The 72,089-nt window shown below is 33.2% G+C and overlaps 1 protein-coding gene across 1 annotated transcript; it reads left to right on the forward strand.

Annotated features, from left to right (window-relative positions):
• The first annotated feature begins 10,590 nt into the window (after positions 1–10,590).
• Positions 10,591–23,416, forward strand: LOC128219372 (orexin receptor type 2-like). Its single transcript, XM_052927181.1, has 6 exons — positions 10,591–10,720; positions 17,060–17,310; positions 21,312–21,517; positions 21,648–21,811; positions 22,269–22,416; positions 23,293–23,416. The coding sequence occupies exons 1-6, from the start codon at positions 10,591–10,593 to the stop codon at positions 23,414–23,416; spliced, it is 1,023 nt and encodes a 340-aa protein (XP_052783141.1).
• Positions 23,417–72,089: the final 48,673 nt, after the last annotated feature.

Raw genomic sequence — 72,089 nt, forward strand, 5'->3', positions numbered from 1 at the left:
TATGAAAACGCTTAGGCCTAGAGGCCACAAACTTAGTAGAGATCCCCAAAACATAACAAGTACCCTAACTATTGTTATGCCTGATGGTCAAAGGTCAAGGTCGTGGTGACTCCCTTCAGCTGAAAATCCGATTACGTTCAATGACTGAAGAAAGCTAATATCCACGTACCTCATACTTGGTAATATATCTGCTTCCTTTAAGTCATGTTTCAAAAACATTGGCGACGTATATAAAGCTTTCCATCAAAATGAGTCTTGTACAATTTTGTATTATTTTTAAACCCGTCTGCTGTTGAATATCATATGAGCCTTTGTAAAGCTGCCATACATATTGTAGGTAGCACCTTGCAACTTGACGACTTGTTAAAGTAATATTTAATATACTGATATGTTTAGAACTAGTTGTCAACGAACATTATTTTACTGCACGTAGGCATATGAACATATTATATACAAGTCTAACAGAATATTTAATATATTAGCGTCTATTGTATGAGACTTTGTCTGTGTCATTAAAATTAAAGATACGGACTCGCAAGTAGTATTTGTACAACTTATCAGAAAGATCACATGATATAAGATATCGGCTTAATATGCAATATGTATTATACTTCTAAACAGAATTAAATCGATCGGATTAATTTGTTTTTTAAAATTCTTCCGGGAACTATATTTCTGCAATGCATATAGCTTGGAAAGTGGCATTGCGTTGTGAAATTCGGCTCGTCACTTGAGTTGTTGAAACAGGTAGGTCATTTTTTAATTTTTGTATACTGGAAAATCATGTGTTAAATAGAATCTTACACTGCTGTTATTTAAGGCTCGCTTACTAACATACTCGTATGTTGATCTCGTTACATATCATTTTGTATTATATGACTGCCATTCTATATGTATCCAATGAGGATAGATGTTTGGCTTAAGAAATATGTGGCTTATAAAAGTTTTGAAAACGTGGCAGATAATGTTCTCGAGAAACAAGTGAACTTCAATAGCATTAGTACGTGTTTTCGTGACTTCACATGCCTTGTTATGTACAATTTGGTAATAGTTGCCCGTTTTATGTTAATATTTTTAATAAATATCTTTAATACCGTAGTGTATACGTGTTGTTGAGCGGGGTTATTTTTAATGTCTCAGTGATTAAAATCAAAGTCAACATAATCAAGACTGAAGTATGTTAGCTAATATTTTTTGTGGTTTAGTTTTATGGCCTAAAATATTCCCATCAACAAAGCCTTTAACACACACAATTTTAAGAAGACTATGGATGACAAATCGTAATTCTTACCAATTTCTGAAAGATCTACGTTTAAATAATGCCTATTACATTTATAATTACAAAGATATAAACCTTAAGCAAATAAAACACACAAGTATAGTAACATCATTCTCTTTTGCGATTACACATGTAATTTAGAATATGTGAAAGAGGAAAGCACTGCAATAATAAGGCATTATCTGAATAATTGCTTTATAAAACACAAGCACTTATCAACATCTCTTCAAACTTAGTCTTATAAGAATTTTATTTCCGTCTTGACCAGTGTGCTTATTTTTGTTTGTTGATCTTCGTCTTCCATTCAGAAACAATGATATCGAAGTGCTTTCAAAATAGTTTGTGTTTTTGGCAAATTCCGTCTTTGCACACATGCGGGTTCAAAGTCTCCTTCCGGATGTCTGTTGCCTACATAAGACGTTCGACAAAAGCAGTGGCAGTCATAGAATAAAAGATTGGTAAATATGAAATATTTATATTCGTTTAACTGAAGAAATAAAAACCAATGACACCACTTATTAACTAATTGCATTTACTATAACTTTATTTTTTAAAGTAACGGGCATTGCATCCTATGTGTGAAAATAACAAGGTCGTAGCAAAACGATCCAAGCATCGTTACAGATGGAAAAAATAAACTCAAAACCATCAAAAACATATAATAATTTCGAATGGCCACCTGAAGATTTCAACGTACATTAAAACCTGATGAAATGAATGAATTCAGAGGATGACCTATATCCGCTTAATATAGTATGTGGTTTTAATGACAGGCCAATTGTTAAGAAGTTCGTCCATGATAACAATGTGATTAATGGCATCGTTGATTAAATTTAAAAAAGGTGTACGTGTATATAAAAAAAACCATTAAGGAATGAATTGCGGGGTTGATGTCATTATCGGGGTATGAACGCAATTGGGTTGGTCAATGTGTGTGGAGCCGAAGAACTCCACGCGTACTTTGACCAACCCAATTGTGTTCATATCCCCGATAATGACATCAACCCGCAATTCATTCCTTATATTTATTTACACCACTAGTTCATTATTTCATTCAAGAATTGTTAAAAAATACTTTATTTCATTTAAGAAAACCTTTCAGTAATCCATTCTTACCCATTCTGTAAATAGAACGACCCTACTATAACCGGAAAATGACGTCACAATAACGCGGGAAAAGATCAACCACTTGAAATCACTTTAAAACGTAAAATTGAAACACTTGTGGTACCAATATATTTAAAATATAATAAACTAACACTTTTAAAAATGTTGATCTATATTTTACGGGACCTGCAGACACAATACAACCAATAACAAGTTCAATAGCTTTCGTGTATATTGTTATGCAGATGTTGCGTTCATCGATTGATAAACGCAATTACCGAAAAGCAGTTCATTTAAGGAATGGAAGTTGAGGTGTAAATATGTACACGTAAACAGATATATTAGACCGCTTTTAAAATGATGCTCACCAAAAATGCGTTCATAAATATTCAAAAGCTAAAACCTTTATCAGGCCACCTGCGATGACGCTAAAGCTTTAAACACTCGGTCACTTGTCACATTTTATCCTGCTAATGAAAAAAACTGGCAAAATGTGGAAACAGTTTTACTGTGTTGTCGAATGAATAACAGACGACGGCTTGCCATGGTTCTCCCCGGCACAAGGGAAGCATCTCGCTCTTTGTCTCTCTGACAAATAGGATCACTAGCAAAGGATCTGTTGTAAAATATGAAAGTTGATACATTTCCCCACACATATTTCATACCATTTTATTGCAGCCTGAATCTCTCGAGGTCATTCCAGAAAATATTACAGGAACAATCATGCACAACCAGCATTTTATCGGGATGATTGAGTGGTTCTAATTTCAATACTCCGCAAATATTTCTCATTTGGTTATTGATATGTCTATCTATCAAATTCCTAGAATAGCACCAATATGACAAAGACACAATACAAGTAAAATCATCTGGTTACGTTGCACGAAAATCAAAAGCTAGAAGACCAGCGGAAACTAAATATCGTTGTTGTTTTTTTTGTTAGGGAATAAGGCCTATATAATTAATTCATCAATTTTCTATATTTTAAATGAAAGAATAACGCTTCATCTTTAAACAGAAAACAGAAAAGGAAGTTATCAAATTTGAAAAATGGGACGAAAATCAACAAAACAATTTCAAAAACTTTTAACAAATTATGTCAGTACAATAAATAAAAAAAATAGCAAAATAACACAGTTTAAGTATATAAAATAAGGAGTATATTGATTAGGACGTTCGCTTGTAATTTATATTTGCGAAGAAGGGCACATGGAAAGATCGTCTTTGAATAAGTCACGTAACATATATGTGCCTTTAACAAAAATAAGCATCAATCACTCATACTTTTGTTTGCATTATGAATATTGCAATACATGTCACACTATTAAGCCAGTTGTCTATAAAACTACATTTTATGACGGAAATTATAGCATGAACGATTTGACACTAGCATTATTTCCGATTCACTTTAATTGAGGATAACTTGAATATAGCAATAAAAGGCATTATCGCTAGTAAAGTTGTAAAATAAAACATATTGTTTTTTTCAAACACTATAGGGTCTAATCTGACAAAATATGTACATGTATAGGTTATCAGAATTGCTCAAATCTTTGAGGTAAAACCTCTCTTTTCTTTTTGTGTTTTTTTGTTGTTATTTTTCTACTTAATAGTTCACCGACAATATGAGTTTGTAATCAAATCCGGACAGTCTGCAATTAGTTTTTGCTTTATATTTAGCGTAATGGAACACAGATAAAGATCAAGTTATCAACATCTGAGTGTGCCTTTGCAATTTTCACAACCATAACGACAAATAATACACCTTAGTTATTTGCTTTTAACTAATTCAATAACATACATCAAATGCGCTTTAAGGATATTTAATTGTTATATAAAATATCCGGTTTAATATAAAAAATGAGGGCCATGTAGCACTATAAGCACCGGTCACTCAGCCCGCAAAGGCGACTGGATCTAGAGGGGGCTGGCTGGCCGATACCATATTTTGTGATATAACTCTCATTTTGTGAAGAATTTCTCAAATATCAAGTGACAAAGTCTAATAAGGTAATAATATGATTGATTAAATGCCAACAGGTCACACTCCTACAATGTTTTTTTCATAAATAGACAAGTTAAATATTCCGCTGTGGGATTTTGTTTGCTTCTTTAGCACAAAAAAATCCCTTTTGGCTTATTTGGACAATGTGATCATTAGTGTAAGCCTTTATTGAACTGTTGGTTTAAAATATTTATTCCTTGGATGCAAGTTTCTGCTGTGACGATATGAGTTGTCCATAGTAACGACACGCCCCTCTTGGTTTTATTCGACCTTTCTAGGATGTTGGTGATTAAACTTTAAGTGTTTTTATTTATTACCGCCTCACAAAAAAATGTATTCATTCGCGCTGTCAAAATACGTAAGCAAACATTAGAAACAAGGTTTCAAAATAAATCCTGTCGGTCTCAGCAAACTCAGCTCCACGTTGAAACGAATGGTGAAGAAGGCTTGGCTGAATCCAAACAAAGGACCTCCTGATCACAGCGCAAGAAAATACCTCGTCCAGGAATTGAATTATGAATGACAACAATATTCCTGCGAACCTGATTATGCAAATATCAGGACACAAGGACATTGCTTCTGTAAACAACCATAGCCACATTAATACAAATCAACATAAGGAATTATTCAACATCCTGTACTCCAGTGAAAAAACCTTCACAATGCTCAGTCTATGACTACAGTTTGCCAACAATGCTAAAGTTCACACAGTCACTGATTCGACATAAAATCTCACTTTTTCTGTTGGATTTTACAAAATTTTGGTGCTCCTATTCACGAAGGTAAAACTCATTGTGCATATCCATCAAAATGAAAAAAACAAAACAAACATCCATGATGTAATCCAACAGCTACAAAGCGAATTCGCACTACTTTAAGCGACTGTGACACTGACTAACGGTCTTTTCAAACTTCATACGCCAAATGAAATGTACACTCTCGCGTGATTACTAGTGACGCCACGCAGTTATGACATTGCTCTTATTATTGATTGGCTTGATTTAAATGGATTGAAATGTGTATTCATTTTTGTTTTAAGTGAAACCTTTGAAAATCAGTTGATAATTATCAATGAATTATGTAATTAAGTTATTCCTACGGATGAGGCATCCTGATAACACTCGATGTAATTCTTCGCTCTAGGACACGAGCATGTGGATTGAAAAACGTTAACCTAGATTTCGACCGTAAATAATATTAAATTCGGCAAAGCCTAGTTTTTATCGTTATAAAATGAACTCGTTTAATAAATTTGATACAAAATAAACACTCATTTCAGATCATCTATACATATTGTTGTCTGTTGAATTTTTGTTATATCAGACGTGTATTTTTTCTGCATTATCGGTTTCAAAGAGTAAAATAGTTTAAAATTAGTGTTTTCAGTTGCATTATCGGAAAGGAAAATAAGTTTGCCAAAACATGTGTGAATGGTTTACAGACAAAAATCAATCGATTCACCAGTACAAACAAAGTAAGCAAACTTATAAAAATACTTTATTACCCATTTCATTAAACTGCGTGGCGCAATTCCTCGGCTTAATTTTCCTTTTAATCATAAGAGGGTAACGTAATGTTTCCTCTTGATTTCATATAATCTTTCTGTATTTGAAAAGGATATGACGTCGTGAATAGCGCACAGATCTGGATTTCATTTAACAGTATGCTATGTTAAATTGTCTAAGAAAAATAAAGAAAAGTATTCGAGTAAAATAATAGAACAATATGAACAATTACATCGTTAAGAGTGCATTTAATGGAATCACTTTTAATTACTTACTCAAATAACGTCTTAATATATCGATATCGTTGTTTGCGTACAGGTGGACCCTACCCGAACTGTTGTCTCGTGCCATATAGTGTTCAGACACCCGAACTCCGAGTTCACGCGATCAACCCGAAATGATGCAGACACATAGTAAGCAGACTAAGAGACATGTCCCTATGATTTATAAGCCCTACATGTCTATACTTAAACTATTTGCATGATTCTCAATTAGAATGTCAAAACAGTGGTGGAAAGCTTTTAAACCTGTCATAAATAAACATTTTGAAGGTAATACGCATCATTTTACCATTATATTTTATGATCGATCTGCATTAGCTAATTTGTTATGAGCACTAGAACGCGTTTATAAACAGATCAGATAACACAGATTGCATTATATTTCCATCATGAAGTGTTTGTAATTGAGATGCTTAAAGAGATGATATCTACCATCAGTTTCTCAATGCAATAATGTAAACTTTCATAACAGGCCAGTAAAAACATTACCATAACTATAAGCAGATGAGTTTTAGTAAAAACAGGAACAAAAAAAACAGCAGCAATTATAGTTTAACAAGAAAGCAAGCTGTCTACTTAATATCCGTTTTACGTAGATGAAGTGTAAAATATAAAACATTATTACAAACCTTCGTCGAAGCCGGCGTTGCTGTTGGTTTCTTTAATTATTTACACAACGGACCAGTGACAGTACACATAGAGCAACCACTTTAGGAAACAACAACAACAACAACAACAACAACAGCAACAACAACAACAACAGCAGCAACAACAACAACAACAGCAGCAACAACAACAAAACATCAACCGCAACAGCAACGACAGTTGAGCATTTATTTAGCCGCGCGTAGTTATCTTGTTAATCTATGCTAGGCACTTTCCATGCTTTATCAACACATATCCTGCTGATATAAAACTGTGACGTTCACTTGCATATGGTGATATAATATGGGCCGTTCCGCGATGTTTTAACTTCATATTGTAACGTTTACTGAATAATACTTTAAAAGGAACACGACACTATAAGTGTAGATATGTTTCTGTTACAGTCAGTTATTCAGAGATATAAAGAGTTCCTATAAAAAGACATTGACTGTCATAAACGATGTTATGATTAAAGAATAGGGTGCTTTCAAAATATAAAGTGTTACAATGGCACACTAAAACATCCATAAAGCCGTTTATAAAATCATTCAATAACGAATTCAATGAAAACCATCTAATGACACAAACATGTTCATTTATAACCATCTAATGACATAAATATATTGAAGTGACACTCTTATTTAAAATCAATACATACACATGCATAACAAACACCAATTTTGAGCGGTAAAGTTTTAACTACTTACTAAATGATGCATTTATGGAAACTATTAATTACCGATAACAGGATTGTAATCATGTTTTTAATAGCTGAAAACGCAAAAAAAAAATTGATTGGTGAATGCTAAAAGATTTACTACATATACACTTAAGAACTATCGTCTCATAAGGTAGAAATACCGTGTTTTCTGCACATTTCTTTCAAATAAAACTCGGAATCCTTCAAAAGAAACTTTGATTTCGACATTTATTCATCCTTTCTGGTATGTTTTAACAATTGTATTTATTGTGGTAAATCTTATTTGGGAGTAATAGTGCATCTTTAATTCATAACCATCTACAGACATGAGTAAATCCATTTATAACCATCTTAAGACAAGAACATACTATGTTTACCCATCTAGAGACATTAACAGAACCATTTCGAACCATCTAAAGACATAAATAAACAAACATCCATCTAAAGACATAGATAAACAAACAACCATCTATAAACAGAAACATATTGTATATGTGACGGGGTCATTATGTACGGTTTATTTGTTTAAGTTCAAGGCACTACTTTCTTTACTTTCGTTCTAGAAAATATATACCTCACCTTTATTGAATTTTACAGGTTGGTATGCTTACACATGCAATATTTGATTTGTCTGTCATTTTAACCGCTTTATTTATTTTTTCCTTTATCATAAAACTGTCACAACTTTTCCAGTTGTCAAACATTTACGACATATCTTTTACTTTAAATGATACGGTATGTGGATAAAGGACGTTTGTAAGTCGTGGTGTTGAATGTTTGTCGACGTCATTTCTTTGCTGTTGTTTCAAAATGAGATTGATAAGATTTCCGATTGAAATTGTATACTTTCTAAATGAAGTGGTTTCCTAAAAATATCTTTAGTGGCAATATTAGTCATTTCTTCTTATATATGTGATCACATTTTCCATATTTCTGGGCACGTCTTAATTTGAAATTGCATGGCACAGATTAACAAACAGAAGCATGATTGGGAGATCGAGAGATAGTTAAAACATAGTATCTCACATTGGTAAGACTGTGTTATATATATTTTCATGTATGTTTGTTGTGTACAGTTGTGATGCTGAATTTAATGTAGTATTTATTGTTGTAACATGTTTGTATTGTTATATGTTGTGTCCATGTGTGTGATTGTGTATTTATCCGTTGTCACTCAGAACTTATATTAATGTAATAATATTATATTGCTATATATAATACGCTACATGCTTAAAATTGAGATATCATATATTTTCTATCTGTTATATTTCAGGGCTCACGCTCGTACTTTTCCTTTATGAATAACAATAACTCATATAAGACCTAACAAGACCGATCAAGTGTTATTCATCATAGATAATGACAATAAAAAAACCTGTTCCCAAATTTGGTACATACATACATATTCAAACTACTACAGAACATTATCAAGCACGCAGCATTTGCAGTCAATTTGTTGAGTTCTTGTAAAGAAAAGAGAGAGTTTATGACCAGTTACTGGAAATGTCTTATTGAGCAGAAGGACGTTGTCTGTAAGATTTCACAGCTGACATTAATAATCATTTGCACTGCAATGTACATCCTTTCTCTTTTAATCTTTTAAGTTGCAACTATACTATTAACACGACGTGATAAATACAATAGCTGAAGTCCTTTTAGTATACCCGGTAGCCTGAAAACACAAGGAGTCTTTTTTCTCAAGTATATATTTATTTCCATTCTGTTAATCCAGAAGTGACCGACATATCGAGAGGTGATGTCCAAAAGGTTCTTTTCGTTACTCAATGCAAGGACGTTGTCTGTAAGATTTCACAGCTGACATTAATAATCATTTGCACTGCAATGTACATCCTTTCTCTTTTAATATTTTAAGTTGCAACTATACTATTAACACGACGTGATAAATACAATAGCTGAAGTCCTATTAGCATACCCGGTAGCCTGAAAACACACGGAGTTTTTTTTCTCAAGTATTAATTTATTTACATTCTGTTAATCCAGAAGTGACCGACATATCGAGAGGTGATGTCCAAAAGGTTATCTTCGTTACTCAATGGCACTCTTCGCGTCCATCTCTAGATATCTAAAGCAGGGCTTTTAACTTGGAGTGCAATTCAAACGTGTTCAAAATATTATTATCCAACTACTGATACTCATGAGATCGTGTGTTTAGTGTTGAATTGTTTAAAAAAAAATAAAAGTTGTTCAGCTATTGTTTCCCAGTTTTAATAAAACCTCATTTAGCAAAGTATTTTAACATAGCTTTTGTTCATTCCCACGTCAGTTCACATCAAGCATCCAGCAGCGGTGAGAAGTTACAATGGTATGGTTTCACTAGGGGTTCTAATCTCCGAATATAAATTCATTGGTATTCCCAATTGTCAGTAATTTCGGAAAACAAAGGAAACTATTTATTAATCAAAGTTAAGACTTCAGCCGATGTTCACTGATATATATATATATATAAATACGTATTTTCTTTTTAAATTCATCGATTTGCGAAACTAGGGCTAAACTTTGTTATTGTTGCAATTTCACTTACAGAAATTTTGTCCAAATGTCAAAATAAATATGTCCTATAATTAATGAAAAGATGCTACAATTTGTTAGTTACCAGACTCTATTTCCAAAGAACCTTTTCACTCGTAGCTGCAGAGTTTCCAATGTCAAGAAATATACCGTCGTCTACACGTCCATTCAGGTTTCTTCGGTTGCACAAAGACAATAACAAATGAAGTTGTCCTACATGACAGTTGTGTACTGCGAATTCGTAAGCACAATATCAGAGTAATATGGATGCAGTTTTTGATAACGAAACGAATTATATAGCATGGAATTCAAGTATTGACCTATACAGCAATTGTACACAAGATGCTACGGAAACTAGTAATCTAGTATGCTTATGTAGAAATTCAGGTGTGAAGAATATCTTGGAATGTTTCAATCCAGATGCTGAAGAATGCGTATAAGTTGTAGCCTATGTTATAACATTTGAAATCGGTGTTTTTGGGAATATTCTCGTTTGCATTGCAGTTTGTAGAAACAAAGACAGGCAGACAATTACAAACATGTTTATTGTGAACACGGCTGTTGCCGACTGGTCTGTTGTCCTTGTCATGTTGCCTTCCTCTCTGGTTGTTGACATAACAGATACGTGGCTGTTTGGAGGAGCTTTTTGCAAAATCAGCATCGCTATCGGTAAGTGATTTAGTCTCATAGACAAAACACTAAGAAATTGTGTTAAGCACTAAATTAAAATTTTGATACTTTCGATATAAAGGAGAAATTTAAAGATTCTTATGTTCATCCTATAAATTATCAAATGTGTGTTAAAAGCAATCTGAACAAAAAGTAGCAGTACCACTGAGTACCGTGTAAAAACACATCATACTGGTTATATTTATATCTGCAAATCACACATGATGAAAAACAACCCATCTCTTACATATATGGCAATAGCACGACACCAACATGAACGACTGGATCATACTGGGTCAATAATTTTAATATCGTATCAAAATGGCGTCCAATTCCGATGAATAAATGAAACATTTGTTGTTAATGCATGCGTCTTGATCAATGTTAACAGGTTGTCGACGAAATTTATACGCTACTGGGCTATTACTTCGTCCGCGCCATACTATGGGTGACAATAATATAGGTAAATACTCGTTTTTCCTTAGCGGACAATGCTATGAGGAACACTCCCGCTGTACCGTATACGACATTGTTATGAGGAACTGCCTTCTTATAAAATAGCTGACGTTTTAATAAACACCTTCTCTGTACCGTGGACGACAATGTTATGAGGAACTAACAACCCCTCTGTACCATAAACGACAAATGAATGTAATGATAAATAACTCCTTTGTACAATTAACTACAATGTTAAGATGAACAACCCCTCTGTACCAAAGATGACAATATCATGAGTAACAACCATTCTATGACGTAGCTGACAATGTTAGGAATAACCGCCCATCTGTAATACGATGACAATAGTATCATAAATGCAATGTAATGAGGAGTGACGTTGAAAACGATATATTCAATTTCAAAAGGGCGCAACGTCTGGTCATTGGTAATTTAAAGATTATTTTCAAAACAAAATAATGCTTGCATGCAGATATTATTACGCTAGAAATGAATTGAATTAAGAATACCTTTGTATAAATTGTAATGGCAAAATATATATTTTCAAACAACACTATAATAAACTGATTTGAATATTCAAGAATAATAGTGACATATTGAATGAACGATTGCTGCGGAAATATATTTATTAATTCTGTAATACACTTTTTATAGAATTGTTCTTGCATGAGATACACCCAAAACATTAATAACATACCTTTTAGTGGTTTATTAAACAATTATGATGGATTGATAAACTCAACATTTCATAAAATGCGATTGAAAACTAGTAAACGTGCACGGTGCTGTGAAAACAATATTCCGAATTGACGTCATTTGTCTAAAAGTTGGTACAAATTTATAATGAACAATAAATAAATTGTTATTTCCTATGATTTCAAAGATCTATAAAATAACAAAAAAATTGTTTCAGTGTAATACTGTTACATATTATACCACGTGAACCCTAAAAGAAATATTTTAACAATTGGGCAATAAAGTCAAGAAAGCATACTAATGAAATAATTTATAACAGTATCGAAATTTCTCCAACGAAACATGGTCAATAAATTCGAAACAGTATTGGAAAACCGTTAAATTATTTGATAAAGGAAAACTGTAACAATAAAGTCGACCACTGTTGTTAGACAGTTGTGGAACTTATTCGCAAACAGATGAGTAAAAAGCAAACGCACAAAATGGCTATTTTACATTTCCACGTTTTAATTTAAAAACAAGTTATTGTTTAAATTGTTTTGCCATTAACGAACAGGAAGTCATTGACATTATGAAAAACCTTGACATTAACAAATTTACTAGTCCAGAAGTCAAAAAACGTTAAAGGAAACGTAAAAAACGCTTTCCCCTCTGAATTCTTTTCAACCGTTCAAAATAAAATGGTGTTTACCGAGGAATTAAACAGTAAATCAACTTATATACGACATATACAAATATCAAATATGTACAGCATTTTAAAAAATCTACATGTATTGTATTTTGCGACATTTCTAAAGCTTTTGAAAGAGTCTGGCACAAAGCATTGTTGTTTAAACTAAAAAAAATGAATATATATGGCCCGGAATTAACATAACTGGGTTTTCCCATGCCGGTACAAATAAAAGATGAATTTCGAGCTATTGAAATTCATGTAACAGTCCAATGACTCTATTGTTTCCGAAGTAACGTGTGTATATTACAACGGTTTAATTATGTTTGTACCGGAGGATTAGGTTGGGAAAACCAAAATATCTGTAATTCCGGGCTTAAACTATTTGGCGGGAATGTTCTCAACTGGTTAAAACAAACCGTAACAAACCGAAAAACATATTATTCTGATGCCAAAAAGTTACACAGCAGGGTCCCTCAGGGCTCGGTATTAGGCCCCTTATTATGACTGGTGTATGTAAATTATATAGCAGAGTCATTAAATGGCGTTACCAGACTTTTTGCTGATGAAAGCTCTTAAGCAGTATCAAGTAAAGATACCCAGATAAATCAAGAGAAATTACATCATGATCTTTATGTTATTCTCCAATGGTCAAAGCAATGGCTTGTCCACTTCAATCCATTGAAAAATTGAAGTAGTGTGTGTTTTTCATTTTGTCAGAAAAACTTACCTAGACTTTGATTTATACATTTGTTGAATTCTACCAACATTTAGGATTAACACTTAGTCAGGACGGTTCCTGGCATCATCTCATCACTAACATGGAATGTAATCCCTCCAAGATACTAGGCTCTATGAAAATACTTAATATTAAAATAAAAAGGAAATCATTAAATTATATTTATATCTCTTTTATTAGCCCACATCTAGAATATGCGTCGCTTTTATGGGATAATTGCACTCAATATGGAAGATGTTATTGAGAAAATTCAATACGAGGCCGCAAGCATTGTTTCGGGCTTGACGAGATCAGTGTTCATTAATAACTTGCTGAAAGCAATCGGATGGGTTTCATAAACGGACAGAAGGAAGCTCCAAAATCTTATTTTAGTTTATAAGAAGCAAAAACAAAATGCTACCCTCGTCAACTTTTCCCACAGATTGATTAAAATGCCAGTAATGATTAATATTGTTTGAGAAATTCCAACACTTATCAGTCAATAACAGAAATATATGCTCATGCATTTTTTCCCTCTGCTTTAAATATTTGGAATAATCGAAACAATAAACTCGGAATCCTTAGCAAAATTTAAATCGAAAATTAAACTATTATAGAAGGCACTAAGAATATCAACATACTAAATCACAGGTAAGCGATTTGCTTCTGTTCACTTTGCACGTATGCCAAAAAAATGTAGCAATCTTAGCGCTGATCTCAATTTTAATGTAGAGCTGATATTAAAGACGCCGAACACGATTTTTCTTTATAGCTGTCTTTCCATTGTAAATTTAATTGGGGGTTATCGCGACAAACTTTCTTTTCCTTTTTTTCTTTCTTTTTCTTTTGCATACATACATTAACATCGAACCCTTATAAAACTAATCTCATATTTATACTTTTCAATAACACCAGAATTTTCTAAACGTAAAAGTTCATATCAAAATGATAGTGCATTAATTGTTATGTCATTTCTTTTGTATGTATAAGTCTGACAAAACGGGGAAAGCCTATTTCTAACGCTGAAATAACCAAAAGCCAAACCCTATTGTATAAATATATTTTCAAGCGAAAGATTTGCATTCAAGTGCGTTTGTTGACTTGTTTATATGCAATAAAGTATGATTAAATTATGTCTGTACTTAAACTAATTGCATAATACTCAATTAGGGGGGCACAATAATGGTTGAAAGCTTTTAAAACTGTCAAAAAGAAACAATTTTAAAGTTATAAGCATCATTTTACTAATAAGATACTTAGATCGATCTGCATTAGTTGATTTTGTTGTAAGCACTAGAACGCATTTATAAACAGATCAGATAACTCAGCTTGCATTATATTTCCATCATGAACTGTTCGTAATTGAGATACTTAAAAAAATGATGTTTATCATCAGTTTCTCAATGCAATACTGTAAATTTTCATATCAGACCAGTAAAAACATTATCTTAACCATTAGCAGATGAGCGCTAGAAAAACAGGAAAAAGGAGCAGCAGTTATAGTTTAACACGAAAGCAAGCAGTCAACATGGACGCAATATCCGTTTGAGAATCAGTGTAAACTGTATGATATAAAACTGTATTATATACCTTTGTCGGTGTCGGCGCTGTGGTTAGTGTCTTTAATTATTTACACAACGTGACAATACAGATAGAGCAAACAATATAGGAAAACAAAACAACAACAACAACAACAACAACAACAACAACAACAGCAACAAAACAACAACAGCAACGACAGTTGAGCGTTTATGTAGCTGCGTGTAGTTATCTTGTTTATTTATGCTATGAATTTTTTCATGCTTTATATATACATATCCTGGTGATATAAAACTGTGACGTTAACTGCATTTGATGATACAATTTGGGCCGCTCCGCAATTGTTAAACTTCATTCTGTGACGTTTACTTGACATGACTTAAAGAGAAACACGACACTTAACGTTTATATATGTTTCTGTTACAGTCAGTTATTCACAGATATAAAGTGTTCCTATAAAAAAGAGACATTAACTATCATATACGCTGTCATGATTAAAGAATAGGGTTCAAAATATGAAGCGTTACAATGACACTTTAAAACATGCATAACGCCTTTGAAAATCATTCAAGATCGTATTCATTAAAACTTCTAAAGACATGAACATATTCATTTATTACCATCTTAAGCCATGAAGATATTATTTATAACTATTTTAAGATATAAATAACAACCATCTAAAGACAGAATGCGGCCAATTTGTTTACGCTGATACATATAATACATGCTTCATATTGCGATATAATAAAAAACTTATCTGTTAAATCTCAGGGCTCACGGTCGTACTTTTCCCTTATGAATAAAATAAAAAAAACTCATATAAGACCTAACAAGACCAATCGAGTGTTGTTTATCATAGATAATGGCAATAAAAAAATTGTTCCCAAATTTAGTTCATACATACATATTCAAACTACTAAAGAATATTATCAAGCACGCATCATATGCATTCAATTTGTTGAGTTCTAGTAAAAACAAAAAAGGGAGTTTATGACCATTTACTGGAAATGTCTTATTGAGCAGAAGGAGATTGCCTGTAAGATTTCACAGCTGACAGTAATAATAATTTGCATTGCAATGTACATATTTTCTCTTTTATTCTTTTAAGGTGCAACTTTACTATTAACACGTGATATATATAATAGCTGTAGACCTTTGTCAATTTAGCATGCCCGGTAGCCTGAAAACACATGGAGTATTTTTTCTCAAGTATTAATTTATTTATAATCTGTTAATCCTGTTAAAAAACTATATCAATGCCAATCTTAAAGTGACCGACATATCAAAAGGTGATCGCCAAAAGGTTCTCTTTATTTAATGAAAAAAAACTAAAGAACCCTCAAACAAGACTTATTAAGTGTTGTTTATTATAAATAATGTCATGAATAAACCTGTTTCCGAATCCGGTTCATATATACATAAAAAAATATTTACAAACTATTAAAGCACTCAATGAAGAACGTATAATTTGCAATGTTGAGTTATTGTAAAAACAAAAAGGTTATGTAACATCAGCTGGAAAAGTCTTATTTGGCAGAAGAGGATTGCCTGTAAGCTTTTACAGCTGACATTAATCATAATTTGCGTTGCAGTGTTGCATCTATTCTCTATTAATCGTTTGAGATGTAGAGATACTAGTAACAGGTGGTAAATATTAAAGCTGTAGAACTGTCCTTGTAGCATAGACTAAAACATAGCTTTTGTTTGTTCCAATGTCAAGCAGCGCTGGAGAAGAACGAATGCTACGGCTTCACTAGGGGTTCTGGATTCTTAAAGTGAATTCATTGTTCTTCCTAATTGTCTGTTATTTCGGAAAACAACGGAAACTTATTATTTATTAGTGTTAAGACAAAAATCGAAGTTCACTTTTAGTGCGTGGGTCTAGGCTTGTTTCACATAGTGATATGCAATTCATTCTTAGTTTCCAAACTCATTTTCCAATGACCCATTCCACACCACTGCAGAGTTTTCCAATATCAAGAAATATACCATCGTCTACACGGCTATTCAGATTTCTGCTGTTGTATAAAGACAAGCACGAATAAAATTATGCTGCATGACAGTTGAATACTGCGAATTTTGTTAACACACAATTTAAGTAACATGGATGAAGTTTTCAATAACGAAACGAGTTACATAGCATGGAATTCAAGTGTTGACTTACACAGCGATTGTACACAAGATGCTACGGAAAATAGTAATTTAGTATGCTTATGCCGAAATTCAATTTTGAAAAATATCTTTGAATGTTTTATTCCAGAACCCGAAGAATGGGCACTAGTTGTTGTTTATGTTATAACGTTTTTAGTCGGTGTTCTTGGGAATATTCTAGTCTGCTTTGCAGTTTGTAGAAACAAAGACTTGCAAACACATACAAACATATTTATTGTGAACTTGGCTGTTGCCGACTTGACTGTGATCGTTGTCCTGTTGCCTTCGGCTCTGAGTGTTGACGTAACAGATACGTGGCTGTTTGGAGGAGCAATGTGTAAAATCAGCATCGCTATCGGGGTAAGTTATTTATTGTCATAAACAATATACTACATAGATATTGTGATAATAACTAAATTAACATCTGACGTGTTCGATATAAACGAGATATTGTGTTCAAACCAAATAAAGTATTAAATGTGTATTAAAATGCAATATAATATAGCAATATATCATCAACCAGCAATGATACTATCAAGAAACGTAATGTTTAGTACCGTGAAGAAAAACATCAGTCTGCAAATCACACATTATGTCTAACTACCCTTCTCTTCCATACAGGGCAAAATCACGACTCTAACATGAATGACCATACCGTACGCGGTCACTTATCTTTATGTCGTATTAAAATGGCTTTTATATTCCAATTCCAATGAATTAATGAAACATTTCTAACTTATGCATGCGTCTTGATAAATGATTACAGGTTGTAGACATGATAGATACGTTACATGGTTATAAATTATTTCGCTTTGTACTTTGGGTTACAATAACATTAGGAAATACCCATTCTTCTTTAGCGGACAATTTAATGCGGAAAAAAATCTCTGTGCCGTAGATGACACTGTTATGAGGATCTTCCTTCTTATGACGTAGCTGACGTTATGATGAACATACTGTCTGTACCGTAGACGACAATGGTATGAGAGTCTCCCATCTTATCACGTAGCTGACGTTATTATGAACATACTCTCTTTACCGTAGATGACAATGTTATGAGAATCTTCCTTCTTATAACGTAGCTGACGTTATATGAAACAACATATCTGTGCCGTAGACGACAATGCCATGAGAATCTTCCTTCTTATAACGTAGCTAGCGTTATATGAAACAACATATCTGTGCCGTAGTCGACAATGTTATGAGAATCTTCCTTTTTATAACGTAGCTGACGTTATATGAAACAACATATCTGTGCCGTAGACGACAATGTTATGAGAATCTTCCTTCTTATAACGTAGCTGACGTTATGATGAACATACTCTCTGTACCGCAGACGACAATGTCATGAGAATCTTCCTTCTTATAACATAGCTGACGTTATGATGAACATACTCTCTGTACCGTAGACGACAATGTCATGAGAATCTTCCTTCTTATAAAGTAGCTGACGTTATGATGAGAATACTCTCTGTACCGTAGGCGACAATGTTATGAGAATCTTCCTTCTAATAACGTAGCTGACGTTATGATGAACAACATCTCTGTACCGTAGACGACAATGTTATGAGAAACTATGTATGGTGAAATTTAGAAATTAGTTCTCGCAATAATGATTATCGTTTCCACCCGTGAGACTATCATTGCATATCAGGGTGATAATGGCATTTATGCCCGTGGAAGACGAACTCGTGCAACTTGAAGTTATTTTCATGTCTAAATACTGAAATATCAAGCTAATACCGCTAGTCAAAGATATAAGCCAAAAAGTAGATTTGCTATTCTATAATCAAAATGCATATGTTGACATAAAAAAACATGCAGCTGTACCTGCATTTAGATTACTTCTTGAATATCTCCAAATCATATCGCGCTTGACTATGTTTTCCCCAAACAAATTGTGTCTGCAAAGTGTATAGTTTAATATATCAATAAACAGAGATTATTTGACACTTTGATAATTATACTGATTTAAATACTCAAGAATAATAGTGACATATTGAATGAACTGTTGCTATGGAAATAAAGTCAGCAATTCTGCATAAAAATATTAATAATGTTGCTGTTTTTCTTAAGACAAATGATTGAGCAAAAACATGCATGGAAACCCCAAAAACAATTATTACATGCCTTTCGGTAGTTTATAGATACCGTTGTACTATATCCTGATTGACTCAACGTTGGAAACACTGCAATTGCAAAGGCATAAATACACTGTTTAGCTGTGAAAAATATTCGTAAACGTGCACTGTGCTGTGAAAAACATTTACCGAATTGACGTCATTTTGCTAGAATTTGGCACAAGTTTTAAATGAAAAATCAACAAATTGTTATTTTCAATGATTTCAAAGATCGACAAAATAAGAAAACAAACATTTTAGTGCAAATCTGCAACATATTATAGTCCGTGAACCCGAAAAGAAGTATATATTACAATCAACACAAAACCACTTCTAAAATATATCTTTTTGTGTGCAAAAACGGAAACCATTGCACGTTTGTGGTTGTTGTGTTTTAAGAAGTAAGGAAGTATTGTCAATTATAACCTGTGCACATGCGCATATCTTGAACGGTTAACATTTGTAACTTGACGAAAACCGCTTCATCAACAATGTTATCGATATACACACAAAGGCATGAACAAAAGAATATTACCGCTTCATTTGCAAATTCACATCTCACTAAAATCGCTGTTGTTTAATATTATTGCTGCTGCACTTTCTTCTTTTTCGTTGGAACACCAACATCTGCTTATTATTATGGTAATATTTGTAATGGCGGTGATATGAGAGTTTAACATCGAATTGAGAAGCTGTTTATAAAAACCATCCAGACAGGTTGCTAATTTAAGAACAGTTATGATGAATGCAAGAAGCACATTTAATTATCTGGATTAAATATAATGGGTAAAGTGATGCACATCGTCGTCTACGTGCTTGTTTATGACAGCCATAACAACTTCCGAGCAGTGTTTTGTTCTCTGAATTGGGTACTTTGCAGTAATTTGAAGAACGCAAAGAATGAATAACAATAAATAGGGGTATTATATTCGTCGGCTGATATCTCTTGGTGTTGCATTCGTAAAGACTATTTCGTATGAAAAAGGGAGGACAAGTCAAATATATATGTACGCAAGCAGCGTTTATCGATACGTCAGTTGACCACGGCCAGAACATATCAATCAAATATTACACTTAAAGAATTCCTTTATACTTAAACAAAAAGTGTTTACATTGTAAATTTTGACAATACGTATGATAAATTAACAACGAATGCATTTATTCATATATCTATTCTGATTTCTCATCTGCTAAATTACGATATTGTCCCGTCATATAATATGTAGCAAATTATAAGTCGCGTGTTGTTTCTTAGTCGAAACAAAATATTTGTAAAAATGTTGTTTTGATTGAAGACCTAAATTCCTATTTCCAAACATTATGTTTCTGCATACGAATTATTCTCGATATTTTGCAAAAATCCACTTGAATATAGTATCTAAACGCAGTTAGGTTTCAAGATAAAACTTGTTTTAAATTTATCTACGAAAGGAGATCTGAGGGACAAGACACTAGATGATAGAAAGAAAAATCAATGACAAAAATTCGTAAAATTTATATCGTTGTGTACAACGCATAGAATCTTACTTACAGATGTTGACAAAGCTAACGACACATTTCTCTTTTGCAGGTTTTGCCTATCATTTCAATTCGAAATCGGCTGTTTTTGTTTAGCCAGTAAGTTGAAAATAATGTCAGTTAATTATCGACACTCATCATGTGACATTCACACGCTAAATATACACAAAACATGGCTTCCCCAAAAAGGACAGACAGTGCAAGAAAGGGGAAATCTGCTGCGAATCAACGAAGAAACAAAGTGTGACAGATAAACATCGGTGTTGAAATTGATAGATGGAAACAGGTTTCTATTGCTGAAAATTGTCTTAAACTTTTATTGACCTGTTAGTGTCTGAACAGATCACACGAATTGCGAGGTGTTCGGAAAAAACGCCCTTTCTTAAACAGGGAAACTGAGCTGAGACATGTCTGTTGCGTATATTCATTAAATTATGTAAAATATGTAATATCACGCTTTTGGGACCATCTTGTGTCTAATTCCATTAGATACTTTTTCCTCTTCACCAACAAGCAGTAAAACTCTGTATACTTGGAACATACGAAAACTAACGAGCGTTATCGGTAAAGAAGAAACACTTGCTAACAACGTTTTTGTTATAATAAAAACGACACTTTTTTCGTTTTGCCATACGTAGCACCCAGCAAGCATCGAGCTATATTTTCTGGGTAACTAACATTTCATTATTCTTCCAGAATTAGCAGGTGTTATTATATTTTCAGACAATGTGTATTACCGTCTCCATTCTGACACTGTGTGCGATCTCAATAGAAAGATGGTACGCCATATGTCAGCCCTTTGGTTTCAATAACAACATCCAGAGGGCCCGCATCACCATTGCCGCCATTTGGGCAGTCTCCATTTGCGTGGCATTGCCCGAGTTCCTAGCCTTCACCGTGATACCGTATCGCCCCGACACAATTTTCAGGTATCAGATATGTTTATGTTTACAACATAAAACATGTTTGAATACATATTTAACCTTTTTATAGTCTTTGTTGTACATAAGAGGACCAAAAATGTATATCAACCTCTGACAAGTGCTTTTCGTTCTGCAGGACAATATGTTACCCAGCCCTATGGGAGAAGAAAACGATGATGATCTTCCAGATATGCCAGTTGGTGTCACTCTATTTCCTGCCCCTTGTCCTCATCGCCTGCGTGTACACGCACATATCTGTCGTACTCTGGATGACACGTATCTCAGATACACCAAATATTTGTACGTATCATTACTTCACAATATATCATACAATATCCAAATATAAAGCATACGAAGAATCATAAAGCAACGGTAAATGCAAATGATACAGTTTTGGATAAAATCTAAGGGTTATCATTTACGGTAACATCGTACTTCATATATATTAATAGGCTCGAGTTTGAGTGGTTCCGAACATTGAACTCATTTGTACACATTTATTTCTTAGACACGCATTCCGTTTTTAGGGGAAAGAAAAATAATTCATCATATAATAACTAAAGAAAGAAATGTATTTGTTTCGGAAAATTGTGATATTTCCCAGCCATTTGAGATTAATTAAATATGGGAAAATTCTGATTTAATTATTCGATGATTGTGTTATTAAGATCCTTATTTATCATTTTTGTTTACTTGTCAAGATAGAGAAAGCGTTATTCACAAATTAAAAGATAGACATGATCTTGAACAATTTCAGACATGAATCCAGTAAACGAATCAAGGCAACCTAATGCGGAGATTGGCAATAGGTTGTTGATACGAAGAAAGACAGTTAAGATGCTGGTGATGATTGTTGTGGTGTTTGCCCTGTGTTTTCTGCCTAACCACACACTAATAATACTAAGGTAAGCTTTCTGGCAATTACAACCAAATATATTCGTGAATAGACCTGATATCATGGAACTGTTTAAAGGTTTGTATCAGAGTGTGTGTGTGGGATATGATTTCAAAAACCATGTTCGCTTTAACCATTAACGGCTTCCACTAGATATCATAAGAAGACTGATGTTTAATGCATAAATAATATAAACGTTGAGAACTACGTGCCTTTCTTGGAATATCACGCACATGAAATGTGTCCATCCGTACTACGAAAATCTTAGTCAGAGTACAAAGTTAAATTCGTCTTTGCATCAGCGATCAATTCTAGATTACTGGTATGATAATCATATAAAAAGGCAGTAACTGTACTATTACGGAATTCATTCTAACTTGAAGTTCCTGGCATAACGCATTAAATAGTTTCATTTGTATAAACGGCACACCTAACGGAGTGGTGTCCGAGTACTTGTTTCCTATGAGAATCCGTAATTTTGAAACATAACTCAAAAAGACTATACTTTTAAGAAACGTTCATAAACCGCATCCACGAGAGAGAGGTTTGATATATGTAAAATACTAAAATGGATAAAAAATGTATGAATTTAAATATATGTAATAACCAAAGAGCAACGAAATAAATCCCTGTGTAGCTCGGTTCTGACAGGAAGCCGTAATTATGTATATATATTACGCAGTATGTATGTTATGTGTAGTGTTAAAGGTTTTATCGCCATTGTTATCGAGCGTAGCCTGGTTCTACTGATCAGGCACATTTGTTTCGTCTAATGTCGTCCTTCAATTGCGTGTTGGCATCTACCCTTGAAACGATTGTTTCATGGCAACATACATAACCAATTAAGGACAAAACTAACATATGCTATCATTTATTTCATTTTCAGATATATGGAAAAGCTGAGGGGTATTGCTAACTTGCGGATGTTCGCTCTTATCTCTCACTGGTGTACATTTTTCAACAGCTGTATCAATCCCATCATCTACAGCTTCATGAGCGGTAAAAATTGATGAGAGTGGTCAAGTTGTATGGGTGCCTTCCCCTCATCGAAGAAGTTGTGGATTCGATTCCCATCAGGAGACTCTTAACCTTTCGAAATTACAATCAGTACTGTTTTATATTAAGTAAACGAGCGATTCTTTATGCCGTCAGGTTTCCTCCAAGTTCAGCTAAATGAAATTTATATAGCTAAATAAGCTATGCTTTTACTTGAAAATACATCTAAACAAGGCAGCACAACCATTCGTGCTGCTAATTGACTAATCTTGACGTTGCAGCCGATCATTTCATGTGGAAATCAACTACACGTGTATACATAAAGAAATGGCCATGTACCGTCTATGTGTTTAATGTTTCAGACAAATTCCGGAAGGAGTTCCGTGAGGTGCTCTCTCTTTGTTGCCGCTGCGGGAAAACCAGAACTCGGGGACCCGTGGTTCGTTACCAAATGACTAGTTCCGAGACGCGGCATTTAACGATGCATAATTGTAACACTGAAAGTAACGTCCTGATGCTATCAGATGGTTAAACAAGATGCTTGTAACCTAATCATTGTATGATATGTTACATTCAATGTCATTCCTAAAATATTCTGTTGATTTTTTAATTATATGTCTATATAAGGCTTTTTGAATGACCTTACAGTAGATGTCCAGACATTCACAGAAATCTGCCGTACAGTTCGTGATCTGAAAATACTTTTTTTGTTTAATAATAATAAGTCTTAGAAATCTAGCAAAGAAGATCAAATGAAAATGGTACATGCATGACAAAGCCTAAATATTGTAGAACGTTGTAGTCTAAAACAACCAAAACACAATGGTGTTGCTAGGATTGTTAAAAAAAAACATACTTCGCATTTTAAAAAATCGCCTAATAGACAATCCTTGTGAGATAAATGTTATATTTGTTTATATGTTTTGGTTATCATTACGGCCTTTGTTTTTGACCTAACAAATATTTTTATTTTTATTTTTGCAGCTTCAGTGTTTATATGGGTAGATTATTTTTAATGAATACCTCTTTTGGGGTTGTGTTTGTAGATTAAGTGGTATTATTATAGGAAATTAATTATCAATGTCATAATTTGATAGTGCAAGTACTATTTTAAATACAAACTGCAGTTAAATTATACCTTTATTTTAATAATTTTATGTGGTCTTGATTATTTTTATGCTCGGGAAGAGTTGTTAGCGGAGGTTACAATGTGAGATACTTGCTACATTGCATATCTTATGATATTTCCGGTATATTATGTGTCTATGCATCATATAATTAAAAATATGTGTAGAATAGCAATAAATATGCGCATTCATATTAAAATCATTCATATAAGGTAAGCACTTGATATATCTTTAGGCAAAAAAGAAGTTGGGCCCGTCGTGTCTCGTCCAGTCGTCGCATCCCTAAAGTACCTTGATATAAAACAGCTCCATAATTATTGAACATATACTAATGACACTTTATAGGAATGTTGGCCATCTTTAAAGATTGTGCAACTATTATTTGTGTGATATACGCTCGGTAAAACAAAAGTTATTGCCCTTGATGTAATTAATAAAGTATTACATTGTTTGTGTCGCATGTAACTCCAAATGTGTTGATTCACATAGTTTCAAACCATGTTTTACTTAGCAGAGGACCATAGTCTGTGTTAGACAATTTGAAATTACACATATATAACAGTCGCATAATATTCCCATAAATTGTATGAGACTAAGGTCAGCGTGAAATTGTGCATTTGTAATTTGTGTGAAATTTTACTCGATTTACCTATAGCTATGGCCTTTGACTAGGTCAATAATAGTCTGAACAATATGGTGGCATTTATAACTCTGATACATTTGTCCGTGTTATCACGCATATGCACATATTGTTAATTCTAAAACACAACATGAGTCATGCCTGTTTCCAGACGACATCTGCGGGTTGTCATCACTTGATAAGCTTTGGTATGTTTTGAAAATGTTGTCATATATTGTTTGTGTATATTCTGGTTAGAATTGGCGAGAGAATAAAAAACAATACATCCCCGGAATTCTATATTTGAGTGTTCATTGATTTATATGAGTTGCTTAACAGTTGGGTCAGAAACAATAATAATTGTTGTTATCCGAACAGATGGTCATGTAGGAGAGTATATTTCCATGGTTGACATGTTGAAATTTCTTTTACTTTTATGAACATAGACCAATATCAGGCTGAGCGATCAAAGGTTAGCTAGGTGGACCACTTTTGGGGAAGCAGCAATTAAATTGAATTCAAATACCATTCTTTAATGTTACTAAGTCCGAGTAATGACGTTTCAAAACTTATGTTATTGAATAAGTTTGATAATGATAATATATGTTTCATTATGACTATTCTTAATATAGTAATTCTATATTTTTCATGCCACTACATCATTTTTTTAAAATACTTTCTTTGACTTTAATAGACGTACCAGTAAACTAACTGGATATCATTTCATGTATATTTAGATTTAAATAATAAAAGATAAATCGGTCAATGTTTTGTAATTTGTATTCCTTAATGAATATAGCTAACGATAGCGCGCTGGCTCGATTCGAAACGTTACAAATAAAGTTCACCGCGGTTGTGCAAATATCGCTGAATCCCTCAAAAGGATTGTTTGAGTAAAAAATAACGACCATGTTTATATAGACGTTGCTTTTTTGTTCTTTTCATTATCTAAATATGCTTTGTAAAACATAAGACCATCAACTGATGTCACTTGTTTACACATTATTGTTATCATACATAGTTAAACAAAACGGAAGTCCCACTTGGGATTTAAACCCCTTACACTTTAAATATCAGTGCGCTTACTATTACACAAAAATGTCAACCTTGTTTACGGTCTACATTAAAGACAATAATTAACTATGTTATCATAAAATAAGAGCTCCTTAGTGAAAACCAAAGAACACTACCAGTTAAGTGGTTTGTCACAGCTCACTACCCATTGTGACTCAACCACCTAGGCCTAACCTTGTTATTGGTCTAGCAAAAAGCAACAAAAAAGTTTCGAAGGCATCTGTTACCTCAACAAAACAACATAATTGAATCGGACACTGATATCCATAAATATTAACATCAAATTTGACCTATGATTTCAAGTTAATCCATACTAATCTACTTCACAAAACATTTACCTGAAAATAAGAACAAATGATTTATGTTTTTAATCATTTCGTAAACTACATTTCTGCAATGCATATTGCGTGTGAAATGGCATTGCTTTGTGTGATTCGGCTCGTCAGTTCAGTAGGTGAAGCAAGCGAGACGTTTTGACTATTTCATTAGACAAAAAGCATGTTATTTAAAGACCTTTTGTCAAAGGATCGCACTATCATATTCGCTGAACTCGTAACATGCAATTGTGTATTATATTACGACTCTTGCCAGATTTATATGTTTCCAATGTGGCCTAATGTTATGTGCGGATTATACAAGTTTTAAAACGTGGCAGATACTCTACTAACTAGAGGAACATATGCTTATCGATAGCGTTTAGACGTGTTCTCACGACTTGACATTTCTTATTCTGTAAAATTGCTTATAAAATTATTTATAATAAACATCGTTAATATCGTAGTCTATACATGTTGCTGAGCGAGGTAATTTTTTTGTCGCCTCAAAAGGCGACATATAGGGGTTACTTTTGTCGGCGGCGGCGTCGGTGGCGGCGGCGGTGGCGTCGGCGGCGTCGGCGGCGTCGGCGGCGGTGCCCGCTTCCCATTTTTGCTTGTATATCTCCTAAAATATTAGTGGTATCAACTTGAAATTTCATATGTAGATAGATCTAATTGAGGGCAAGTGCAGTGCACAAGAATTGTTACTCTTGCTCCCATATTTTTAGAGTCATTGCCCTTTGTCATTTTTCATGCTTAAAGTTTTGTCCGGGGCATATCTTGTAGAATATAAGAGGTATCAACATGAAACTTCATATGTAGATAGATCTCATGGAGGGCAAGTGCAGTGCACAATAACAGTAACTATTGTTTTCTTAGTTTTAAAGTTATTGCCCTTTGTTAATTTTCATGCTTAAAGTCCTGTCCGGGGCATATCTTGAAGAATATAAGAGGTATCAACTTGAAACTTCATAGCTAGATAGATATCATTGAGGGCAAGTGTAGTGCTCAAGATCCGTTACTCTTGCAGCCATATGTTTAGAGTTATTGCCCTTTGTTAATTTTCATGCTTAGGTTTTGTCCGTGGCATATCTCGTAAACTATAGGAGGTATCAACCTGAAACTTATTCCGTAGGTATATCTGATTGAGGGAATATGCAGAGCACAAAAACCGTAACTCTTGCATCTATTTGTTTAGAGGTATTGCCCTTTGTTTATTTTCATGCTAAAAATTTTGTCCGGGGAATATCTTGAAGAATATAAGAGATATCAACTTGAAACTTCATAGCTAGATAGATATCATTGAGGGCAAGTGCAGTGCACAAGAACCGTAACTCTTGCTGCCATATTTTTTAGAGTTACTGGCCTTTGTTAGTTTTGTCCGGGGCATATCTTGAAGAATATAAGAGGTATCAACTTGAAACTTCATAACTAGATAGATCTCATTGAGGGCAAGTGCAGTGCATAAGAACCGTTACTCTTGCTGCGATATGTTTATGGTTATAGCCCTTCGTTAATGTTTTTGCTTAGGTTTTGTCCGTGGCATATCTCGTAAACTATAGGAGGTATCAACCTGAAACATATTCCGTAGGTATGTGTTATTGAGGGAAAATGCAGTGCACAAAAACAGTAACTCTTGCATCTATATGTTTAGAGTTTTTGCCCTTTGTTAATTTTCATGCTTAAAGTTTTATCCGGGGCATATCTTGAAGAATATAAGAGGTATCAACTTGAAATTTCATAGCTAGATAGATCTCATTGAGGGCAAGTGCAGTGCACAAGAACCGTAACTCTTGCTGCCATATTCTAAGAGCTATTGCCCTTTGTTAATTTTCATGCTTAGGTTTTGTCCGTGGCTTATCTCGTAAACTATAGGAGGTATCAACCTGAAACTTATTCCGTAGGTATATCTGACTGAAGGAAAGTGCAGTGCACAAAAACCGTAACTCTTGCATCTATATGTTTAGAGGTATTGCCCTTTGTTAATTTTCAAGCTTAAATTTTGTCCGGGGCATTTCTCAAAAACTATAAGAGTTATTAACTTGAAACTTTATAGATAGATAGATCTTATTGAAGGGGATCGCAATGCACAAAAACTGTATCTCTTGCTTCCATATTAGAGTTATTGCCCTTTGTTAATTTTCATGTTTAACTTAAAACTTTTTTAGCTCACCAGAGCACGAAGTGCTCAAGGTGAGCTATTGTGATCGGTCTTTGTCCGTCGTCCGTCCGTCAACAATTGCTTAAAGAACATCTCCTCTGAAACTACCTGGCCAAATTCAATAACACTTGACAGGAAGCTTCCATGGGTGTCATTCTACAAAAATACAACAAGGGGTTACGATTGATTAACAATAAATGGCAACATCATTGTCTATAAATGAATAAAATGCCAATCTAACAGCTATAATGTCGACAGTAAATAATTCGTCAGGCGACACATCCGACTCGCGGAGTTCTAGTTATTCCTTAGTGTTGAAAATCACAGTTCACTTTATTAAGATTGAAACGCGTTTGCATACATGTTTTTTCAGTTTCATATTTGCCCCAAATATATCGATCAACAATGCGTGTAACACACAATTGTTTCACAATGTTATGGACATATTTTTAGTACTCACCACGTTTCTGAATTATCAGCGTTCAAATAATGTCTACGACGTTTATAGTAACAACGAAATCTATCTGAAGCCAAGTATAATAATCTCAATGGCAAAAAGTAAAAAAAAAATACTGCATGCTTAAGACCATAACACTGCAAATAATTTCATCGGTAATGCGTTAACAATGATAAACGGATTTTTATATCTATCGAATTTCCTTTTAACTGTCATTGCAATTTTTAAAACCTGCGAAAACACCTAACAATTGTTTTATGCATGATTTGTGTATTTGAGAACGGCTTTAGAGCTCGTCTCCTCGAATTATTTATGTTTCGATGCATCGTCAGTATATTTTATATGAAAATAGAAGGAAAAATGACCGGGACCAAGCTCCGACCTCGAGGGACCGCCTGTTTTCGAACAACCGCCTGTTCGAACGGCCGTTGTTTTACTGTATCAACTAAATATGAATAAAACAAATATTACTGCTTTAAGCAAGAACACAATCAACATTTGTTTAAAGATGGTCTTAGAATAATTGTATTACAGTCTTGACAAGTGTTCTTAGGTAATTTGTTCATCTTCGTCTTCCATTCAGATACTGGTGTACGGGTTACCATAAATTTAACCATAACAATTAATTAATTAATTGACCATCAGTGACAAATATGTTATTTCATTTGGTATGTGCTATAACGGATATTGATAGCATGCAGTTTTCAAACAATGTTCGTATCAACGTGGCAACGAATTAAACTTGGCTAAAAAGGGCATATCACAAATGAAATCATTTGGAATAATAATAATAATAATAATAATAATAATAATAATAATAATAATAATAATAATAATAATAATAATTTGATATTTCTTCAAAAGTTGTCGTTCTATAGCCTACAGAACATCTTAAGTAAATCATTTATATCGTTACGTATTGTTTGCTGGACCCACACTGTCTGTTGACAGACTGTCGAAAAACTATATTAAATGATCGTTAAATTAAAAAAAAGTTACTATGATCATGACAGCGGGTCTTCCAAAGAAGGAAATCGAAAGACGAGGATATAAATTTAATGCATTGAGTTAGAGGTCTACGTCCTTTTTTTCTATATAGCATCAATATTATCAATCAAACATAAATCCACCTTTTCTTTCAATAGTCACAAGGCTGACGGCGAATGTTTAGTCATTAGTTTATTTCAGAGTTATTATATGATGTATTTCGTTTCCAGTCTCCCAGAAGAAGCACATCCGGAATAATTAAAATATTATTTTTTTTGTTCATTTTATTTATCAATATGATTAATTAAAACAATGGACAAAATTATCATGTTTGAAACATTGGGCCTATCGGGTTATTGTAAATAAGCATGTTTTATACTGTTATGAGTACTCCAGTTCCAACCTTTTCTCAACATCTTGACACTACCTTTGATACGGGACATTAGCTTATGTTAAATGTCGCTTTATCTATCCTATGTTACTGAGCCACGTTTTATAGTATTTAATGACATTTTCCGCTCCTATAATCTACAAAGATATACTTATCTTTTTTCCACGATAACGAGTCCATTTCGCCTGTGAGGGTCAATGAAACATCGGACTGACCTATAAACATCAGACAGAGTTGTTTGCGAACGAGTCAATTTTCAATAAGATACGCAAGTACCTGAGTTGACAAACAAGGCCAAACGATCTTCTAGTTACATATCAATTACCTACCAGTTACCTACTTGTAACCTACAAGTAACGAGCCAGTTACTGACCTGGTAGCTACACGTAACTAACCAGTTACCAACCAGTTAAATATCTGTTACCTTCAGGTAACCTACCAATTACTTACATGTTACGGTTTGTTACCTACAAGTAACCAACTAGTTACCAACCAGTTAGCTTCCCGTTACTAACCTTTTACCTACAAGTAACCAACCAGTAAGCCACCTGTTACTTACCTGTTACATACCTATTACCTACAAGTAACAAACCAGTTACTGACCAGTTATCTATCTGTAACATACGAGTAACTAACCAGTTACCAGCCAGTTAGCTACTTGTTACTTACCTGTTACCTGCAAGTAACCAACAAAAACAACCAGTTACCAACCTGTTACCTTTATGTTGACTACAAATAACAAACAAGTAACTACCAAGTTTCCAACCAGTAACCTACATGTTACCTACCTGTAACTTACCTAATACTTACCTGTAACCTACAAGTAACCAATCAGTTACCAACCTGTTACTTACCTGTTAACTACAAGTAACAGACCAGTAACCACCAAGTTACCAGCCAGTTACCTACCTGTTACCTACCGATTAACTGCAAATAAACAACCAGTTACGAACACAAACCAGTTACATACCTGCTACCTAGATGTTACCTTCAAGTTACCAACCAGTTACCAACCGGTTACCAACCAGTATCCTACCTGTAACTTACAAGTAACCAACCAGTCACCTACCTTTTACCTATAAGTTACCCCAAACATACCAACCAGTTGCCTACCAGAAACCTACTAGATACCAACGAGTTACCAACCATTAACCACAAGTTTCCTACCAGTTACCTAACTGTTACATACCACTTACCAACCAGATATCTACCAGTTAACTTCAAGTTAACTACGTGTTACATACTAGTTACCTACTAGCAACATACCTATTACTTACCTGTTACCTACCCGTTTAATACCAATAAGATACCAGAAACGTATCAGGTACCTACAAGTTACCTACTAGTTACCGAAACCAGTTACCTGCCAGTTTCCTACCAGTAACCTTCCAGTTATCTACCAGTTATCTACCAGTTTCATCCCATTTATCTACATATAAACTATCAATTACCTTCCAGTAAAATACCAGTAACCTACCATTTACCTACGTGTTACCAAACAGTTGCCTACCAGTTACCTACCAGTAACCTACCAGTTCCCTTTTCGATACCTTCCATTTACATACAAGTGACCTACCTGCCAGTTGCCTACAAGTTACCTACTTATTACATTTAAGTTACCTAGCAGTTACCTATTAGTAACCTACCTGTTACAAGTAACGCAATGGTAACCGACCAATTACCTCAATTATCAGTTTTCTACCAGTGAACGTCTTATTACTTATCAGTTACCTACATGTAACCTACAAGTTATTAGGTTCTAGTTACCTAAGCGTTACCTACCAGTTTCCTACTAGTTATTTACCATTAACCAGTTATCTTTTAGTTGCCTACTATGAAAATACCTACCAGTAACCTACATGTTGCCTGCCAGTTACCTACATGTCAACGACCAATTATCTACCAGTTACCTACCAGCTACCTACTATTTACCTACTAGTTTCCTTCAAGTTACCTTCCATTTACTCAGGCTGTCTGATATTCCGACGTCTCGACACTTCGATTCCAAGCAATTGATTGAGACATTTTCTTCATTGCGAATTTTCAACTTATTTATTGAAGCCATTCGACACCTCACGTAGCATTTCGACCCATTCCTTTAAGACATTTTGACGCCAGCCATTTTGACACTTCTCAAAAATAATTCTAATAGATTTATAAGTCAATTTATATGTTTAAGTTTTTATGTACCATTTTGTTATATATTCGGGTGGTTTACTGTTTAAACGCAGCTCATGTCTTAGTAGTTGTGTATGTTCTCACACAAGTGACATTCGACGACAATGAAATACTTTAAAACACAAAGCATGACAATAGCATGATTATGACCTAGAGGATACATATTTGCTTCAGTAACAATCTTATACTAAAACATATCCTTTTCCTTTAGTATATGCTAATAATGTTTAAAAACAAAATTAAATTGATATTTAATAAGGAAACCGCGCCAAAATTTTAACATAATGACGTCATTTCGGAAACAAAATTAAATTTAATTTTCTTCCCGGTATGCGTTTATGTATCTATTTTCATAAGGAAACAGGTATATTAAAGAAAAACAGTGATATTATGTTTAGATTAACTGACTGTTTCAAACGGTAAGTGTATCGAGATATTTTTCCGAAAAGCATAAAATAAATCAATTTGTGCATGATTCAATAATAAATTTTTATATTGAAAATCAAAAGCAAATCAAGTAGTAGTTTTCAAGTAGCAAAATTGTTTCGTAGCTATGATAAGTGCAGATATTCAATGCGTAAGAAGATTTTTTTATCAGCACTTGAGCTTAATTTGATGTGAATTTTCGCCATATCATGAAATGTGCGATAACAATTTGAATGCTAAATTCCTTCTTTGTTAAATAAAGGATTTGAAAAATAAAGTAGAGGTTATTCAAATGTGCGATACCGTTAAGAATAATAACGTCTATGATAGGATAACATCATCATATCAAACACATCTGTGAAATGTTCCAAGTTTACTATAACAAACATGGCTAACAGGGAAGAAATATATGCAGGATCAGATGAAATTCGAAACAGTGTTTATTATATTAACGCTGGCTCGGACGAAGTTCAAGAAGCATCAAGAAGGGAAGAGTTATATGCAGGTTCGGATTTTGTGAATGAAGGGCGCAGAATATATAGCTCTAACAAAGGAAAGAGTTACCAATCAAATGTAGCTAAGTTGGATCCCCAAAAATACCTGAATGTTAACTCGAAACAATCACGTATTCATCGAGAGAACTACATCAACCGAAAAGAAAACCACAACAAACGATTTGATGACCATAAAGATTATTTACCAACATACCGAGAAGAGCGATACACTCCAGGTTCTCGAATAAAGGAAACAAGTTCCAATAACCAACAACCAGCAAATACGAATAAACCAAAAGACGCTGCGAGTCGATTAAAAGGCAGTTAAAAAACATCATCTTCAAATGTGAATCCAACAAAAAAAGGTTTGTTTGGTACTCATGTTTACCAATTAAGTTATAACAACTTCAATATACTCGTGTATGGAAGCCTGTTTTCACATTCCAGGTTCTGCTTGTTGCACGAGAACATGCTGCATGTGTCAAGCCGACGTTGTGAATTCGATGAATTATTGCTGTCAAAAGGTATATATGACTTGTTTTAACGTGTTGCACTGCACAAACATTCATATTATTAGCTGTTCTCTGATTTGTTTTAAACCATGTAACATTTTGTGTTCATAACGATTTAATTTCAATGTACGTTCGAATGTGCACTATCCTGCCATATGTATTATGTTTTAGATTACACTGTACGGTTTCATCGTTGCTGTGTCGCTCACTTCAACTATCTGTGCAATCGCTCTACCTTATTGGGCAAGGCAATCAACTTATCTAGACTCGGACTTTGGGTTGTTTCAATGCCGGGCACATTTAGGTAACTTGACGATAGACGAGGCGATCCTGATGCAGAACAATGGAACAATTGCAAATCTAACAGTCAAAATTTTGCCGTATGATGATTGCATTCCTGAGCAATACAGGGATAGTACGTATTTATTTACTATTTTCTGTACTATGTATGTTTGTGACACATTAAGTCACAGTTAGTGGCAGTACCACATAGAGTTGGCTTAACCGTTCAATACCGCCTTAAGAAATAAATTGATTGCTTTTCACGTACTATACCGCAGACTACATAATTAACGGTATCATTGACGTCATGGGACACAACATTGGTGTCACTAGCATCAAGCACTTCTGTATATTCTGAGTAACTCAGGTTGTAGATGCTGTAATTATTACTTTAACGTTAGTATAATTGTATTTTTCTAATCAGATATTGTGATAAATCGCCGAATTTAATATCAATTTCATATTTTATTCAAATAAATAATATAATGTTATTTATTAGGTTATTTCATATTGGTCCAGTTATTTGTACGAGGTAAGCTGTATATTTCTGAGTCCAATTACCTTCTAAGTGGCAATGTTTTATTCAACTTTCACCCATACGAAGAGTTAGCCCTTTGACCTCAAAACTGCGGTTTCGCTTCTCACCTAGGCGACCCGGGTTCGATTCCCTGCTTAAGCGCATGTGAGTGTGGTATGTGGTCACCAAACCGGAGAAGTGGGTTTTCTCCGGAATATCCAGTATCCCCCACAACACAAGACCACCCTCTCGCGTAAAATCGTGCCAACGAGAGTGATGAATATAATTTTGCAATGACTTGTTTCAATCGTTGTAAAATTAATATGTTTAAACTAAAAATATGGTTAAATTACCATATAAAACTCAATAGCTACATGATAATTAAACAATAACACTTACTTTTGATCAATGTGAAAAAATAACAACATTGTATGCCCCTTGACGAGCGTTACAAGTGTATGTTACAGGCTTTCCGCGATTGGTCAATGGAACGATTTGCGCAGTGCGCGAGATATCATTTGCAGCCATAACGACTTGTCTCCAGTCTATTTTTTATTGGTTCCCCGACTAAACATAGGCTTATGGCAGTTACAAAGATGTATATCTGTGTGTGCATGCTACAGGAAGAGAAAAAAATATTATACATGACTTGGCCAGTACAGCATGCTGACTATCAATCACTGTCAAAACGTGGTGTGTAAACGTTGATGTATACTTCGACATTATTCAGCCGGATGATATCAAATATCTTATATCGTTTTCCGAAACTGTGCAATGTGAAAAATGTAAATAACTAAATAGGAATCAGGTATACCTTCATACATCCTTACTTAAATCTACCCAGTTCTAAAATTATGGACGGTTCACATTCACGAAGCTAATGTGGTTTTAAGAAATTACACGCTTCATAACAGTAACCTAACATAACATTTCTCACCTTTAGAAAAATATGATAATTGTATAACAATCTTGTCCGGCTTATGACGAAATATCTACCAACATTTTGTTATGACGTGAAACCGCAATTTATGAGCACTATTTTAGAATAACAAACGCTTTTCATTATAAAAACGTAAACGTATGAAAGATTTAAACCGTATATTAAATAATGTTTGCTGTATGTTGGAACAGAAATGATCTCACAGAGCAAGGCTGAAAGTATTTGCTCAAATAATACGTATAATAACACATGTGTAATGCATTAACTGACGTAATATAATTACTGGCTACTGCCCAATACTCTATTAAATGGGTGACAAACAATTGTAACAACTCGGCGGTCTAAACATAAATAAAAAAAATCAACAATATTATATTTCGTCATGCATTTACAGCATAATCATTCCCACATATAGTATAAAAGATACATGTTCGTGCTTAATTAAGATTTTTAGACGTAATCAAGCGTTTAGATACGGAATACATGTTTAACGTCAATCCCCGTAATATAAGCATGTCCTTGGAATCAACATAGCCGCCGGTCTTTTTTCAGAATGGGTTACCTTTAGGAAAACCTTGATGGTCCTGGCATTTTCCAGCGGGATCATTATGGTCATTGTAAGCATCATATCCTCGCGTACAGGTGATTTCGAAAGCAAATACAATGAGTGGTGTCGAGTAAGGAGTGTTGTGTATGGACTTGCAGGTAAAGTTTGATGTCGCTTGTGATGGTTTACTTAAAAACATTAATCCTAAATGCAACATGGTTTCTTGTGTTATAATGTGAAGCATGTTTTACAAAGTAAGGGAAACGTTTTTCAGGGATATGTGGAAATTCCTTAAAAAATGGAAAGGTCTTTCGAACTTATTTTTGCGTCTATGTGTTTCAGACTATCAAGTCACAATGCAATGTGGTGATATAATTTCAAATGAGATGATTATTAAGAAAAAAAATACAGTTAATTAAATTCCCGTGATCATTATAAATTTTCAAATTTAGGTCTTGAAATAGAAGGATTTACCACAACAGAAAAACATAAGAGTTGTTTAAATAAAGTCGAGCATAATTATACATGAAACTTTTCTTATTCGTGCAGCCCTTCTGTTTTTAAACGATAATTTATTGCCTATGAAATAAATATATTTATGATACTTTTAAGGGATCTAACTCATTACTCAGTAAAGTATAAGTACCGAGTTCCAATTCTAAAGATGCACTCTTATTCCCATGTAAGATTTACCATAATTAACTCTTTTGTTTTAATATTCCAACATGTATGAATAAATGTCGAACAATGGTTCTCTTGAAGGATACCGAATTGAATTTGATTGAAATGAGCATTAAACACGTTATTTCTACCTTATAAAACTATAATAAACCACAGTAATTCTTTTAGCATTCACCAATCATTTAATATGTTTGCGCTTTCTGCTATTAAATACATGGTTACAATCTTGTTATCAGTAATTGATATTTTCCATACATGCATTATTTAGTAAGTAGTTTAAGGTGTATCAGTCCAAATTTATGTTTGTTATACATGTGTATGGATTGAATTTGAATAAGAGTGTCACTTTAATATGAATATATGACATTTTTCACTTCCTATCCTGGATTTGTTAATAACAACTTGAAAAAAGGAACTCAACTCATACTTTTAAGAGAGTACTCATAAACAAAATCATTCTCTAATTTACATCTAAACATGCATGTAAGGATGCATGGAATATTTGCTGTATTACACATCAACACGACATTACACTTGACCTTATAGAGATGAAGTTTACTTGTTTTCTTTAATATTCCTTATATATTAAAACTATAGTATTAATTGTGGTGAATCTCATTTGAGAGTAAGAGTGTATCTTAAACTGCATAGAAGCACTAAAAACAGTATTTGAATCAAGCTCGTTTGGCCTTGGAAAATGAGTCACTTCAAGACAGTATTCAGTTTGAAAAAAATCAAACTGCAATATAAATTTATATAAATATATATAACTGGTATGCAAAATCCTTTCAAATCATACCAAAATTATATTGGGTCGCCAGGCATCAACTGTGGACGGTATCGCCATTTGATGGATACATTGAAAAACTTAATCTTTCATCGAAAACCTCAGATACTAGTAAAATTATGCTTTTGCATATTTCGTTTTTGGAAACGGCACGTTTACACATTTTATGCAATAAACGGGGTTAAGTTGAGTATATTATGTAATTTCGTTTCAGCTCTTCTAGGCTGGACAAGCGTGCTTGTGATTGGTATTGCTTCTATGACTGTTAAAACCATAGACGGGGGTGTACCTATATCGGTTATTCTCACGATGTTATCTTCCAATATGGCTGGTTTGCAAATCTGTTTAGAGATCAGAGATAAGGTGTTTAGCATAGCGTGTGTATTGGCGATGGTTATAATCACAGCAGTGGTAGTTTGCAGTTTTTATATTCCATATTTCATGGTTTGTTTATTGTTTGTAGTAGTGCTTGTGTGTGTTAGCTGTGGTCGCAAATAAAGGTAAACAGAAGGTGTTTTTGCCGTTAAGCACAAACATCTGTGCATATTATTCAGCCAGTGTGAACATGTTCCAATGTCATTTATTCATTACAAATTGATGGGTAAATATTTAAGGTCGGTTACCTAGTTTGCATAGATATAATTATATGCTGAGATCTGTAACTGAAAAAGATACCAGTAAATATATATAAATATTACCATTTCAAATTTTATTACTAATTTAAAAATTCAATCAATAATAATTTTAAATAATTGCGACCTAATTTGAATTTGGAATAATGACTTTTCTGCTTCTTTTTTATACACAGGGTCTTGCTAAATTTAATCCCTCCATGATGATGAAGGCATTTCATTTGCAATAAACACTAAAACATCTAAATGATCTAAAGTACATCAGAATTAGCTTCTTTTCGTATGTGTCAATATTCAATAAGGTCCGCTTGTACATGAGATGACAAACAACGACAGACGATGTTTGCTGTATACAAATCAGCTTGAATATCGACATGAAACCGTGATCAAGGGCAATCACTTTTAAAATGTCACTTGCGCAAATGGCAAATATTTCAGTTGATGTCATTTTTAGTTTTTATAAGCATCATAGCATAGTTAGTTTTATTTTCCATGTATTTATTTGGGATCCTACCTCGCAGACGAATAGCAGTGATATTAATACTTATGTACAGCCATGCGTAAATTATGAATTGAAATAATAGGTTTTCACTTCGTATCGTAAGTATAATATGTTTGTACTTGGTTGGATTATAAATTGCTAATATTATTTACTTAAGATTGTATTCAGTATTGAATTAGGTTTTTTTGCATTGTTCTAGCGTTCGGAAAATTTACTATGTTTTAACACAGTTCGTTTTTTAAATGATGAACTGCTTCTCTATATATACACAATTAAATGGTTTATGTTAAAAACACAGTTTTGGTGAAAGTGTCCGGGTAACATGGAATCCTAGTTCACGTATGCGCCCATTACTGTTATATAATGTTACCGCGATACCACCACGTCGATATCATTAGATGTGGTGTTTGTTCACGATACATGTTATATGTTAAAGACTTTAACCTTATCTAATATTATACAGAATTAACATTTTTCGATTAAGGGCGTTTTGACTGATACCAAACTAGTTTCAGTTTTGATTTCAAAGGTTTCTGTGAATTGGAAACTTATTCAAAAGTTAGAGCATAATAGAGCTTTTGCATGTGGCCATTATTTCGAAATTTTATCAAAACAATGATACCAAGGATCATCGTTTCCCTGATGTAACAAAATGGTGTCTGATAACTGTCCACCATTTTTTTTCAAAGTGAGCAAGTTTCGGCTTTCGTAAAATGAAAAATAAAAACGGTTTTCATTTATTTGAAACTGTCACAATTAATGAACAGTTCTGAAACCAATATCACACCAAAACTTGTTTATAATCAACAAAGGGCACTAAGTCCATCATGCAAACAGAATTAAGATTGAAAGTGGAAGATGGACGAACCCCAAAACTAAACCTTTGTTTTAGGATGAAGTATATACTTCGATATAAGATGTAAATACATCTGATATCGTATGGACTTAAAAAAGGATGAAGAAGTCCATTCAATTATTAACATTTGGTAAGAGAATATTTTAAGAAATAGTTTAGTATATATACTATGATAGTATATATGCTTACAATGTTTAGTTAGATCGGTTGACCTTTGTATGTATTAATTGTGTATTGTGTGTTTATCCGTTGTAATAAGGTAACGTGTTTAATATTGCAAATCTAGTTACTTGCTAATATTGAATTGATTAAAATGCATGTAAAAAAACTTACGTATAGGGATACTTATTACTTACAGTGCGGCCTCCGTAAGGGTTTTCAACAACTGACGCCATATTTTGTCAAAATTCCTTAATTGATACGATGCTAAAAACGGACTATTATGCGCATGCGTGGACATCAAGATATGTTTGGATAGCTATTTATAAACATATATTATAGCATTATAAAATACTGGTTTAAGTTGCTGTGTTCAGAATAGTTTGCAAAATGAAATCATTATATGTATATTTCTTGAAAGATTTACTGAATAACACAAATATCTGGTAGTCGAATGCGAAAAACCTGTTGTACGAGTATAGGAATGGTTTTGTTGATGTGTGGGAACAACCTTATTTATTGATAACGATATATATTTTTTACTTAGCGCTAAACAAAGATTATATGATTGATATACATAAACTGGAGAGATGGTCTAATAAATGAATCAGTTTTAAATGTGGATAAGAAAATTGCGGTTTCCTTTGAATACGAGATTTATATTAATAGTAATATTCCCCACTCTGTGTTAAAATCATTAACACAAATGAGAATATCATGACATAATCTAAGAATTAACAGGGAGATATGGAAAAATCGCATTGGCAACAATCTAAGATACTGTGAAGAAGCAAAGTGATACTGTGAACACAGAAGATGTGTATCATTTTAATAATATTAATTGTAATTTATGTTTTTACCGATCTACCTAAATGATATATTGAAATACCTAACATGATAAAATTTAGTTGGTAAACACAAGTAGTGAGAAAAATAGATTAACCAATCAAATTAGTGACTTTCATAAATAGTGCGTGCAAATTATATACTTATTTGTTAACTCAATAATTTTGTTTGATTTTTTTTTGGTATTATGTTTGTTTGATAAAAACAAGACGTAAAACAAATCGTTTAATTTTTGCTTTGATAATATGTTTTGAAACATTTTCTCCTTAGTAATGGTTTGCATTTGATATGTTAGTAATGTATCCTAGAAGTAATACTATATGGAATATTGATTATTGTTTATATGTATAATCATGTTGATGGATGAACAACTGTATGTTTAAATCCAAGTAAATAAACTATTCTTATTGTTATATATCCGATTGTTCATGCATAATAAACTTCCTTACGACAAATACTTCCTTTCGATGAAGTTATATGATGAGGCTGTATATTTACATGAAGTTTTCATTTTGAATTAATTTTATACAATGACTCTCTGAAATATGTTACCGAAACATGTGTATATCTTAACTTATTTGATCCAGGCAAGAATATAAAAAAAGAGTATGTTTAACATTTTTGAAAGTTACACCTGAATAGGTTGTCCAACGATGTGTTACCACTTTCCCAACCGCTGTCGTTTCCACTTACCAATTGTTTCTTTGCACCTTAAATGTAACTGTATGTTCGATATTTGTACTTGCAATGTATCACTTTATCTGTTATATGTTTGATAAACTTTGTTTTACTTTGTTAAAATAAATGTTTATTCTGGAATATAGCTATGTAGTTGTGATTTATGTTCAATGCATAAAGATAAAAAAGTGGTTCTTTAAAGTGTGTACATACAATTAAAATATGAGTTTGTGACCAATAATAATTTAGATTGAAGAATTATATCACTAAATGACAAGCATCTGAAATACGAACTGTCGAGATACAAACAAAACATTCTTTATATGTGTTGCATTTATTATTATAAAAATTGTAGCAGGAAAATAAAATTAATTAAGTATAAAATAGTAATTAAGCACATCATTTACATATCATTGTATTATGTTATGTTTACAAATGGTGACTCAGAGCGCTAGAAAATTCAATTATAATACCTTTTTTAGAAAGTAAATAATTAACTACCTGCAAACAAAGTCTTAAATCACAAACAAATGTTTGTTTCAAGAGTGTATCGTTTGAAACGTAAACGTTTAAACGTACAGTTGAGAATGAAATGAGTACCAATCATTTAACACGAGGTATATCCAATTCCGGACAAAGGTTTTCGAAGGGAGACCAAGACAAGCCAGAAACGTCGGTTAAGTGTTATTAAAACCAAGCCTGATAGCTGATAGTTAAGAAACTGTTCACAACTGCAAAACCGTTGAATTTGTCGTTGTGAATAAATCATTTGTACGCCGAATCTTTCATTCAAACTTTGTGCATGAGGAAACATGACCGGATATTATCCTCACATTTGGTAAAAAGGGCTATGTTTGTGATCACACAAAAGGGATTACAGTCTACACATCCTTTAAAACCTTGTTATCAAGCTGGTAAAACTTTTTATGGTTTTAAAAGTTGCAATCAGTTGCAATGTGTTTTATTGAAAAAATCCTCGTTGGAATACTGTTATACGCAGTTACATTGCTTACACTGGTTATACATAGATAACAATGAATTTGTTGAAAAAAAATGTTGTTCGTCTGATTAATTTCGGTTACGTGGTTACATAGGTTTCATCGGCTACATATTTTTTTTATCAAAAATCTATATTAAAAGTCGAGTTTTCAGGCCGCTGTCTTATATATGTAATGTTGTTTTTATAGTTGCAATGAGTTACAAGCGCGTTTTTGAAGAAATTAAACAGTGTTTTCATGTTCTGTGAAAACTCATGTTACGCTGTGACATGTGTAACATACGTTATAACAGACATATTCAGAGTTTGGACTGAAAATTTGAGTTTCGGAACCACAATCTGTTCAGAGTGAAGAAGTTTCAATAGTTAAAAAAAATTACAAGCGTATTTTTGAAAATTTTGAGCAAGAGTATTTTCTCTTCTTAATATCGGGTTAAACGATTTCATTGGAAATATCGGTAATATGGGTTACATCGACAATTCTCAAATATCCATAACAATAATAGAGTTTTCAGGCCGTCGTTTGAAGAGAGTCATATGATTACAAAAGTAACAATGAGTTACAGGAGAGTAGTGAAAAATATTGAATAATGTTTTTTCTTTAGAACATCGGTTTACGTGGTCTTTGAACATTTCCATATGTAAATCATACAATTTAGGTATCCTAGTTTAAATATTCCTAATTATTTGCCACACTTGATTACGGCATTCACAAAATATTCATTTCACAAAAGATATGAGCGGGTACCAATCAGCGATTTTCACTAAACAACATTGATGCTAAGCTGCGCCAACTTATCAGCAGAAACTAAATATCGCTTTATAATAAGTGGTATTTCATACAATTTTGTATTTTGTTAACGAATAATGTGTTTAATATCAATAAATCGTTTGTTATCTATTTTAATAAAAGTATGCATATAGCATAACCTTTCTACGTTAAACAGAAAACAGAAACGAAAGATACCAAATTTAAACTCATAGTTTAGGTGGATACGTCCTAACGAAAAAGGGCGTAAAAAAAAACCGTTTCTTTGTTAAATAGGTAACATCACTGTGCCTCTAAATCGAAATTGTATCAAAAAATGATGCTTTGAATATTGTTATACATGTAACACTACTAATCGGTTGTTGATAAAGAACAGAAAGACCGTTCTTTTACGGAAATTATATTCAGCATGAACAATTTGGCACTAGCATTGTTTCCGATTACCTTTCATTGAGATAAAATTGAATTCCGCCATGGCATTGTCTTTTCGTGAGTGACAAATGATAAACTCAAGTGACATCTCCAGTAAATTGTTCTTATGAAAACATCTTCTTTTTTCGAACACGATGGGGTCTATTCTGACAAAATAACACTTAAGTTTATTCAAAAACTTCTTAGTTTTACAATAGTTCGACAGGTAGTCAAAAAAGTACTAACTGTTTCTAGAGTGTATGCAGGTGTTACAAAGGTTATCAGGTTTGTTAGCATTCTGGAGGCAAATTTCTCTCTCTTTTCTGTGATCGTTGTTATTGTACTACAAACATAGTTCAGAAGAATATGGTTTTGTAATCAAATCCAGACATTTGCAATTAATTTATGCCTGGTATATCGCGTAATGGAAATCAGATAAAGATCTCGGTATCATTAAACTGTTGAGTAAGCCTTTGCAATTTTCATTATGGCAAAAAAAAAAAAAAAAAACGTTCACATTTGCTTTGAATTTATTCAATAAAACTCATCAAAGGCGCTTTAAAAATATTAAATGGTAATATTAAAAAAAGTTTAGTACACAAATATAAGGGCAATGTGACTTTATCAGCACCAGCCAGTGAGTACTCGAAGGTGCATGTACTTTAGAAGTATCGATGGTCGGTCGTGATAATGTCATATATCTCTCATTTGTGTGTAGTATTCCTTAGTAATAATTATCCAAGTAAGTGTTCTCCAATGATCCAACAATAATATTTGACATAAAAGACAAGCTCAATATTCCGCTGGAGATTGTTTTGCTTTTTGCACAACATATAGGTTGTTTTTATACAAACTACATATTTGTTTCGTTTGTGTCCAGCGGTGGTATTCAAAATTGTCCACAGGTCATTGGTCAGTTTTTGTTTTAAATTATAATCAATACATCTGAATTATGCTTATTTAATACAGCCACTTGATACAAATACAGCAAACCTATTGTATGTAACACTATATGTGTGGCATTACTGAATATGGGGCACAAACATGCGATTTATTGGTATAATGTTCTGATTGAAACAGTTAAACATGTTTCCAAATCAAGGTTTCCGACGTTGGTCTTGATAATTACGTGATGCGACGCATACAGCTTCCAATGAAAACAGTTTCTCAGTTTGATTGTTGGCTTTATAGGATGTATATGTTGATTAGCCATGCTTTAACGTTTGGTTCAATCAAACCAAACAGTACATTGAATGCCGTTTAATCAGCAGAAACACAACAACGTTCACATAGAAAATGATATGATAGACAGTTGCAAAAACAATTAATTAAGACAGTTTTTTGGAATTGCATGACACTATTATTAATCATAACATGTGGTAGTTACACACAGTCGTAATCAACGGCCCAAACAAAAAAGTACTGTTGAATCATAGATATTATTCCGAGCAAGGGTTTTCAGGTTTTATAATTCATATCCGCAAAAATGGATGTCGGCTAATAAGTATATAATGTTTTTTTGCTTTCTAGAAACGTCACTGAGTTGTCTGTTTAAGCCAAACGTGCTCTCATTCAAGGGTTATTTATCATGCAGTAGTTTATATTTTTCATGTTAAAACCGTAAAAATGTCAATCTGCTGCGAATACTGGTGGTTTTGAGATTGGAAACTATTGGGATTTCGTACACTCTTGCTGAATAAACTAGTACTTGAACTATGAAATATACAATTCTTATATGCGTTACTATACAGGTATACACAGCCACCCAATTGCTCGTAAAGATATGTGACAGAGTGATAAAATCAATAGTGAAGAGTAACCTTTAGCTATATTTTCTTTGGGGTAAGTAAGTTTTTTCCACAAGAGGAATCCAGAGATACCGACAGTTTTGTAGTAGGTTGTATCGGGAAATATCGACACATTAAAAAGAATGGCATATTAATTTAGTGTCATATCAGCTTCATTAGATATCCATATTCTATTAGACAATTGTAAGTAGAGCGTGGGCTCTGTCTGTTTCTGTATTTTCGTCTTTGTTTGTGATGTCTGACCGGGTTTTGTCTACAAGTCACTTTAATAACTGCGTGGTTTGTTACAGCTCATATTTCACCAGGTCCTCCAGTCCCAGTTTGAGAGCGAAAGCCAGAGTTTGATTGGGGTAACGTGTCTAAAGTACCAGATACTTTGTAAGTATGATAACAATGTTGTTTGATGTACAATATATGCTATTGTATAGAATACAGGCTATTGGAATAAGAACAGTCACTCACCCTGAACTAATTGTTTAAATGTATATTTCATTCCATAACTATTTTAACCTTCATGTCATTTTTTATCATTCTTATAATGATAAGTTATTTAGTAATGTCTCCACTTTTAAAATAAAACTTATTTATTTTGACATTCAAAAACGGTTCGCCTAACATGTATCGGTGCACCTTTAAAAAAGGCGTACCATACTTATTTGTATCGGTTCTTCCGTATTATTTTATTTTTAATTTGAAATATCTACGGGACGATTTCGGCTTGTTATATCCTCGCCTGGCAATAAATACACACTTTATTGCAGAACATTCTTGAAAGAGTGAATAAATGTTATAGGGTAAATCCAGCGAAGACTGTTTTAAAGTCTTTCAGATCGAGTTCTGGCCAAACAGTCCGACACAGAGTCTAAATAATTTAAACAGGAATTTATTGTGCTAAAATGGCGGAAAATTCCACAGAGGAATATTGTGTATGTCTATTTTATAACAAATATAAGTGTTGAAGACTGTTCATTTGACCATTTAATTATCATATAGTTATTGACTTGGTTAATTGTCACACAGAAACTTAAACACCAGTATGAGTTAAAGGGCAGTATAAGAACCGACTAGCTAGACCCGGAAGGTGTATATAGACCAAAGCATAAGCCTAGGTCCATTCACCTTCGGGGGCTGACTGTCCGGTGATTATAATGTCATACGGCCCGAAACAAGCCCAAATATTTTATATAACCATTTAATGATGTTGTTTTTTGTATATAACACCTTTTATGTGTCATTGAATTAAGCAAATACCAAGGTTTAGTTTGTTTTCGCCGTTACGACAATTACAAAGGCTCACACAACATTTTTTTTTCGTGAGCTTCATTTTACTTACAACTCCAAAAGCGTTGTCAGTGCATCATATTTCACCTATTGTACCAAGTTCATGAAATTACGCTTGATTATTGAAGAATATTATTGATGTTTTGTAGCATGCATATATTATATGCTTATATTACATTTTTCAGTTTCACTAATGCAATCAGATGTAATTTGTCGATGGCCAGAATCTTCACGCGATGCAATGGTGTTTGATAATAGTGGATTGATGGTACAATTCAAACTGCATTATGAGTAAAAGATATACTTCCAGTGACTGGATTGGATAAGATTCTTCCATAAGACTATTAAGTTGGAACTTTCCACCCATCATCCTTATTTTACATCGGTAAAATGTCACAGTATCAAGTAAAGGCTAAAATCTGATAGCGTAGCGTAGTTTTCATGTGAAAAAAGGACAATGCACGCTATAAAATGGCTAGGTAGAACATCAAATACAAGGTTAAGATTTGATAGTTTCATTTCAATTATGTTTCAGCTAGGCTGATAATAGTGATTACTCTAAAATCAGGTTCGTTATGTAATACAAAATACAAAGCATGCGTGAAGTGTAATACTTCAACCTGTGCCATTAAACGGGGTTGATGTTTAAACGTTTGGCTATTGAGCTTGTTTTTGAAGTTTTTTTAACATGAATATTTAGTTGTAATTTGTACATGTTTTCAATATGTCATTTGCAAGGACTAACATAAATTGGGATCGGGTTTGTAACTTATCAGTTGCGTAGATACATATAGGCCTTGTAGGCCCGGGCCTTCAGCTTTATTGGAAAATTTGAATAACTCAAAAATGCAGCAAAAACTGCTCAAACACTTTGAACAAGTCAAAAGTCTGCTTTATTTTAACGAAAACAATTTTGGTGCTCTTATTTTTAAATTACGTGCAGGGTGTTTTTCTTGGTTTTATTGTAATGATTGCAATTGTAATGTATAATTGAGTGTGTGTAATGTGCATATAAAAGTCCACAAATTCACATAGAATCATGGGGCCTACAAGCACTTTAGACCCTAGCTACGCCCCTGCTTATCATTCACTTAGGCTAAATGATCTATCCCTAACATATCCCACTTCTTTGCCTGTTTTTGCTTTTTGAGAATAATGTCGAATTGAACAATTTATGTGTGTCCCATATACTCATGTTTGTTGGTTATTCATTTAAAACGTCTTAGTTAAAAATTTCATATTTTTTTACATATCTTTTGTTTGGAAATCATTGGTCATCCCCATTACCGAAACAAGGTGCTCCACAAGACACCTAATTTCAAACCGCTTATCAAGGCATAATTTCGACATAACAAACAATTCTGATTATCGATCTTTCACGCAGGTTGCAATCAATTTGCTGGATTGCACTTTATTTTTGTAGTACTTGCAACATTTCTTTTTATTTCAGCATCATTAAAATCAGTCTTATGCTGTTATGTTTAATACAGATGGTAGTATTGAAATGGACATGTGTTATGACAAAAATCATACTTTTACCATGTTACCTTGATTGTTACTTTGACATCATTTGATCTGTGTTTAAGGGGCATATTGAGGCAACACACATCGGGCATTGTAAAAGGAGATAGGTGAATATTCTTTAAAATCCTTTCCTGTTGACACCGTATCTGCATCCTGTTTTTCTCCTGTTGAGGAACGCTAGAACAAGGCCCATGAATGGAGCCGAGTATTAGTGGAACTCTTATTTGTCGTATTGAAGGCAAACTGTCAATGATTTCACAATGAAAGTACACGCAAGCCACGAATCAACACCAGTATGTCTTGGTTATATGTGATTGTGCTAACCATTGTGAAAACAACACAACATAACAAATGCTTGTCTGGGTTGATCAAATCAGACAATATATCTAATTGCCCAAGTCAGTTTCGCATCTTTCACATTTCAATTTGTACGCTATCGGTATGTCATTTAATTTGTGCTCCTGCCAGACAACACATCCTAATGAATACATCTAGTCACAAACTACAAGAGGTGGATGTCTATCATTTTCCCTTGAGGAATCTGCAAACGTAATATTGTGCTGCTTCTAGCTTCACAATCTGTGCTTTGAAAGAGTGCTTCTTGTTCCAGACATTTCACCGGATGATGACGGCAACAGGCAAACAGGAAGAAGGTCGAGGAGGAGTTCAAAGGCACACTGAACATTTTTGTGGTGATAATAATTTTTCTTAAGCACAAGTCTTTCAAAATTGCTTATAAATAATTGTAGCTGCGTCTTTTCTTGATGTGTTGAACAAAGCAATACCATTCACATGTCGCAGTGTGTGCTTGTTTTCTGAGTTAATGCGCATACTTCACTGACATAAATACTATTGGGCTTATTTTTTGTCAATTTCTTTGAACAATTTGTTTACTTTAAGAAATATGTATCTGGTTTAAAATACTGCTTATAACAAGTGTGTACTGAATTGAACAAATTTGTTTCCACTTTTTTTGAATTGATAAGATACTGAATATTCAAAAGACACAAAAGACACTTTATTTCCATGTTGTAACCCTATATAGGTACTAAATTGCTATCACTATGCATAATGGTAATATTTGTTAAACTTTAGAACATCTCATAATGTGTGGTATCCACAAATCAATCTATCGTGCAATTTTTTACTAAAATTAATGTAGTTTAATGAACAAGTTCACACATGTATTGTCAATTAATTAGTCAGTTTTAAATTTAAAATATATAATATGTTTACAACAACGAACATATCTGATATATTCGACCAATTTATGACAAAATATAAACAAAATAATCACAACTTTATCATCATAAAACATACAATAAATACCGTCGATTCAAAACAAAATCACAAGCAAAGTAAAGATCTCAAGTATATAATAATGCGGATTATCGTTTAGAGTCTCAAAAAATATGACAGACAAAAATAATCTGGGCCCAAATTCACTTATGTCTCTGTAAGTTATAGATTAAGACTCAGATGTAAAAATGTTATTACAAAATCAGAGATGATAAATATTGTATCTGTAAAATTGATATATTTTGTTATTTTAATCATTTAAGAAATCAGCTCCAGTTTGAAACTGAAGACGTCAGTGAATACGGACCCTGACTGTCTTATCTCAAGTAAATAAAGTTTAAATACGAATGAATTATCATTTGTCAACAGTTGTGACTCTTTTAAAAGACGCATTTTCTCCTGCATTATTAATAACATTGCGTCCATTGTCGTATGCAATCGCTTTAACTATGTGTTTCTCTCTATGCTCCAGGATGCCTCTCTCGACCACCAATGAGCTCTGCACTGCATGTTAATGCAGCTACAACTACAACAGTGCACAATTTATGTAACAATACTGACTCTTTGTATAATCAAGCAATACAATATCATGTTAAGGCCAAATGTTTAATACATGCATTTAAGTAAGCTTCATGTTACAGAAAACGATACTTTTGAATTGTTCTGTTTTTAAAAATTGACCTCTGACAATGACTCACAAACTATTTAAGGTACTAAAATGATGTCCCTGTAGGGGTACATAAATTACAACAATCCACATAATGTAACATAAAGAAAACCCGTGTTTTTCCATGTTAAAGGAAATATCACATTAGGTAATAGCAATATGAGAAAAAAACAACATGCTTTTGGAAGAAAATAATTAACTTTTTATATGCAGAGATGGCCTGATATATCACGGCTTATGAAACATAACTGGTACAAATAATTGAACTTTAATTCGCCTTTTACATTTCAATTCATGTAAGCTAGATGAATAATTCATAACATTTGATCGCATAAGCTGTACAATAAATATGTATATCATTATTGTTTTACTTGAATTGAAGCAGACATAAAATTAATATTCTTAATACATGTTGAGTTTTACTAAAGTAGCTTAAAGCAAATGACAACAATTAATACAATGTTATTAATTAGGTGAATTCATATTGGCTCAGTTATTTGTCCGAAGTAAAATGTATTGGCCTGAGCCAGAAGGGTGAAGGCAAGTACTACTGACTGAGGGGAGAAAATTAGGTTATGTGAAAACACTTACTTAATAAGTATTTTATCGATTAACGATTTCGTATGGTACGACCTTTTGGTTTAGACATTCTTATACCTTACCATAAGTTATTATTGAAGCTTATATCCCCTTATAGACTAGTATTTTTAAATATGTTTTAAACAATTCATACACCTTTCAAAACAGTCGGTAAACGCAAATCCAAATGGCTGCCTTTTAAAATTATTTAAAACATTCTAATTTAAGGGCAAGTTTCGACAGCCAATAAAAATGGCCAATTCCAATTTGGCGAGCTTAATAGCCAATCAAAACGGCAGAATTGGCTCGGTATCACGTCAAATAATAATTGATTAATTATATTATACATTAATATATGTTCGTATAACCTTTTATAGTTATGTACTGCTTTGTTCAGAACACATAAGTGTTTTATGCGTTTTTCTAACAAAATGCAATGAATAGATATATTATTGTGCAAATTTATGTAAATGAAGATATGTATTGTGACAACTGATAAAAACTACTTAGACTGAGATAGTGTTTTCATTCCACGTTATATCAACATATTGGCATGAAATTTGATAGCTGAAAGTCAATAATTATTTCCGTAATGCATTTTTCTCCTGTAAGTATCATTGTTATGTTTGCAATGTGGAAATGTTGGAAAATAGACGCTGAATGAACGCTCACATGAACGCCCAAAATATCACGCCCATTTAAAGCCCATTATCACGGTATTTTTATGGTTGTTCGATACGATTTAAGAATCATATTTGTAGATTGAATTTTAAAATTTTAATCACAGATATACAAGTATAACATCACAAAGTTCTACTAAACACTTTTAACAAGCCCTTGTTAAGTCTACCATATTTATCAAACTTTATGTGAAGAAAAGCGCATACTATACGTCATGTGATTGAAACAGACTGTGCCACTCGGATTCAGAGTGAGCTTCGATCGTAAAATATTACCAACGACCGGGCGGTTTACGAGACATTTCTGAAACGCCTTTATGATTATCATCAAGTTAGTCGTTATGATTATCGTACATTAACGATAATGGCAGATCATAAAATCTATCTGAAACGCACGGTGGAACCATGCGGTATGTTTTTCGTAAGGCAAGACAGTAAAATTATTTCCGTGTCTTGACAGTTGTTTCATTAGCATGGTAAAATGTGACAAGCGAACGAGTATTTAAAACTTGAACAATATCGTTGTTGACTTTGACAAGTATAACAGCTCCTAAATATTTATGAACGCATTTTCCGTTGTGCAACCTTCTTATACGATATGGGGCAATTATACACGTGCACTTGTTTCATCGATATCCATCCGTCTTATGAATGCTAATAACGATGCCGCTAATAATTTTGTTAACTTGGACTACTTTCTGAACGATCGGGCGGCTTTTTTATACCAGATTCATAATGTTTTCTTGTTATTTCATCCCTATTTAAACCACATTATTGAGCCCCTGAAAGTATTACCTTTACCAGGTTTTAGTGTGCGTCGAATCCACAGCATAGCGGAATCATTGAATGGTATTGATGGTCTTTGAATATAATTCAGCTGTAACTATGCTCGAAACCTATTTACGTGTACCTGTTCCATCTACTCATTAGAGGAGCCGAATACGACAAAGTAATTCCATTTCCTAATCAATATGCATAGCAGAGAGTTATTACCTGGAACCTGAAACCACAGATACATACGGTCTTTTTATTATGTTTAGAATATGAATTCATATGAAAATGATAAAACAATAAAAACAAACTATACAATTAACTTTATTCGTTTTTCAACATTAAATAATATGTAGGTCATGTCTCTAATATGTTTATATGGGAATGTTGAGTAGAGTCCGTTGATAATTAGTTCTAAACATATCAGTAGATAACATATAACTTAAAGAGTCGAAGTGTGACCTTCACTATGTATGTCCAGACAAAGGCTAATACAATAGACCGAAGCATGCGTGTTTTATCGGATCTAACGCCAAAAATGGGTTGCACAGGCTACAGTGAGTGTAGTGTTGTATAGGGAAACTAATACAAATATGATATCAAAGTATTGGTATGGTCACTAAGGCTTATCCTATCCACACAGTAATATACTGTGGGTTGAGCAAAGTCACAGTTGCAGGTCTAAAGATCACGGTATTGTTACTGAAAGAAATTGTTAGCTTATTGTTTTACTGTTGTTGGAACAAAATAAGTATAGATATAAGTGACTTGATACATTACAATAGTGTCACAATAAATAGGTAGCTGTGACAGAACAATAAACATAACGTGCTCTTAGGTTTTCGGTATGAAGCTCTTATTTATGATTATATGGTTAATCCTGTCTTTAATGTATAACTTAAACATTTTTGACATTAACATCAGTTTGTATCCCTAATGGTACTATTCTGATTTTATAGCTACGTATAAATAACAGAAAGTACAAATATATAACTGCACTCGATGTTTGACTTTATTTATTTAACAGTCAAAACGACAATGGAAATATATTTCTTTCATACACGTCTGTTCAGATTATGGCATATGCTAATGGTGTTGACCCCACCTTAAGCAAATCATTTAAAACAATGAACAAAACAATATAGAATTCCAGAGATTCATCGTTTATTAAAGTCTAGACAATATAAGCTAAATAAATACAATATATCGTATGACAAAACATTCAAGATATGAGGGCTACAACAACAGTGAAGAATACCTGAAGACGACATTTTGATACAGGCATGACTCATCGTCGTGTTTTAGAATTAATTACATGTCAAATGCATCATACTACGAACCAATGTTCTGATATTGTTATATAAGCCTGGATATTGTTCAGACCATTATTTTCTTTGTCAAAGACCCTATCTATAGCTAGTCCCACTGAAATGTAACAAAACACAAGTGCACAATTTCGTACTCTGACCAACATTCTCATAAATTATATGAGTGTATGTGAAACAATCTTGGAGTAACCGGCGATACAAACAATGCAAGACTGTTTAGACTTCGTTAAGGGAAAAAACTTTTGTTTAAACAAATGAATATAATAAAAATTACAGTAGCATAACTGCAACAACACGATTTAGAACCGCGAATTATTTCATATATTGTACTCACTTAAACATATGAATGCGCTTTCTATTCTACATATAATTTAAATTGTTAGATGTTCATAAACATATTATTCATATATTTTATAAGTATTTATCATACTATATACAATGTTACAAGTATCCCAAATCGAAACCATAGCTTACATATTATTCGAATATTTAGAGATTATATCATTTCAGTTTGCATTAACAATAGTTCGCACACTTTCAAATCGAGACATCTATTTCCTATTTACGACATAATCTACAAATACGACACCAACAGAAGGTTTCATATTTCGTATGATCGTATTTTGTCTGCACAGTTTTAATGAAAAATATAGTTTTTCCATTATCACGATGGATATTGATTCCGATCATGCACTAAAATCAATAAATGTTCTGTGCAAAGGTATTATGTTTAACCATCACATTTTACCATGACGTTACTTTCAGTGTTAATATTCGTCAGAGTTTAATGCATCATCTAGGGGACAGCCATTTGGTAACGAACCCTGGGTTCCCGAGCTATGGTTTTCCCCACAGCGACAACACAGAATGAGCACCACATGGTTGTCTTTCCGAAATTTGTCTAAAACATGAAGTATCTAAAAAGCACATTTCCATTTCTGTATGTATACATGTGTAGTTGATACTCGCATGAAATGATAGACTACCACGCTTAGATTACTTAACTACAGAAACTATGGAACTATTCAATGGAAATTTCACGATGAAGAGAAATGCTGCATGGTTAGATGCGTTATAGATGAGCTCGTAGTTATTTTAGTTTATAATATTTATGCAAAAAGCTACAGAAACAAGCTCAGTGGCAAAAAGTTTAAACATAAACCCGGTTTAATGACACGGGGTAAACGCCAAAGCCATAGAACATAAACTCACAAACAAGAAACATGGAAGAACAGCACAAAACTCCACAAACAGCAGAGTGCAAACATACGGTATACAAAAAACTAGGTAGTTTATCAATGACTGTTAGGTACCGCCTTTGAACGGTCTGTAAAATATAAATTTACTGAGGGTTTAAACCAGTTTAAGTGCACAAACTTCACTCTTATCCCAACAATTCTAAAAGGTCAATTTCGTTTCGCTTGACTGTGACGAAATCTGACAGCGTAAAAATCACGTTTTTTTCGTTTCCTTGATATAAAACTGAAATTATTTCAATTTTGAGAGGCCATAAGACAGTACCCTTAATGGCAATCGAATTCATTTTATGATATCCAATAAAAGCCTTTGTTGAGTGAATGGTACAAACGAACCTAGCACCTGTAATTTTATCACACACATACTGGTGCGAATAATGCATTGCGAAATAACTATATATTCATATATTGTTTTTCTTTGTAAAAATTAAACTACCGAAGTATGAGTATACATTTATATTCTTGACACCGCCGGCAATCCTTATGTATCAATACACCGACGGCGTTTTTACATTTAAATACTAGATAGGAATTATACCACCGGTGACATTTTAGTTTTCTATTGTGTTTTATGTTGTTATTGATAATTATAATTATCTAAAGTTGCGCAGTTTCTGCATTAAAGAGGAATTTAATTAACTTAGAGACGTTTAGAACATAATTCTTGATGTTTAAATTCAATTTATGGAACTTCTTTACTTTGATTTTAAAACTGTCTAGACTTAAATGTGATAAGTCATGAACAAATTAAATAGCATTTGCGTCTGTGTTACAATTACCTCTAGTTAAGATCGATGTCAAATAAAATAGACGTAAAAGAGATATTTGGCACATTGTATTCTGACGTTTTATTACACCTGTACGATATCAGGATAGGGTATGGATATATTTAATGAATGGTCACAAATCGTACCTTACAATAAAGGGATGGATTGCGGGATTGATGTTAATATCGGGATATTAACGCAATTGTGCTGGTCAAAGTGTGTTGAGTCCGAAGGAATTCTTTACTTATATATACACCAATAGTTAATTATTTCATTTAATAATTGTTTAAAAATACTTCATTTCATTTAAATTAAAAAAAATCAGTAAACCATTCTTACCCTTTCTGTGAAAAGAACGACCCGACTGTAACCGGAAGCATTTCTTTCAAATGACGTCACAAATAACGCAGGAAAAGATCAACCACTTAAAATCACTTTTAAACGTAAAATGTTAACACTTATGGCAACAATACATTTAAAATTAAAAAAAAACAAACAAACACTTTCTATAATGATGTTTTTTATTTTACGGGACCTGCTGACACAATACAAACACTAACACGATCAATATTTTTCATGTATATTGTTATGCGAAGAGTTGCGATCCGAACATATCCGAAGATGTTGCGTTCATTGATTGATAAACGCAATTGCCGAAAAGCAGTTCATTCAAGGAATGGAAGATGCGGTGTAAATGTTGTGTAGTGTCTTGTGAGACACTGGATGAACACCATAAAAATCATCACTTCATTCTGTAATACTGATCGAATAACGAACTCTTTAATATTCTCCGCAACAGTCAAACAATCCATGTGTGCGTACGCCTGTGCGCATGTGCGTGCGCGGATCTGTGCGTGCGTGTTTGCGAATTTGCGTCAGTGCGTTGCGTGCGTGCGTGTCACCTTTTTTATTTTCGAATTGGGTAGAACTGATTTTTATTGTATCAATAGTCTCCACATTGGAAAAAAATGTGTGTTATGACAATATATGTAATGTTATGCTTTTGTCTTAATGTATTACCTTGGTTAAATAAATATATTATTATTAAAATATTATTATTATTATCATTATTATTATTATTATTATTATTATTATTATTATTATTATTATTATTATTATTATTATTATTAATTCTGCCTAGGTAACATGACGCGTCGATAACGCTTCTAACGAAAAAGTTTTTACGTGAGCAACATAAAAGGAATATAATACCTTTTTGATTGTTATAATTCTTTGCATTCTTACTGCAAAGGACCTTATTAAAAAAACTAAAACCCGTGTGCTTACATGGCTCTTAACAAACATCACGTGCATGATAATGTGCATCAGTTTATGCATTATATTAAATTCAGATAACAAAAGGTGTATCTGAAATTCATCATAACTGTTATAAAGTCAAAGGCTTATCTAGAGGATATTCATCAACATCTTTTCAATTTCAATGATCAAAACTATCATACCACCGCTAATACAAACATAACCGTAATCATAAGCAGATGTAGGTTTCCAGGTAATTTAAAAAGAACAGTTAAGCGCAGCAATTATAATATAACACCTCAGCGTGCTGTCTCCTCAACCACGTTATTTTATCTATAGTGTAAAAAATACAAAATTAAACGGTTTAAAGTAATTTGTTTATGGCTTTTGTGCAGGGTTTATCAAGGACAATACAATTAAGTCCCATAGCTCTCGAAAAATAACGCCGAGCTTGAAATCCGCTTTTTTGTTTGTTTGTAATACTTTAATGATAGAAACACTTCAATGTGTTATTTGTACATATAGTACCAGTTTAAGGATGTGTCGGTTAGGATATGATTTGTGGTGCGACAAGAGGTTTTAGATTGGTTGGTTTCTAATAAACCTAAAGGTGGTGGAAATTGACGAAATCATTGTAAAGATAATATTGGTCTGAGTCTGTGTAAGACACTAATGTATATTACCAGTGCGCAGCAAAGGTAAATAAGCGACGGATGAGATATTTACTTTCGGTTTTCATGGGATTAAATATGTTTTAGTTTTACACTGAAATAACTTCTTTGTTATCTATCTCTTTAAATTTATTATCGTTTTAAACTTTGAAAATAACAATTAATTGACTTTTCATTTTCAGATCATGCCAAATGACGTCAAACCGGAGTAGGTTTTTCACAGAACCGTTCACGTTTACAGGTGAAATTATGTTTCAACAATCTCAAATCTTGTTTTTATCAGAATAAAAGCTATCGTAATTGTTCAATAAACCATTGAAAGTCATGCTATTAAAGTTGTTCTGCCATGCAAATTATAATTAAAACTGATATCAAAAACAAACAACATCAGGAATAATAATCCCATTATTCGTTAAAATATATGTGTTTACAAACACTGTTTTCATAAAAGATCTTTGCATGTTTCATTGCCTACACATTGTGTCCTTTAAAGAATGAATGTATCATTGTCATCGTAACCTTCACATTGTCTTTTTTACAAAGGGGAGTTTCAACATGGGCGGTTACTCATGACATTATCAGCTGCGTTATATAAGGGTTATTACTCATAACATTGTCGACTTTGACACAGAGGGGTTGTTACTCATAACACTGTCGACTATGACACAGAGGGGTTGTTACTCATATCATTGTCGACTATGACACAGAGGGGTTGTTACTCATAACATTTTCGACTATGACACAGAGAGGTTATTACTCATAACATTTTCGACTATGACACAGAGGGGTTGTTACTCATAACATTTTCGACTATGACACAGAGAGGTTATTACTCATAACACTGTCGACTATGACACAGAGGGGTTGTTACTCATAACATTTTCGACTATGACACAGAGAGGTTATTACTCATAACATTGTCGACTTTGACACAGAGGGGTTGTTACTCATAATATTGTCGTTCATGGTACAGAGGGGTTGTTTCTCATAACATTGTCGTTCATGGTACAGAGGGGTTGTTACTCACAACATTGTCGACTATGACACAGAGGGGTTGTTACTCATAACATTGTCGACTATGACACAGAGGGGTTACTACTTATAACATTGTCGACTTTGACACAGAGGGGTTGTTTCTCATAACATTGTAGTTCATGGTACAGAGGGGTTGTTACTCATAACATTGTCGACTATGACACAGAGGGGTTGTTACTCATAATTTTGTCGACTATGACACAGAGGGGTTGTTACTCATAACATTGTCGACTATGACACAGAGGGGTTGTTACTCATAATATTGTCGACTATGACACAGGGTGGGGGGGGGGGTGTTTCTCATAACATTGTCCTTCATGGTACAGATGGGTTGTTACTCATAGCATTGTCGTTTATGGTATAGAGGGGTTGATACTCATAACATTGTCGTTAATGGTATAGAGGGGTTGTTGCTCATAACATTGTCGTTTATGGTATAGAGGGGTTATTCATCATAACATTGTCTTAAATGGTATAAAGGGACTTTTTATCATAGCATTGCCGTTTATAGTAAAGACGGGTTGTTCATCATATTGTTGTCGTTTATAGAACAGGCGGGTAATTCATTATAATATTGTCTTTTATGGTATAGAAGGGTTATTCATCATAATTATCGTTGTCTATGAATGAACAGACGGGGTTATTCATCATAACATTGTCTTTTATGGTATAGAGAGGTTATTCATCATATCGTTGTCTATTAATGAACAGACGGGGTTATTCATCATAACATTGTCGTTTATGGTATAGAGGGGTTATTCATCATAACATTGTCTTAAATGGTATAGAGGGACTTTTTATCATAGCATCGCCGTTTACAGTAAAGACGGGTTGTTTATCATATCGTTGTCGTTTATAGAACAGGCGGGTAATTCATCATAACATTGTCTTTTATGGTATAGAGAGGTTATTCATCATATCGTTGTCTATTAATGAACAGACGGGGTTATTCATCATAACATTGTCTTTTATTGTATAGAGGGGTTATTCATCATATCGTTGTCGTTTAATGAACAGACGGGGTTATTCATCATAACATTGTCATAAATGGTATAGAGGGACTTTAACTCATAAAATTGTCTTTCATTGTACAAAGGGGTTGTTCATCATAACATTGTCATTTATTTTACAGAGTAATTGAGTCTGCGTTACATTGTCATACATGGAACAGATGGGTAGGTCCTCATAACATTGTCAAAAATGGTACAGAAAGGTAGTCCTCATAACAATGCCGTCTATGTTACAGAAGGATGGTTCATCATAACAATGCCGTCTATGGTACAGAAGGATGGTTCCTCATAACAATGCCGTCTATGATACAGAAGAATGGTTCATCATAACAATGCCGTCTATGTTACAGAAGGATGGTTCATCATAACAATGCCGTCTATGTTACAGAAGGATGGTTCATCATAACAATGCCCTCTATGATACAGAAGGATGGTTCATCATAACAATGCCGTCTATGATACAGAAGGATGGTTCATCATAACAATGCCGTCTATGATACAGAAGGATGGTTCATCATAACAATGCCGTCTATGATACAGAAGGATGGTTCCTCATAACACTGCCGTCTATGTTACAGAAGGATGGTTCATCATAACAATGCCGTCTATGATACAGAAGGATGGTTCCTCATAACAATGCCGTCAATGATACAGAAGGATGGTTCATCATAGCATTGTTGTTTGTGGTATAGAGCGGTTTTGTTCTCCAAAACATTGTCGTTAAATGAACAGAGAGGAAGTTCCTCCTAACGCGGTCATCTACTCGTATAGTACAAAGAGATATTTCCTCATAACATTGTAAAACATGGGACAGAGGTGAAGTCAATCATGACAATGTTATCTATGGTAACGAGAGGGCGTTCTTCATAACATTTTCATCCATGGTACAGAGCGGTAACTCCTCATAACAGTGTCATCTATGGTACCAAGGGGTAGTTCCTCTTGGTACTGCTTATTGGTTTTAGGAATTTGTGTTGAATGTCTGCATGATGATGTTTATCACCAAGGCCGTACTGTTACTGCCCGTAACAGCAACATATTTATACTTAAAGTGCCGGGTTATGAAAACTCACAGTATGAAGTAGACACGTCCAATTATACTAATGTTTAATAAGTTTACAGTAAAGATTGCATCTTAAAAGAATAATGTGATTTCGTGTAAAATTATTTTTGCTGTTGTATTGTTTGCATTTTTTATAACTAAACGTTCATGATTTAGGTAATGTTTTTCCTTGCCTGAGATGAGAACTTACAACATTGCATTTAGAAACTGATGATAATCATCATCTCGTCAAGCATCTCAATTACGAACAGCTCATGATGGAAGTAAAATGCAAATGTGTTATCTGATGTGTTTATAAATGAGTTCTAAAGCTCGAAACTCCTAGAAACAAATGTACTAATTCAGATTGATCTTGTGCCAACATATGCCCCAAAGTAAATATGCTTTCGAGGCAAAAGTTTGGACCCGTTTATATGTCAATTGATAAAAATGGATCACTAAAACAACATTTTGATGTGTTTCGATAAACTATAATAAGTGACATAAGATATATATATATATATATATATATATATATATATATATATATATATATATATATATATATATATTTAGACCAATCCAACCTTTGGGTAACTTTGATGCAACCTTTGGGAGACTCGTGTCGCCCATAGGATATATGTTGTGTCGCCCAAAAGTAATTGTGTTTTTTTCTATCAATTTATTTTTTAAAATAATAAAACAATTTTGCAAACGATTTTGAACGCTTTAAAAAAGGTTCAGTCATTAAGCACTAATCAGCAGGAATACCATTTAAGGAAAAATCATGAATTTTTAAAAAGTGTGTATATTTTGAAAACAACCTTTGGGATACATTTAATTTTTTATCAATAATTTTCTTGTCATAGGTATATGTTTGAGATAAGAATTCATAAATGTAAAGAACATAATATTTTTTAACAGAAAAGTAAATTGTGTTCAATTTTAAAGATTCCGAAATTCCCTCAAAAAAATATTTTCGCAATAAGCGTACGTTCCGTGTTTTCGTGTCGCCCAAAGGTTGATGTATATTCAATGCTTTGCAGACTATAAGAACGGCATGTTCTTTTTAGTTGTATTAATTATTTTATTGAAAATTTAATAAACACAAATGACAAAAGTGCTAATATATAATTTATAATAGTTGTATTTTAAAATGTTTAATTGGACATTCGAACCAAACGTCGAGGAAGTTTCAATTTGGCCTACAGTCACTACCAAGGGTGACGGACCTGACGCAACTATTTGCGAATAACGAATGGCAAATATGGTCGCATGTGCTTCGTCTCTATATTACTGAAAACCGTGTTCTATATTTATATACTGATATAAATGGGAACAGTTCATTTCAAAACCATTTAAGGTACATGTACTTACAAATACGTTCGGATATAATACTTCAGATAAAATGAATATGCTCGGAGTTGCAAGCTAAATAAAGCACATATTATATCTTAGTTAGTAATTGAACAATTGTGACTCACAACAGTTATCTGATATTTTTTTATAATGTGCTATAATAAATGATTTTCACTGCAGTTTTATAGTTTATTCATGTATCATATGTACACAACATGACAAAACATAAACTACAAATATTTAAGAGTTCAGTGCACATCCATTCATAAAATTGAATTACAGGAGACTAAAAATACAACAACATATCTTGACATTGTTAATAAAGGATGAAAAACAATTAAGTCTATTCTAAAAAAGATAATTACTCTTATTTACATGACTCTTTTAAGCTAAGAAACTATGATACATCTAAAAGGATTATCACTTAACTACTTGTACAAAGCATTGAATCGGAATTCAAGTATATTAAAACAGGTTTTGGTGGTTAATTTAACAATATCTGTATTTGAGAGTAAAAATATACACTTATGTACCTGCACGTATTATTTTATCATGCAAATTGATATGTTTGTCTTGAAGCCAACGAAATCTGTGGTTTTATATATACAAAAGCTGTCATCTTTTAATGCTACTTAACTGGTCTGGATCTACATAAACATTAATCAAAGGTAAAAGATTTTCTTTATGGAATGCGTAAGGAGTGAATGCTGCTGATATTCATTCCATAAATTGTGTTCAAATCATACAGGCCATTAATAGCCTTTTCTATTTCCGTTGTCAACAAATGTTGCCGAAATCATTAGAAATAAAACAAGTGTAATAGGTTATTTATTTTCAATTTATACTTCTTGTTTATTGGTACAGGTTCAGTTGATATATGCATATTACTTTAGAAAAAGAACGGTTTAAAAAAGTAAAACACAAGTTTAATTCTGTTACATTACTGTTTAACGCGTAATGATGCGTTATTAGTGAATAATTAGATGACTGGCTGTTTCCGTGTATTTATATGTGTTAACTATTATCGGCGAAACGAACTGCGAAATTATGCATTTATGGAAAATATTTCTTACTTATAACAAGATTATAAACATGTATTCAGTAGCTAAAACCGTACAAAACATAAATGACTGGTGGGTCCTAAGATAATAATAGTCATCAAGTATTGTCTCATAAAAGAAATACCGTTTTATGTTCCTTTGTTTCATATTAAAGACGGTGTCCTTCATTATATTTTTTAATTATATTTCTTAATTTTGATAAATTGAAACACTTCTTTCAATTGAGGTTACTCTAATTTGGGCGTGAGAGTGAATCTTTAAATAAGATCTTTTGACCAGTAACTCTTCAACGAAATTTGAAACACATGAAATGTCACAGAAGTCCTCTCTTGCTTAATGTCCAAAGAAAGTCCAATTCTAAGAATACTAAAATATGATTTTTGCGAACATTCAACAGTCAATCGCTTGAATCCTGAACTGAACGACGTAAAGACAACACTAGTATCCCGTCTGACAATGACTGGCCGCTGACACTTAAACCGACGAATTCGGACTTCATTGAGTTGTTCCATTGTGTTGTTTGCATTACCACTTCACAAGTAATGCATGAAATATGTCTACCATATGCAAATGAATAGTCTGTAAATGCCAGACCCTTTACTCATAGCATGTATGTTTTAGTCGCTGTAAATAACTCATGGATACTTAATTGCCTTTATATAAGCGTAAGTAAGAGTTAACATTTTCAAGAATAGCATAATACTTGTGTCTTAGAGATACTTGTTTTTAAATGTTGACAATTAAATGTGTTGTAGCATGACTTTAAAACCGAGTATATAAGGATATATGTTCATGCAAGTCTTGTTTTATTACTTTGGAATACACAGTAGTTAACTTTTAAATTGAAATGTGAAAAACATCATAAATATCTTGAAATGTCGATAGAATCTCTTAAAATAAAGCAGTGGGCGTGATTGTAGGTCAAGGGGGGTTTGTGCATTGTACAAGTATGTGCTTCTAGCTTCTATACCGATATAATGATATTTTTTTCATAACCTTGATATATATGCATTTTCTCAACATTTAGGTTCTCAACTATGTGTAATCTTTATAAGAAAAATAATTTGGGTTTTCTTAATTATTACAGTATAGAATATCGGTCACTTAGTGTGAGGACTTAGACGCGAACCCAAGCAATGACCTTTTTAAGCTTTATTTAACAGCTGAAAGTGATAAGATTAACTTAGTTGCAACCTTCAGACAATATAAGTCAGAAACCGAAAACTGTTAACTCAAAATGGCCCCTAAACGGTGCCAATATTAAGTATCCAGTATACTATGTTTCCTAGATAAGCAATAGTTCCACTCGGGATTAGGATTCGAAGCAGGGTCTCTTGCGAAACAACTATGCCGCACAACCGCATGGTGATAATGACTCTTTTTTATATTTTTATGGTAATTGCCCCATTTGCATTATCGTCACTTTCAAGTGTCGTGGCACCAACCTCGCACTCACATCTATGAGTCAATGTCAAAGTTTGTGAACAGATACATTTTCAATACTTATCGTTCCGGCCAGCTCTTCAGTGTAAAGCTTGTTTTAAACCTTTGTGGTACTTCTGTGGGACTGATCAAAACATTTCTTAAGAGCAGAAGGTGATGCGCCGAAATCTCATTCGTTATGATTACATGTAGTTTTGAGCAGACTGCAGAAGCCGCACAATTCATCTCAGGATTTCTCATTTCGACGCAAATAGGTCTAAAACCCATGAGGCAGTGGACATAAATTATGGTTGATCTTCCTATTTTTATCGGTAATGTTTTCTATGAAAACTTATTGAATGAACTTTTTTATTTTATTTTTTACAATTTCAATGCAATAGTTATGATGTTCAAATTGAAATGAATATTTCAAACCACGTTTTTATGAAAGATGAATCCGCCCGAAAAAGAATTTCAAAAGTATACACTGTCGAAGAATTCACTTTTCAAACGTTATTCGTGATATGATTTTCGAATTTTAAACAAAACGACGAATAAACAGTTATTGTTGCTAAGACTAAAATGCACATGGGCGATATATACGTTTCAAAAATAATCAGATCGCGTTGTCAGCCGATTAAATCTTCGATAATAAAAAAGGGTCCAAGATTACTGTGACGTCAGCTTTATCATGTACCATTTACAGACCTCCGGCCCCAATTGCTCGATACATCTTAAGTCCCTTAAAACAGTATTAAGTTCAGCCGATGTTTTTGTTTGGTTTAATTTGTGCCATTTTACCCTTTTAAGCGTTTTGGGAATTCGAAAGGGAATTATCTGTATGCTTATCACAATGAGCTATTTTTCGTTTAGATAATTGTATAAAAGTTTGCTAAAATAATATCTTCAAAGACCAAAATAATAGTAAAAAAATCCAAATGTTGCGCTTCTTCAAAAGTTGTATTGAAATCCATATATTTCAGTTCCATTGTGACACGCCTTCACTGTTTACTTATTGTACAATTAGCGCGAAATATCTTAATTAACTAATCAGTAAATTTCACTTTCTTCACTATGATCATTTTAACACTGGTTCAGCCACACGTCAGAGACTTTCTGAATACATGCAGTTGCGTTAATATATCAATGCACAACTTTCGTCAATTTGAATTGAACTTATCAGATGTATTTAACAGGGTATTTATTTTTATTAAATCCATGGCGCGATCATGACTCTAAAAAGCGGCCGTATAAATAACTTTCATGTTTATTTTTTAGTTTAGGGTTAAGGTCATCATTGTTCATGTCAAATAGGCACTCAAAAAACACTGGCCCGTTTTAGTAGGGCATGCACATTAGATATAACATTTAAAGTATAAAAAAATATGATTTTTAATGCAACAGTACACACATCCTCATAAAATTCTGATGAATAAGTGTCCAAAGTGCAATAACGGGGTTATAGCAGGTACAACCCATTATAGTTGTGACCTGCAGAATGTCTTTGTCTCACGAGCTAATTCAAATTTCTCGCATGTTTCGACTTTATTTAGTAGTGGCGGGTTTGAATCAATGCTGAAACAGACCCAGACTACTACGTTCAGGAATGGGCTGTGAAAATGTGGTGACAAAATTCGCCGTCTGTGATATTGTGCAAACAATGCATTTTGCACTTCTTGTTTTAACAATCAACCCAATAACAACCATTCTTTGCAAAAGTGTATATCGAAACATTGAAGATGACACTTATTTTCTGCTTGAATTGGATTCTTACAACCCCGGACCAAGCAATTGGTGTGCATCATAATATTACCTTGTACATACGTTCAAATCCCCATTACACTGCAATGTTCACATTAGTACTGCAGGTCTATTTGGGCCGTTATACACATATATTTGTCTTCCAGCACCTTGTTCTCGGATACAAGTGTCGGTCGATATCCGTCACAGGTTAGTAAAATTCAGAGTTAAATGGACTATCAGGCGCGTAAATATAGATATACGAGTACTCGGCTGAATCCATATGATATTGACACAAAACAGACAACGTTGCAATACGCATACTTGACTACCTGATGTTTATTTCAAAATACTTAATAAAGCACCTCAGAACGACCAGAATGAACCAGATTGCACCGTGGTTTACAAATGTTCCGAAGGGGGTGCAATCACATTCATCAATAGAGGGCTAGCTACGCGCCTGACTATGGCTGTAAACCAAACACTAAGATATTCGTATTGACATGCTTTTGAACGTGTGTTTGGTTTTACCTAAGATCAAGGCCTTCCCCTAGAAGACACGTGCAAGTATTGGTGGATGAGTGCGGGAGGCGGTGTTCACTCTTCCGTGCGTCATTTTTTTTTTCAATGCCAATTTAACAACAACATAAAATGATTGCTTTGTTGCCAAAAATTGGCCTGCCCAAGATGTCTCTCAATCACAAGGACAAGAATTTTGATAAGTTGTATGTAGCCTCATATTTTTGCTGTTAACTAACAAAAATCAAATAATATTCCTTTGGCCAAAGCATGCCTTGGCCTTAGTAAATAGCGTCTGAAGTCAAAAAAGAAAATAAAGAAAATTTCCTGAAACCGCAAGTCGCAGACCCTTGAAATAAAGTTTTTGAGCACGGTGTAATGGTGCTTTACACAGTTTGTTCAAATTAAGGTTTTTTTGCTCTCTAGACTGGCCCTGTGTGGTACAAGGATTTCCATGTTCTTTTTTAGTCTTATTTTAAAAATCTTCTTTAAAATTAGGGCCGAATGAACATGCACTCACACTCACACTCCAACCACTATCCCGTTAGGGACACTCAAGTGATCACTTGAGTTGAATGAATGGAGTGACACTCAAAAGATCTTTCTGTTTTTAAACGCCTCGCTTACACTCCATCTCATCAAATGACCAATTCAGTACAAATACATGTATGTTTTCATGATCATATCGGATTATCTGTTTCACTATGGTGGTGTTTACAGTATTTAATGTTAACATATGTTTTGGATTGTGAATATTTAAAATAACAGTTCCAAAATTCGTTAAAATTCGTTTTCTGTTGTAGTTTTTTTTTTTTTAAATAGGTCTTAGAGTTTGAAAATAAATTAAGACTTTATAAAAAGCACATTATATGGAAATAATAAACGAATGAATCTACTTTTTAAAGAAAATTACATCTCGGACTGAAAGCAAATCAAGAAATATAGGGAGCCTATGATCGGATGATGATGACGGTAACAACAACAACAACAACAACAATAATAATAATAATAATAATAATAATAATAATAATAATAATATCATTATATGATGATAATAATAATAATAGAATAAATCCAACTGAATGTAGGCTGGAAAATACATATTATTTCTCTGACCAAGGTCTGAAATGAACATGTTGCGTAAAACCATGTACGCAAAGTTAGCGGCCTAACAGCATGAAGTTTGAGGCCTGGCGGCCCCGCTTCCTAGCGGCCTAACAACGTTCCGTATTTCAAAACTTTTAATATGCGTTCTTTTCAACAATGATAAATTAGATGTTTCTATTCAAAGGTCAATGTTCTTACGAACAAATAAGCATTTTTCCTTTTTTTTTTAGGCTGTTGGATTGAGTGGTATCGGAATTTTAGACCGCTAGGCCATCAGGCCGTTAGGCCCCAAGATTTACGCTGCTATGACGCTGGATTGCTCGATCAAGTTTTTGAAACAAATGTTAATAATCGCTCCAGAGTATTGCATTTCGCATAAAAAACCAATGGTTTCAGCATTGTTTTAGAAAAAACTAATATAAAAATGTTTTTAATTAATTAACGTGATACATTGCATAACGGCTGCATATTAAAACACACACACACGTGCATTTCAATGCGTTTTGCATCATTTTGTTTATTTCCAAAATGTTTATTCAAGCGATTGTTTTAAGATATTAATTTCAAATTATAATAGTAATTGTCTTTTATTTGACACCATTTCTAACAATAAAGTACCCAAATCTTATATAAACATATTTTTTATGTTTACTGAAAACACCACCATAATCCGAAATGATCATGAACAAGTACATGTATTTGTTATTGTATTGGTGACTTGATGAAGTGGAGTGTTAGTGAGGCGTGTGATTACGAACATATCTCTTGAGTGTCATCCCCCTTGTACCACTAAAGTTACTTCAGTGTCCCTTGCGGGAATGTGGTTGGAGTGTTAGTGCGAGCGGCTGTTCTGAATGTGTCCCTTAGTTCCCGAATTATGAACATAGCAATACATATAAGATAGTTTGACAAAATATATTTTAGTTTTCCACTAAGATCTTATAGTTCGTATTTCATTTTCTCAATAAATATTCATGTATTAAGATTGATTAATTTGACCTATGATTAAAGGCTATTCTTTCTGATCAATATACAACTGTCGTACCTGATTGACAATGCGTTTAATATCAGTTGAATTCTCAATTAACTATACTGTTATCATGACGTGATGCTACGTCATGCGTTATCATGTAGATAAACAGCTATTAACTTATTTTTGTGAAATAATATACAGTTGTTGTTAACCTCAAAATCAGTATTCTCTATTCTATCGTCTCGTTCAATAATTTATTTTGGGTAAATATGACCTCATATTTCCCAGCTTAAAAGTAAATAAGTATATTTATTTATTTATTTATTTATTTATTTATTTATTTATTTATTTATTTATTTATTTATTTATTTATTTATTTATTTATATATTTATTTATTTATTTATTTATTTATTTATTTATTTATTTTTTATTCACATGTTACTGTTTTTCCCAATCGCTCCACTCCGACAATCTGTTTAAGTTTATTTTCTGCAAACATTCAAATTCTTGCTTGTTATACCATCCGCATACAGGATAATCATATTTTGTATTTCAAAGGAAATGCTATTTACATTCATGCATAAGAAACATGATGAGTCATAGAATGGAGAACTACATAGTTTATTAATCTTCGTGAATATTCATTCCAAGCTTAATAATTTGATGTCTATCGTTCAAATACAAAATTAAATGTTTTAAGGACTTATAGCTAAAAATTCTATATTTTAATTGATGTTTAAGAATTTCGTGATTAACCTATTCAAATACTATGATATTTTCATCCGGATGGGGAAATCAATTGTCTGCATTCGAAAGGATTATTGGAGTTGTTTTGGTCATGTATTTAGACATTGGATTAGTATTCATTCTCATTCATCAGAGGTTTGATAACGGTATTTCTAACGCATAGCATCATCACTTGGGTAAAGAGATTAGGTTGTTTAAGCTGATTAAGTATGGTTCGTTCTCAAATGGTTTGACACGTTCTCAAAGGTAGATAAACAAATTATTATTGATATCTACTGTATAAACATACACTTCGCCATTTTCCCCCAATCCTTAAGATGCTGGTACAGATAAGTTGATACATTTAGCAGTTAGTTTCCTGCTTCGAGTTTCCAGCCTAGCTGTTTTACACATAAGCATTACAAATTAAAGTGAAGTAAGCCATCATTAGGGTGTTATTGCATATTAGATATAACAATCGAGAATATTATGTTGTATTTATATTGATTAACTATTATATTAGAAAAAAGTGGTCTAATTGAATGCATTAGAATATTGCTAAAACTAATCGGGTATTGTTTTAATTAAGTGCACAGATCTTTGTTTACAAATCGAAACGTAAAATCAATGTGTTCAAAATCAAGTTTTGCATGCATATTATATTTTATTTTTTACATACATATATAGTTCATTTATAATGATTTTTCTTGATTTAAGATGTAGAAATGCCCCCTAACAAGTCGTACAGTTGAACAACAAGATTTTCAAAATTACATGCATAGCTTAATTTTAAAGCTGACTTTTGTATCAGAAATTAAATAATCATGCAATTGATTCGATTACATTTTATAACTTAATCAGTTTCTGTTTTGTTTTTTAAATTAAATTAAACATGCAGTTTAATTGGGCAGCAGCCCCTGCACCTTTTATTTCCCAAGCATAATTTATTGTCTAAAAGGAAGCCAACCGTCTGAATTTATCATTTTGTATTGATTTAACTTAATTATTTCAGGAAAAAACCTTCAAACCTCAAACTGAGCTGAAGGTTTAGGGGGTACAAGCGCCACATGAAACAATAGGCCTCATTTTGATCAAGTGATGATAACTGATACAAATGAAAAAGAGAATAACTACAACCAGAAGCCAATCACTAGATTGGATAAGCCGAAATAAAAAGTATAACCAAGTTATTAGCATATAATATCATTGTAGGAGCCAGTTAGACAAAAATGACTTAGACTGATTACTGGTGAATTGCTAAATAACATGTGAATATTAGATATATATACTAAACTTGTCTACGCCTATACCCTTTTTCAGAAATAGCGATATGGGCAACGGTGTAAATTTATCCTTTACATAATTAAGCGAAATAGGTATATATGCAAATTTTAAGATTGAAACTACTAGATGGAGGTGATGTGACGCACAAAGGCCGGGTACTGGTACGTAGGGAACATATAGGGCTACCATCTGATACCAGCCAATAAGGGCCAGCTTTGAGTCAAGTTGACTAGTAATGAGTCTTAATGTCAGGAACCGCAGAATTTGCTATTATACGCGAGTATGTGGACTCTGGGCTGGGAGGATTATAATTGCGCAATGTGACTTCCGGAAACTGGATACAGGCAGTTAGGTGACATTTAGTTTACCATCCGGACCCGAACCAATACGGGAGGATCGGGTAGGTCTACTCAAAATGACTTTAAGTGTCAAGGACCACAGAGTTTTCCTTTATAAGCCAGGGTGTGGATTTTTGTTGGGGGTAAATACTACTAGATGGGGTGGTGTGACGCCTAAAGACTGGGTACCGGTACGTATGGGACATCTAGGGCTAAAACTTGGTATACGCGAATAATGGCACCCAAAGGCACCGTGTCCTGGCTTATTCGCTCAAAGTATTGGTTTAATAATTTACCAGTTGAAACAATCGCATTTGTGCAAATGTGAAGAACTAGAAATGCCTCTTAAACTAGTTAGAAGATGGTTGTTATTAGTATGATAAAATATGGAGGAAACGCCATAATAGTAGTATATTATAACCTGGTGTGATTTTGACGTCCGTAAAGGAAGTAATTATTAAACAGCGACCCCTTATGAGTACGCTCTGCTATATTTGGTTACCCACTTCGTTTTAGAAAATGTAAACATTGTTATGCGGACGATATAATTTTATTTTATTTAAACAGCATTTTATAGCACCTATAGTGGGTTCAATCTAAATAAGCTTGAAACATTTAAATACAAATAAATAAGCATATATTTGAAGCGTTCATACATTGAAATTCTTATTATTAGGTAAATGATTAAGTCAAATGTATTAGACAAAGAATAGGGAAACCATATCTTTTATTCACAAGAAAAAGCAAAAATATAATAAGTTCAAGTTATATTTCAAAATACATATACATTTATAAAGATACATATAACAGCAAATTCACTTTTATTAGCAAAAGA

Source organism: Mya arenaria, chromosome 15 (genome assembly GCF_026914265.1).
Source record: "Mya arenaria isolate MELC-2E11 chromosome 15, ASM2691426v1".
NCBI lineage: Eukaryota > Metazoa > Mollusca > Bivalvia > Myida > Myidae > Mya > Mya arenaria.

Bases quoted from the DNA above. Each gene is read 5' to 3' on its own strand.
- LOC128219372 (XM_052927181.1), top strand. From the start codon at position 10,591: ATGTTTATTGTGAACACGGCTGTTGCCGACTGGTCTGTTGTCCTTGTC. The intron at 17,311-21,311 runs GTAAGTTATTTA...TTATATTTTCAG, and splicing joins AAATCAGCATCGCTATCGGG to ACAATGTGTATTACCGTCTC. The intron at 22,417-23,292 runs GTAAGCTTTCTG...TTTCATTTTCAG, and splicing joins CACACACTAATAATACTAAG to ATATATGGAAAAGCTGAGGG.